At 41.5% G+C, this 69,162-nt stretch overlaps 3 protein-coding genes across 3 annotated transcripts; 1 reads left to right on the top strand and 2 right to left on the bottom strand.

Annotated features, from left to right (window-relative positions):
* The first annotated feature begins 6,105 nt into the window (after positions 1–6,105).
* CTSL (cathepsin L) lies at positions 6,106–11,446 on the top strand. Its single transcript, XM_080638156.1, has 8 exons — positions 6,106–6,202; positions 6,626–6,761; positions 7,090–7,212; positions 7,292–7,447; positions 7,797–8,021; positions 9,533–9,701; positions 10,096–10,213; positions 11,018–11,446. Exons 2-8 carry the CDS (start codon positions 6,636–6,638, stop codon positions 11,115–11,117), a joined length of 1,017 nt encoding a protein of 338 aa, XP_080494282.1. The 5' UTR covers positions 6,106–6,202; positions 6,626–6,635; the 3' UTR covers positions 11,118–11,446.
* Positions 11,447–23,044: 11,598 nt separating this feature from the next.
* Positions 23,045–41,608, bottom strand: LOC308231417 (fructose-1,6-bisphosphatase isozyme 2; the record flags this gene model as incomplete). Its single annotated transcript, XM_080636786.1, has 7 exons — positions 23,045–23,239; positions 25,595–25,714; positions 29,909–30,046; positions 31,229–31,369; positions 37,597–37,689; positions 38,571–38,733; positions 41,436–41,608. 7 exons carry the CDS (start codon positions 41,606–41,608, stop codon positions 23,045–23,047), a joined length of 1,023 nt encoding a protein of 340 aa, XP_080492912.1.
* Positions 41,609–49,454: 7,846 nt separating this feature from the next.
* Positions 49,455–58,882, bottom strand: LOC308231588 (fructose-1,6-bisphosphatase 1-like; the record flags this gene model as incomplete). The annotated part of the gene is made up of 7 exons (XM_080637199.1): positions 49,455–50,164; positions 51,157–51,276; positions 52,572–52,709; positions 53,919–54,062; positions 55,081–55,173; positions 56,827–56,989; positions 58,713–58,882. The coding sequence occupies 7 exons, from the start codon at positions 58,880–58,882 to the stop codon at positions 49,973–49,975; spliced, it is 1,020 nt and encodes a 339-aa protein (XP_080493325.1). The 3' UTR covers positions 49,455–49,972.
* Positions 58,883–69,162: the final 10,280 nt, after the last annotated feature.

Below are 69,162 nucleotides of genomic sequence, written 5' to 3' on the forward strand. Positions count from 1 at the left end.
CTCACAGTCTCTAACCTTATCATGGGAAATGCTTTCCAGCAAGTCAGCTTGCCCTTTAGACACCACTGCTCCAAGAACAGGACACAGACAGATCTTTCCTTTGTGTTCTGTCACTGTTTACAACACCTTGCAGAAGCACAAACATTGCACTCAAGTGAGACTTATACCTCTCTGAACTTAACTACTGATTGCATTTCAAAACAGAAATATTCGATCATTATTTGTTTAAATCAAAATATGATTTCAAACATTAAACAGTATAAGAAATACTCCCCAAAGCCTTCTTCGAATTCTGTTAAAATGTCTTCACTGTGATCGCTAGAGGAGAGATGGGCAGTAAAAAATCGATCTTGGTCAGACAAACTTTATAATACAGACAAGATTTGAAACTTCAAACTTGTTACAATAAAATTCTAAATTAAGAGAGTCAGAAAATAGTAACTACTTTTGTGTAAAAATTGAAAAAATGTATCCTTTTTAGTATGGGGGGAAAAAAACCCAGGGCACTTTAAATTTTAGAGAAAACATCAATATGGAAATAATTCTGCATTTATGAACTTCTACATCAGCAATTCAATATGATACTTTCTCACATGCCGCCACTATTGCCCCATGTTAGCTTTTAAAATCACAAGTCTCCCAAAACTCAGAAATGATTACCCACCAGAAATCAGAAGACACTGAGCAAAGAATGAGGAATTGATCAAACTGAGGTTTGACATTTTAAGTACATGAGCTACATCATGGTCAAAGCTTCAAAGCTGACTTCAAATATGACTTAATATTTAGCCTCTCTAAACAAGTTAAGGTTAAGGAAAAAGAAAGCAAACCAATTCATATTTCCATGCATACAAAAATAACTTAATCAGAAAACCTCACAGGAAAATTACATTGCTTTTGGGAAATTCTACCCCTAAAGCAGTGGTGATAGCAGGACCCCCACCCCTTCTTTCTTTCAAGGCGAGCAATTCCTTGCATCATTCCCCAACTCTTGTGACCAGGTAAGACATTGAGATGCAAACGAAGTCGTCTTTGCCTTGTGGGCCAGCAGAGAAGCTGGAATGCAGTTTCTTATCTGGCACTTGGGTGAGGAAATGATGATTCTGGGAGATCACAAGACTGCTGAAAACAAAGAGGTGTTTCAAAACGGTTGTGTCACTGCGTCCCAGCCATCTCCCAGGTCTTCAGAAAATTCACAGAACCCTATCTATGTTCCCTTGAAGCACACGCTGCTTTTTTCTAACCTAATAATGATGCAACTAACTTCATTATGGGTGCTACAGCTGAAGCTCAGTTTGAATCTGATTTTTTACAAGAGAGAATCCAAAACAAAGATTCTTAAGTGGGTACTTATGAATGCTGTTAATTCCAGAGGGATATCATAAACTCCAGACCCACCTGAGATCTTTGGTGAGGAATGCCCATGTTGGGCAGGAAGGCTGCTTACTTTGCATGGAGCTGTAAGGAAGAAGAGAAACTCTTCATGCTTTTTAGTAGCCTTTTTACCAGCCATATTCAAATCAAGTTACATAAAAAACTGGCACTAAAAATAACAATTAAAGTGAGTATTATTTCTTAAGATGGCACAAGGATATCTGTTCTATAATTATCTTCCCATATCCTCCTAGCTTTCTGAAATAGTCACTCTGGCATTGGAAACTTACTGTGCTTTTTTCTGTAAGAAGAATCTTTACCATAAAATAGAAGAAAAACATGATTATTTTTCTGAAACTTTCTATGACCTGATGTTTTGAAGTTTCTTTTTCCTAAACACAAGTATGACTCTGGTATTTCTTACACATAAATCAGACTCTGGCATGCAAATTCAGCACAGTGCTCTGCAATATGCCTGTACTTTTCTAAACTGGATCAATGTCGAGCTGAAAAGAAGTACCTATATGACCAGAATTTTTTTTTGTTGTTCTGTTTGGGGATTTTTTTTCCTTTTTTTTTTTTTTTTTTTTTTTTTTTTTTTGCATTTAAGGGTAAATAACACTTTAAGATACACCTTGATTAAGATCATACTGCTGTAGAAGTCCATTCCTAAATCACAGATTTAAGCCAGATGTGGTATAAATAAACATATTCACAGTTACATCTTTTTAAATAAGCCAGTTCAGGTTTTTTTATTCCAGTATTAAAGATCCTGAATCTAGTCTTCATAGTTCTGAAAAAAATTATGTTTGCCTAAATAAAATTTGCTTCCTTTGCTGTTCGGATAAATGGCATCCAAACAAACCACTTGTTTTTACTTCAGTAATGATCATGGTACATGAGTTACCTTGAGATTGCTGGTCTGTGGGAGCTGCCCCTGCACATATTCATGTCACGGTTGTGACGTTAGCTTACTCTGTTTACATTGCACAGATGTTTTTGATACACTGCCAGCCTATTGTAGCTTTGCAAGTCAACTACAACGACAAAGGAGCTTTGCTGTTCTGATTTCTGGGTCTTTTTCTGGCAGATAGAGGTTGACCTTGGCCCTTTCCTCTGCACTACTTTTACCAGGAGAACAAGAAAGAAAAAAATATTTAAAAGTACAAAACAAGTTCAGAAATCCTGGATTCAAATACGTAGAGTGGTTCCGGAGGAGGAGGATTGTGCTGCACACCTGAGATGTGCAGTGGCAGCTGAGTTTCACATTGATGAAATGCTTCCCTGGAGATCCATGCTCAGACCGCTCGCCAAGTGCAGAGACAACACACTGCTGTGCACATTCTTGGGAATATTGAGAAATGCATGGCCTCTGGCATCTGGTAACTTGTAGGACCAAACAGCTACAGGGAGGTTAGCAATCTTTAAGCTGTTGCAATGGAAACACGACCAGTTATTAAAACGTGTTATTCCTGTGTCTTAGAAGTGTGGAATTCCTTTGGCAAAAGAGTTGGTGTTCTGCACACATAAAGTTCCTCAAAAGCTGTTTTTTCAAAGCAATTTGGAAAGTTACCCTCCAAACACGAGAGATTTAAATTAATGGACAACGGCTTTCTTCCTTCCAAGTTTTGCTCTTCAGGTTATTGCAGAAAGGACTGTGACTACTGTGATTAGCATGGCTATCTAGACCTCCTCTGGACTGGATGTGCAGTTGAGCTTTCAAGAAGAAGAACTGAAGAAGCTCTTCATTTCACACCTTCAGTCTGCTAATGTGAAAGGAGTGCTTTGCCACCAGACCACATCATGGCTGCTAGCCCTCACAGAAATGTCTTCAACAGACTTCAGCAGACTACACCGCATTTGCAGTCTGGCATGTGAACACATCACAGTGCACAGACTGGAGCAGCAGGAACAGTGCTGGGACAGAGGGATGTCTAGTAGCTGTGCCGTATGACTTTTTTACCTTGTCTGCAGTCACGAACAGTCTCTGCAGTATGGTTGGCAGTCTTTACATTGATGACAATATAATCAGTCCCCAGAGGGGAAAAGTTTATACAGGAGTTAGAGGTACTCCTAGGCTAGCTTCCTATCAGAGGTTTCTAAATGGCAGTCTTGTGATGACAAGGTTCTGACTACAGCTGTTGCGGTACAGATTTCCCTTGCGTATGCCTATGTTTCTGCACCTGTGCTCCCAGGCTCCCTTCCAAAAATACCCGGAGAACTGGTATGTCCATACAACAGTTATGACTGAGTGCAAGCCGAAGTCAATGTGCTGAAGGTGAAAGTATTCCTGTTTCCTTCAAGAATTTCAACAAATTCTATCTACTATAATAAATAAACTTGTAGGGTGAAGTTATCTTCATAGTAAAAATGGTACCTGGCAGTTGTGTGTGTGTATGTGCACAAGAGTATTCACGAGGAGAGGTAACACAGTGGTATCACATGCTAGCTGACTACAGGGTAACCTCCCCAAAGAGACAGGACCTCACACCATCTAGAAAAGCATCGGTTTGGTGCATCTCAGGGCACATTACAGAGCAGCAGATATGTGATTTATGGTGCAAGACTCTATAATTTTTACCTTACCTCCTGTCATGCCAGCTAAACATCTTGCCCTTTGAGGAGATAAGTCCTTGTCCATAGCTCATTGAGAACTTAATTGTAGCCTTTCAATGTTCAGTTGATATCAGATACAATTGCAGAAACAAAGCTAACCCAAATAGGACTGATAAGTCCCACTGCATGGAAAATATCAGCAAAAAGCTGTTAAATAAAAACTTCTTAAATCCTACACAAATGAAAAAAAAAAACAAAACCCAAAACCAAAACAGAACAACAACAAAAAAACCCACAAAACCAAAAACCACAAAACCCAAACGAACCAACCAACAAAAAAAAACCCCACCAAAATCCTAACTATGAATTAGCCAAATTATATGAAGTTCATCTAACTCTCCTAAGGTATTTACATGAGGACTGGTTAAGTAGTGAAAAGTTTCATGCTGGGAAGACACAAATGATAGTCTTACTCAATGCATGCATTTTTATTTTCCCTCACAAGTAAGGAAATGGGCCATTTTCCTTAGAAAAGGCTGGTCTTGAAACTGTTGTTTGACAACTGGAAATACAAATGGTTAAATAGACATCATAAGGACATGTAGCTTATTTTTTAAAAACTATACTCTAATTCTTCTAATGTGTGCCAACGTGCAGTGTTGGTTGTTGCAGTGTATGTCACACTCTTCCTTGCTTCAGAAGATGTTTGCACAGTCTCTGTATGGTCAGTCTGCTACTAGCCATATAACAACTTTAGGCAAAACAAGAACTTTCAGAAATTTCCGCCACAAAGACCATTAGAAATTTGGTAACACAGCTTTGCAAAGCAAGTAAATATCAAAATGGGGTGCAAATAATTCCTAGCAATTGTAATGTACTCAGTGTACATTTGCTGCAGTCCTATTTTGACTAAGTCCCTTCTACATTTTACATCTCTGCTCAAAGTGGTATTGCTGCACATGTATAAATGATCCTGATAAACCAGTCCTGAGTGTTCAATATGCGAGCTTTCACCCAAGTAAGTGGTTCAGCTCTAAATTATCTTATTTTCTTGGAGGCTTTCCAATGCTTGCTTATGACTACTTGCTAACCAAGGAGATCCATTGCTGGCTGTATTTTTGTGGAATCAGTACACTAGTTCAGTGTCAGGAGACTTACACAAATACTTTGCAAAGACAAAACAACCCCTCCAACTTCTCTTCATATATTCGGCTTTGTGGGGCTTCCCTGAGCCAGAGACTGCTCCTGGGATAATCGGGGTAACGAAACATGTATTGCTCATTTTAACAACACTCTGTCTTAGGACATCAAAAAAGGGAGAAGTGCACATCATATGATTTCTTCCTTTTTGCTTTTGCGCAACAGTCTACAAACCCTGTTTTTCACTCTAAATGCATGCTTTCAAGTCTGCGAGCTAAATGCAGGCTTTACGAGAGTGTAAGGAGGAACCCTGAATAGCTCTTGCAGTTATTCCACTCTAAGAGGCAAGTTCCCTGATAAAAATCCAAGTTTATCTACTCCTGGCTTGATGTAGGGCAAGACACTGTAAATCTTTCTGTATCTCATCTGTGCTGCAACTCTCAGTGCTATAGTGCTTCCCAGTAGCTGGACACTACGTATATAAACACCAGCCACACTGGTGGTAAAATGCCCGACTCTTACCAGACTCAGTGCAAGCACATCCGCCTGCCTGGCCTCTGGCAGGACACTGGGACCCCCAGGGCCACAGACCATCACTGCTACACGGGAGCAGCCTGGCTGGCTGACCAGAGCAAGAGTCATCCTCAACTGGTCTGCAACCTGCGTTTTTGTCCGTTTCCTCCAGATTTTGTTTTTCTCTAGTCAAAGTTGCCACCCTGACGTCCTCCCCAGGTTATATTCCAGCCGTCCCAGCGTGCTGCCACTCTCTCCAGCCTGCCTGGATCCATCGTAAGTATTTAGACAAACACTGCACAATGTAACGGCTCCCTTGGCGGTGCGGGATGCCCCCACGGCAGCCCCACATCATCTCCAGCAGCTCCAGATACTGGCGCCCTGCGGCGGGGCAGACCCCCGAGGGTGATAGCGGGTAACCCTCCCAAGCCCTCGCCAGACCTCCGCCCGGCCACCGCCCAGGCTCCGGCGGGAGGCGCGGCCCAGCGGAACGAGGCCTGGCGCGACCGCCAATCGGAGCGGCGGGGCGGACACGGCCGCGGCGACTATAAGATGAGCCACAGGGAGCCAGCGTTGTTGAACTGGGGAGTCGAGTTGGCCGTTGTTCGTGTTTGGTGAGGTGAGCGGGCTTGAGCTGGGGCTTCGGGTCCGAGCGGGCGTTGGCCCCTGTGCTGCGGCGGAGCGGCTCCTGCCGGGACGGGGCCGCCATTCCAGCTTGCCAGCCCCGCCGCCCGAGCTTGTTTACGGCCGAGGGCCCAGCCCGCAGGGGGGAACGGGTAGAGGCCGGCTCAGATCGTGGGGCCTCCGAAGGGGGCCTCAGCGGGGCCCGGGGTGGCCAGCTTCTTAGCGGGCTGGGCCCCGGGAGCTTGGAGTACTGGCTTGCTCCTCTCTCCTGCGAATGAACTGCTTAATGCAGGGGTGGGGGAGTCGCGAACAGGCGCGTTTCGGGTCGGGCATCCCACTCGCTGCTCAGGGCTGTGAAGTCAAGGGCGGCTCTCCGGCGCGTTGCTCCGTTTGACCGCTGTTCCTCCGTTCGCTGCAGATCTGCCATCATGAATCTGTGTCTGACCACGCTCTACCTCTGCTTGGGGCTGGCCCTCGGCGCTCCGAGAATTGACTCCGAGCTCGACAGCCACTGGCAGCTGTGGAAGTCGTGGCACAACAAGGACTACCATGAGGTGAGCGCCGGGCATACGTGCTCTGCTCGGCAAGTGCTGAGCGCATTCAGAAGGGCCCTGCCAGCTGAGTCATATCTGCTTTGTTTCTACACTGACTATGGTCTGCACTTGGGAAGGATAATCCTGTTTTTCCTAGGTCCCTGGCCTAGGTTTGTGCATCGACTCAGCTGTACTGTACTCTTTGTTTTTATTACGAGGGGGGCAAAAAAGACCATCGCAAACAGCATTCAGACTTCTGATTCAAGTAACCTACAAAGCACGTAACTCTTGTGCAAGTGAACTTTGTTTGAACTGCCTCATTGAAGTATGTTGTTTTCTGGCCCCTTAGAGAGAGGAAAGCTGGAGAAGACTGGTGTGGGAGAAGAATCTGAAAATGATTGAACTCCATAATCTGGATCACACATTAGGAAAACACAGCTACAAGTTGGGAATGAATCAGTTTGGTGACATGGTATGTACAGAGGCATGAAACACAGTTCCAGACAGTGGTGTGTGATAGATGATGACTCCATGTCTTACATTTTCTTCAGACAACTGAGGAGTTCAGACAGCTTATGAATGGGTATATACACAAGAAGTCAGAAAGGAAATACAGAGGATCCCAGTTCCTTGAGCCCAGCTTCCTGGAAGTGCCACGATCAGTAGACTGGAGAGAGAAGGGATATGTAACTCCGGTTAAAGACCAGGTATTCTCCAATGGGGATTTTTTAACTAGATACAGATCTGGCTTCCTGAATGCTATGTCCACTTCCATAGAGGAAAAACTATGGACTTTCAATGAAGCCTAGGGAAAGCTTACTAAACGGAGTGCCATTTTGATAAAATTGCTGCACCCCTTTAGGATGTTTTATGGATTCTGTACTAAAAGTTTTGAGAACTGAAAAGGCCTGTAATATCTTCACTTGCACATGCTAGGAGTGTAAATCTGAAGTTAGCCTTGTGGCTTTTGTGTTGGGCTTTCTTGTGCTTAGGTCAGTGATAGGGGAACTGTAATTGCCTAATCTGTCCAGACTTGTAACTTCATTTGTGCCTCAGGGTCAGTGTGGCTCTTGCTGGGCTTTCAGCACAACAGGAGCTCTTGAAGGGCAGCACTTCAGGAAAACTGGCAAACTTGTTTCGCTGAGTGAGCAGAATCTGGTGGACTGTTCTCGCCCTGAGGGGAATCAAGGCTGCAATGGAGGTCTTATGGACCAGGCTTTCCAGTATGTGGAGGATAATGGGGGAATTGATTCAGAGGAATCCTACCCATACACTGCAAAGGTAAGTGTAATAGCTGGACTTGTATTGCAGGTGTAACATCTGTGGACAAACTGTGTTGGGGAAACTCATACCTAGAAAGGAAAATGTCTATGTAGTAATAGGTACATCTGTTCTTTCTGTTGCATCTTTCCTAAGAAAACTGGAGTGACTGCTAGCCCCAGTGGGAATCACATACTGCGCTGCTCTTTGAGGTCAAAATCTTACCAGACCATTTGGAAAAACTAAGGGAAATACTGTTATTGCTCTCCCTCATTGCTGCCCTCCTATCAGATGTCATTCCTTATCTTGGTTGACCCACTGGACCAGGACGCAATCCTTGTGAACAGTGCTACTTTGTTATAGGGGTGCAATTCAGCTTCCCATAACTGAGCTATTATGCAGTTGCTACCTGTAGACAAACTAATTCTTGCAGCTACTGTGATTTGTTTTTTAACAATGGTTGTTGGCAATGCCACTAGACTAAATGTGCATAAATGCACATAATGGGCAGACTTCTAAAATCTCTAATTATCTGTCAAATGTTAAACAGATGTGAGAAGACAAAAACACAGTGGTAGATTGCGGTATCACTTGAGAGCCTATGGTTTAACCTTTTGATTACTAAGAGCTTTGCTTAGTTTCCTTTCCGTTTAGTGTTGACTGAATGTGCAATAGCAATGCCATTTGTTGTGAGGAATAGAGAAAGAAGCCTGTGGATTTGGTTCGGCTTCATCTGCATCCCTGTAATCTCAGCTTTTTCCCTAATCTTGCCTCTTACTGAGATCCCAGTGGATAATAGAAAGTGCCTAACTTGCTGAGTATAAAAAGTAAGCAACTGAAGTGTATTCTGTGTCCATTTAGTTCAGGGATGCAGCTTTAGTACTTAAGTTGCCACACCAAGTGAGGGAGGGATGTGTTTGCTCCAGTCTATTTAAATTTCACATGGCCTAACTTCCAAACTAGGCCGCTCTCCTGAGATAAATGCCTGTGACACCAACAGTTCAGCTTCATTCTCTATTGGAAAAGAAGTAAAAAAAGTACTTGTATGTAAGGTCATATGATACAAATGACTAACTTCCAAATCATTCTGTACTGTTCTTCAAGGTATGACAGGCTAAAATTGTGGATTTTAAGTGCTTGCTCAATGAGCAGTTTCTGGATTGCTTAGTAATTAATGAATACTTGGCTCTCTTGCATTGCCTGTTAATGCATTCTGGGCTTCTTTCCTCCCTGAAAAGACATTTGTCCTGCTCACCAAAAAAGGCAGGATTCCAGGATGTGATGGTCCTTTGCATACTGGTAAAGTTTTCCTTTTGGGCTCCACTTCCCTGTGCTTTTTCTGTAACTTTGAGAAACTCAAAAGCCCCTTCTGTGTTCTCCCTCTGCTCTTTCAAAGCATTGCTGAAGCAATTGGATCCTCTTCAGTGCCTTGTTTTCAAGGCAGCAAAGTCCCAGGATGTCTGGAAATTCATGTGCTCACCTGTGTGTTAAGAGAACAACTGTGTAATAACTAGGGCTTTCTTTTTATTTAGGATGATGAAGACTGTCGCTACAAGGCAGAGTACAATGCTGCTAATGACACTGGCTTTGTTGACATTCCTCAAGGACATGAAAGAGCTCTCATGAAAGCAGTAGCAGCTGTGGGTCCAGTGTCTGTTGCTATTGATGCAGGCCATTCTTCATTCCAGTTTTATCAATCAGGTGGGGGTTTGTTAGCATGTTAGCAACTTGAATGCAGAGAGCTCTGGGTTTTTTGTGTGTGTGTGGTTTGGTTCTTTTTTTAATTATTTTTAATACTTGGAATTCATTTTCCTTCAGTTTAATAGGTGAAAAACCCCCACAATTATGATGCTGACATTATCAGGAGTCGTTTGAATTCTACGCCAGGTTCTCCATGCTTCACGCTTCACATTTCTCCTACATGTCTGTGTACTTGTCCTTCAGTTTCTGCTGTGATACGCTTCACTTATGAGTCCTCTCTCTATGACTTTCAAGAGGCTGTGCATCATTTAATTTGAAATACGCAGAACTTCTGGTGAGGGAGAAGAGCTTCCTGCAGATGAGCTTGTTCGCATGTGTGCTTATGTCTCTGCAGGTATCTACTATGAACCAGACTGCAGCAGTGAAGACCTGGACCATGGTGTTCTGGTTGTAGGTTATGGCTTTGAGGGAGAAGATGTAGATGGGAAGAAATACTGGATTGTCAAGAACAGGTAAGATTGCTGTCTATGCTTTGTACTCTCTGGGAATAGGAGAGAAGGGAAGGTAGCTTGTCACTTTTAGTGCACGGATGGAAAGACAACAGCAATTAAAAACTGCATGAAAAATATGGGAACGGTTTCCAGGTTGTGTTGTATGCAGAAGTTAAACCCAACTTATGCTGCTGGCAGCCTAATAAAGTAGAATCAAAGCAGCAAAGTCATTCTGCTTTTTCAGTTAATTCAAGGGAGCTCAGTAGTGCAACAGCCTGTAGAGCTAGTAGATGTTAAAGTGGTGGAGCAGAGGAGAGCAAGAGGAAGCAAGTTTGTAAGGGTATAATGGATTTTTTGGAAGCAGAGCACTGCTCACTATGTGAAATAGGGTAACACTTGGACTTTAAAGAGGGAGTTACCTACTAGGTTGGAGAGAAAACAATAAATTAAAGCTGAAGGGCATGTCACATGAGCTTGTCTCATGTTCTTGTCAATAATGGGGCACCACCATCAAATGCTGCTTGCAGACTTGGTCTTCCCTTAAAGTTGGCTGGGGGCAGTGTCTGAGGTTCAGGCACCTGTAATTGAGGATTGCATGTTAAGGTCTCCACCTTGTAAGAGGATGGCTCACCCTTCTGGGAGCTTGGGGTGCTTCTTCTGCAACATGCATTTAATTGCTGGAAAGCACTTTAGTTTGGCTGCAGCTATCTTGATTTTTCCTCCACAAATGGAAGGTAGTAGTTTTCAATTTAAATATGGGGGAGAGGGGAGGAAGGGTAAAGTCTTTTCTGAGTATGAAAACAAATCCTTTACTTCTGTTTTCAGCTGGGGTGAGAAGTGGGGTGACAAAGGATATATCTACATGGCCAAGGACAGGAAGAACCACTGTGGAATAGCAACAGCTGCTAGCTATCCACTTGTATAATTTGAAGACTGAACATTTCAGTGCAAGAGGGGATTTTAAACTGAATGACCAAACCCATGTTTGGTCTACATGTGGTGGTAGACTTACATCTTTCAAAAGTCAACTTGATTTTTTTTTTTTTTTAAACTTTTGAAGTATGTTTTACATGTTGGTGACATGCCACTTGTTTTAAATTAATGTAAATGTTGGTATGTAAACAGCTTGTAATATTGCTGGCTTGACTGGTTAATCTAATAGATTCTTCTTTGTATTTTTCCTTTTTTTTTCTTTTTTTTTTTTTTAAAAAAAGAATTAACAATATGTCCAGAGGTTTACTTTATAAATAAATTCTTAATTTCTAGTGTGTACAGATGACTTGGCTGTTTGATATGTGTTTTTTCCTCTTGAGACTGTTATCAAATGGGCATCCTAAATCATACAACTAGCTGAAGTTTATATTCATGCCTCTTCATCAGTTACTAAAACACAACCCTGTCTATCCGGGAATGGTTAATAGCTGATATAAACTATAGTATTTGTTACACAAAGACATTTTTCCACTTTTCATTTTATCAGCTAAAATGTAGAAGTGACTGAAAATATGATCCTTATTCTTCAAAATTACTTGATCCCTAGACTGCATCTGTAAATGAGTTTTGGTGTAGTCCCATGACCCAGATGTGATGGTATATCTTGTTCTTTGTACTTTTTTTAATACCATCAATGTTTCTTACATTACAGCAGTTGTCTACTTTGAGCTCTGTAGGATACAGCAGGAGCACCAAAGCACCTGGGCTATTCAGAGAGAAAGCTTGGCTCTTGAGATATTTATTGTCCTACATATTTTGCCCATACACCAGCTCTGTCTAATGAAAGAAGTGTGGGGGTAGCGGGAGGTGGCAGGAATTTTGTTCTTATGGAAAGTGAAGTTGGGCCACTCTCAATCCTTGGATATTCAGTGGCTGACCGAACTATGGTGATTTACACTGTGCTCTGTCTCCTCTCTGAAAGGACTTTTTTCCTCTGCGGATATCTGTGCTGCTGAAATGTGATTACTGTTACATACCCTTGTTTAGATGTGGTTTTGGTAACAGTAGTTTCTGCAGAGGAGGATAAATTGGTAACACCAAAAACGGCTGAGGGGAAGACTTGCATTGTTTTTGCCTCCTCTTGTATTTGGGCTGGAGGTTGAAGGAGCCTAGTCCTGCAGATTAACCAGCACCAGTTCAGACTTAATGGACGTATTGTTTCTTTTTAAGTACAGTATCTTTCCTGAGACTGATAACTGTGCATGCAAGGGAACACTTGGACTGCAAGTTACAGAAGCTAATATCTTTGTTGATAAAATAAGCTTTGAGCTTTCATTCCATAATTTCTTGTTGAAATAAAACCAAGATGAGTTATTTGGAATAATCAAAACTTCACTAGTGCTCAGTTGTGCTACGTGCTGTTTGTGGATGAATTCCTTCACCCGGAATTTGCTTATGAGATTTTTTTTTTTTTTTTTTTTTTGTAGGAAGAACCTCCCTCAGCCTAGTGGCTATTTAAGAAGCCACAGAGCTGAAATACTGGTTAGAATTTAGCTATTAAGTTGTCTTGCTAAGCCTGTTATGGAAAATGCCTGTACTGCCTGGCAGAACCTATGGAGGAAATTAATATGGAGCTCAACTGGTAGTCCTCTAAAGGCTTATGTTCAGAAGGAAATAGGAGTGGTATACACATTCAAAATGGGAGGCAAGATGAAAACACTGCCAGCTCTGGACTGTATCAGCTTATGTAGCTGTTTTTCATTCTTGCTGCCCCAGACCTGGGGGTTGGCAGAGGCCTGTGAACATTTTTTTAATCCTGGAAGCTGACATTACTGTGGGCTTAGTAATACTTAAAATGCTGCTGGTTTTCTATACTGATTAAAACAAGACAGTGAGAATATCCAATATAGGGTGAGACTAGTACAAAGCCTGCTAGGACTTGAACTGCTGTAAAATAATGGGCAGCGGGCACAGGTGTTTGGTTACAAAAGCCAAGGTTAATAAAAGTTGCTGTGAAAACAAGGTATTTATGAACAGATGGGAAAAGAAAAGGATGTAACTTCCCGAAGTATATGCACATAAAAAGGAATGTAGCTCACAAAAGACTCATCAACCTCTGAATTTTTTTGAAGTAAAATGTGATAGTGCCACTATTTGTCTGCATTAAAATTTGCTGATGGTTCTGGCTGAACATCCTCTCTTCTGAGTAGAATAATCAAGGAGGAGACAGGGTAACTCAGGCCATGCAGATAACTGAAAAAACAGCTTCACCCACTGTTGCCTTACATGACACTTAAAACACTAAAATTTTATGGAAGTTGCATTTAGGCAAAGTGCTAGAAACTTAAAATCTGTGACATTTCAAGAATGACATTAAATCTGTTTTCACAATTCCACTGCAGTGGCCCTATCTTCTGTAGAGCTGTTTCATTTACTTCAGAGGTACTATTACAAAACAGCAAATGATTCCATAATGGTATATCCTGTTGGGCAAAGTGTCATCGCTCTCGAAAGTTGTTCCTTTCTGAAAATACAGCAAATACACATTATGCATGCCCAGAGAAAGCTTCTGAGTTGTTCCCAGAAAAGCTGTGAGTAATTATAGCTCTCTGGCTGTGTGCCAGTATTTTTCTTTCCAGATTTTCTTTGGTTTTATATTCCTGCTGATAGCTGAAGTTGCATTTATTATCAAATGTTTCATTTATAAAGGTACTAATGCACAGGTATTACCAGTAAATGTGTTTGGGCCCTGCTTATTACAGCTATTGTTGCTAATGTTGTCTTACACATATCTAAATATGTGATTTGGACACTGTGCTACATGCAAGGTAGATGGCAATTCTCTATAGTGATAAAGCAGTGCATTCTTTGCTTGCTTTCCTGTTTTATTTAAATTTGGGAAGAAAAAAGACCTTGTGTTTTGTTTTGTGTGCTTCTTAGACTGTGCTTGACCTAAAGGTATCGTAAGTTTCCCTGATCTGCTTGATGAATGACTATTTATCAACAGCTGGTCATGAGTTTTTAAAGGCAAGTACTCTTGAAGCAAGGAGAACCATGAAAAGAAATTATTCAACTCACACATAAAGTGTTTATTCTTTGAACTGCAGTAAGAAATTAATTTAAGTGTCATTGGAAGCTTTATTTTCCCTTTAAAAGCGGTCTTCTTCTCATTCTACCTGTGACTGCTAAGTAGAATGGATTTTTTTGGTTGTTTTTGGTTTTTTGAGGGGGTTGTTTTTCATTTTGTTTGGGGGGGCTGTTTTTTTAATATGCATGGTTTTTCATCTTTGCTAATGTTAACATCAATTTCTTAACATTAACAGTGGAGCAAATAAGCTTATTATCCCCCTACACAATACATACATGAAAGTAATTTTCAAAATACTTTGAAGGACTACAGTGACAAAATATTTGTCATCTCACACTGTTGAAACCTTACAGGAAAGCCAAATGTGATGAGTTGTATCAGTGAAGTTCTGCTATAGTGAATGATTAACTGGTGATCTGCATAAGGATACTCGGCAAACCCATCATTCTGAGACAACCAGAGGTGTAGGAAAATAGGAATATCCACTAAAAACAAATAAAACTACAAAAATTCTAGCTTCTGAGCATCAGTTAAGCAGTATTTGGTCTTTAATTAATGTCATTGAAGAAATAAAAAATTCTGCCATGTATCTCTTATCCTTAATCAGTTTTTATGTATTTGAGATTAACTTCAGTTTCTGGCTATTAACCGAGAAATTGAGTATACTTGAGATAGCTGTGATAACGTAAGCTGATGCTTCTGCTTCCTAGCTCTTTTTTTCACTTTAAAGGTATATAATAAATTGAGAGCCTATTTTTAGTTGCAGTCTGTCCCAGTAACTTTCTCTCATTTTGTTGGGAAGTCATAGCAGGAAGTGCTGACTTAACTAATACACTGTTTTGTAGAAAGAATTGGTCAAGATGGAATCACTAATGGGGATGTTTTCTCTCATTCTGTAATCAGGGCTTTATCATAGAATCAGAGAATGGTTTGCGTTAGAAGAGACTTGAAATGTCGTCTAGTTCCAGCCCCCGTGCCACAGGCAGGGACACCTTTCACTAGACCAGGTTGCTCAAAGTCCTGTCCAGCCTGACCTTAAACACTTCCAGGGATGGGGCATCTACAGCTTCTCTGGGCAACCTGTTCCAGTGTCACACCAGTCTCATAGTAAAGAACTTCCCCTAATATCTAATCTAAATCTACCCTCTTCCAGCTTAAAGCCATTCCCACTTGCCCTTGTAAAAAGTCTCTCTCCAGATTTCTTATAGTTCTCCCTGGAGCTTTCTCTTCTGCAGGCCATTATCAAATCATTGGTGAAATTTAATTTAATGGCAGGGGCACCTAAAGCATTTGGAAGAAAGGATATAATCAGACACAAAATTTCATTCACAAAGATTAATTCCCAAAGCTGAACCTAGGTGATGTTCAACAAGGCGCATTTGAAAACAGCCAAGGAGCCCAACCTGAAACTTTTAACTTCGGGGAGGGAACTCCATATGCTGGAGACCTGATCAATGGATTGATTAGATATATTGGGGTCCTCAGTAGAAACCACCTTCACTTGTGTTTACAGAGAACTTGCTTGCTTGCTTGCTTGCGCTTTTTTCATGCTAAATTGCATGATTATACGCTTTCCAGTGGTCTTAAAATTTTATTTATGCGGCAGTTTTTGTTTCCATCATGCTAGCGTGTTGAAGAGCTACCACCAACTTTTGTGAGTAAAGGGGCATGGAAACCATGAAGGCAGGTGTTTATATAATACATACTGTGTTCTTTTTAAAATGCTTCTTCCTTGCTTTGTTCAATTAAGCTTCTCACCACCTCCAGGAGATGCAAAACCTACTTCTGAGCAAAATCTGATAGCCTTTCTCAACAAAGTGAGGCTGGGAAATACATGTTTTAGAAATAACGTGTGTTGGTAGGTTTGGTGCTGCAGCTCTGATACCTGCTACTTTACCTTCGGCAGCAATTCTGGTTTCAAAAGAAGGGGTCAAAGATGGAGCAAAGTCAGAGAGTGAGCTACTCCTCTCCCCGGCCACCTTCAGAAGACACTCCTGGGTAGAGCTGGCTTTGTGAGGGCCTCCAGGGCAAGACTGTGGTTGGGCTGAGATGTGAGAAAGGAAAGATACAATCTTCCAGCCTGGTAAAGGTCACCCATATGCTTTGTGACATCTGATCCACTTTGGACATTCGTCAGGGTTTAACTTCTAATTTCAAAGTAAGTTCTTCGTCTGTGTTAATGTGTGTTCCTCCAGGGCAACGGTGGTTTAAATGCGCTCTACTGAGGTGCCACCGAGGACCCGCTGAAGCTCTCTCCTCCCATGTAGACTTCATGTGTCTACATGGGAAAATCACAATCTTGGGAACCACTGTGGAAATACATGAAGTTTTGGTTTTAATGATTAAGTTGGTGGTTTTTTAATTACCAGAGAAAGCTTCCTGTACAGCATGTGTACAGTGACATAAAACTGTTTAAAATAAATGCTGGGCTGTTAGACACTCAAACTGGCTTAGGAGGTCTGGGATGCTGAAATGGGATGCTGAGAACTCCTTGAGGTGGTAGCACATGTCATGGGACACGATTGTGCTTAAAAACTGAAAGTCAAATGAAATAAAATCGGCCAAGTCTGAAAAACCACAGGTGGTTTTTCTCACCTAAAAAGGAGTCAGAATCTCTAGATGTATCTCTAGTGTATCAATTTGTGAGACTGGTAACAAGTCATAGAGAAAAACCTAGACAGAGCTGCCTACAGAGCTCTCGAAACAGTTCATTGCTGTTTCGGCAGGTGCTCAGTTATGCTAGATATGTGTATGGCCAAGCACATACCACAGTCTTTTACAATTATGCCACAGCAATGCAAGAATTGTGAGTGCAAGTTCTTCCCTATCGCCCTCTTAACATTCCTTCTGCTCAGCCATGTTTACTAGTGTTGCAGTTGGCTTTCCTCATACAAGCATGAAGCACTGGCTGACAGCAGGGTGGTTTTTTTTTTAATAGGATATACATACTGAAAGTATCAGCTGTGATGTGAAACTGCATTGACTTTTGGAGATTTATGATAATAATTGCCTGTAGTTGAAATAAACTTCTGTTTATAGAGAAATTATAATGCCTTGTGCAAAGATTAAGGATAAATACTGTTGCCATTTGGCTATTAGTGTCTCGCTAGTGGCAGGAAGAATTGGAGGGGAACTGTGTTTTATGATTCGGTGCTATTACGAGAGTTGATCATATTCCTCTCACAATATAGTAGAGCATTTCAGAAGCAAAACTGTTGTTACAGGAAGCCCATCAGGAATTGTTTTGAAGTGTTACTTCAGCTGCACTATTTCCAGACATTTAAACAAACTTCATAGTCCCATTTTATTAGGCGTTCCCTAAAACAAAAAAGCAAGAGAACCTCTCTTCCCAGCAAGTTTTTAATCTAAACTGACACATTGCTGAGGAGTGGGAGAGTTAAAAAGGCCAAAAGCAGTGAGGCTGCCTGGCAGAGGCCGTGCAGCTGATTAACAGCTGTGTATGTACATCTGGGGGAAGGCTACCTTTCTTTGGCTTTGTTTTCTCCCAGTGTAGGTTCAACATAGCTAAAAAGTAAGCATCCCCATTCTTGTTCTTTTCATGAGTTTAAATTCCAGATACACCTTTGCCTGAGTGCCTCTTTCCCTTCCATTTATCTTTTCTGCTTTCTTTTCATTTGACCAGTCTTCTTTTTATCTTCCTGTTTTGGAATAGCAAATCACACCGAGTTGTTAAAAGAGGGAGAAAATCGGTCATGTGGAACAAAACAGGAAACCGGGCAATCAAAAGGGCAAAACACAGATAGTGCGTCACCTGGTAGGTAGGCGCAGGGCACACTGATGTCTCAGAGCAGTGTTTTTCTCAGCATGTGATCCCGAGGCCGGTGCTGCCGCAGCTGGGCGTGGGGAGAAGTTGACTTCTTTTGTTCCTGGGCATGTGCCGACAGTGCAACTGAGCGCAATGCTGAATCGATGATTCATCGCAAACAGTTGTCCCCCCCGGGCTGGGATTAGGCTGGCCTTGCACATTCAGCACCAGCACAGCTGAGCGGGTAGTTGAGCGGGTGTATTATCTCCTCCGTGGAGGAGTCTCCTCAAAAGTGATAAAATATGCACTGGGTGATCTGCTCAGCAGCTGACAAGAATACTTAGGCCAAACTGTGTTTATCAACGCGTGAGTACATAGCTTTCCTGGCCAACACCCTCTGAAAGATGGCTTACCAAACTCCCTGCATTGGTCAGAGTGGCCAGAACGGCAAAATCCGCTGGCAGAAACCTGCTGGGCTCCTAATGAACAGGATCCTGCAAATCCACGATGTAAATCATTGCACTGGGTGAGAGCAATCCCCACCCCAGGCAGATCTCAGGGGGAAATGTGTCACCTATCTCCATGGAGTATTAAAATCAGTTCAGTGGAATCAGATCACATGCTTGGTTTGAGGTTTTTATTTTTGTTTACTGAAAACACATCTGTATTTGCAGAAAGCTAGGAACAAAACCTGAAAGTGTTTTCAGTACCAGTGCCTGGGGTTTGTGAATATTGTCCATGATGACATAAAGTCTGAATGGTAGGGTCTGTTCTGTCCCTTTGGGTAACTGCCTGCAGATCCTCTAGCTCAGTGTTCATTTTGTTAGCTGCTTTACACACATTTGGGCATTGGACATCTCTGGAAAACAGATACTTCTATCTTTGATGTCTTGAAGGAGTTAATGATCTTTCTCCTTGTTAATCCATCACTTCTGTTTCATAGGTACCAATGACCCTTTTCTCACAGTGAGCCCGACTGGGTAGTATAAGCTGTGTACTCAGAGCTCTGTCTTGTTCTTTCTCTGTAATTAGCCTGAAGTATACTGCTTTCATTTTAAAAAGAAAGAAAAGTCTTGCCTGATTTTTCCAGAAATATCAATTGTCTTTATTAAAAAAAAAAAAACCAACAACAACAAACACCCAAACAACAAAACTCCGTGTGTGTGTTTCATGGAAAACAGAATAAAAGTACTGACTTTTGATACAAATGCCCAAAGGCACGTTTGAGCCAACATTTCAAACAGCATCTCCATTTCAGCTGCCTTGGTTTGTCACAGGAGGGTGAGCTCCCACTGCAGAGGGTCCATGATCAGCTACTTGCAGTGCTGGGCTGACAGGCAGGCAGGCAGCAGCACAGGCAGGCTGGGCACAGCACGCTTGGTAGGAAGCCTGCCAGCCTCAACCTGTTCTCTGATCCCTCATCTTGTGATTGCGGTCACAAGGCCAACTCTGCGGCTGGCTGTTCAGACTGACTTAATTTACAAAGTAACTGGTGAACAACTGCTCCTATGTAATAGACTGCTAGGGTTTCTGCTTCTTCGTGTGCTATTGGATACCCCCAGGTTTAGGTAGTTAGCTTTAAATTCTACTTCTGAAATAATGCAAATGTGTTCTGCAATTGGAAATAAGAGTTAGGTTTCCAACAAGTCACAAACCAGTGCTTTAAGAATAGGCATATTTGTTACATGCCTGGTACAATACAACTAGTATACTTTCCTTTCCATGTCCTCCTCCAAAAGTAATAGGAAATCAAGCTGGCATTGGTTTATATATAAAATCATATTAAAAAACCTATATAAAGTATATAGTTTATGTATAATTTTATAAGAAACCATTAAATACGAACACAAAGGCACATGTGTGAACTAGTATTTAAATGTGTGTCTGTTCTTTCATGTACTTGGTGTTTCTATTTATTTATAATTTTATATCATGCTGATGAGTATCCAAGGAATAATACCTGGCATCACCTTCAGTAATCAGAGGCAGTGAGTTTTGGCCCATGCCAACTTCCTAGCTTCTCTAGGCGGCATTGATGGCAGCTAGTGGTACATCCCCTCTCTGACTGCTCCAACCACTAGATGCAGTCTCTGGACTCTTAATAAAGAACAAACAACAACAACAAGCTAAGTCTTGTTTTCTCAGCTGTCTGGATGCCCTCAAACACCCTGGCAGCTGACTGTAAGGGGAAGTTGTGGCTCAGTAGCACAAGGGCTTTGTAGATTGTGACCCCCCACAGCCACAGACACCCTGTGATTTGTGTTGGAGAGCTCTGGAGAAATGGTCTGAAATGGTATTGCACGGGGAAGGGAAACTAAAAACTCTGTCCTGATAATTTAAGAAGGGCTCCATAGAGTAGTCAGGTTGCAGGGTTGTACTAGATGTAGCAGATATCACAGAAGTACTTAGGAATACACTACAGGTGTGGTACGTTAAAGTGGAACTCTGGCAAAGAAAATCCACAGTTCACACCAAAGTCACTGCTTTCTTAATCTGCATTTGGGATTTGCATGGGTTGTTTATGCAGGGAAGATACAGATCTCTTTGTAGATACCAGCCACCCTGCAGCCCGCAAAATGTAAGCATTATCATTTAAGCATCAACAGCCACCCAAACAGTAGTTGTTTGTCACATGGGTGACATAGTGCTAGCTCCTTCAGTAACAGGTGTTTCTGGTGTAAATTAAGGGAAAAAAGAAAGTCATGGGAAGTCTAGCAGCTGGGATTATATGCAGGTTTTGCTGTGAAAACATACTTAAATGAAGGCAACTCAGGTGCTACTGATTTATCCATATCCTGGGCTGCATCAAAAGGAGCATGACCAGCAGGTCAAAGGAGGTGATCTTGCCCCTCTATACTCTGCTCTCATAAGACCTCACTTGGAGTATTGTGTGCAGTTCTGGTGTCCTCAACATAAAAAGGACACGGAACTGTTGGAACAAGTCCAGAGGAGGGCCACGAGGATGATCAGGGGACTGGAGCACCTCCTGTATGAAGACAGGCTGAGAAAGTTGGGGCTGTTCAGCCTGGAGAAGAGAAGAAGCCTGGAGAATAGAAGAGACCTCCTAGCAGCCTTCCAGTGTCTGAAGGGGGCCTACAAGAATGCTGGGGATGGACTATTCATCAGGGACTGTAGTGACAGGACAAGGGGTAACGGGTTCAAACTTAAACAGGGGAAGCTTAGATTGGATATAAGGAAGAAATTCTTTACTGAGAGGGTGGTGAGGCACTGGAATGGGTTGCCCAGGGAGGTTGTGAGTGCTCCATCCTTTGCAGTGTTCAAGGCCAGGTTGGATGAGGCCTTGGGTGGCATGGTTTAGTGTGAGGTGTCCTTGCCCATGGCAGGGGGGTTGAAACTAGATGATCTTAAGGTCCTTTCCAACCCTAACTATTCTATGATTCTATGATTTACTAGCTTTCATAGTCAGTGCACAATTGTGTCCTCCATAAAGTTTGCTATTACCTAAACTCTCACAGGTTTTTCTGCTTCCTCTTAATTCTCCAGGATTTAAGTGTTCCTTGCATTTTGCTGTTGATAGCAGAGATTCAGGAAGCACATGACGAGGAGCAGAATAAACAAGTACACACTGTACTTGATGATCCTGGGCAGTTGTCACAGTTACAGCTTTACAGAGTGCCAGATTAACACCTGTGAAAAGAGTGCTTTGATACCTGAAGCAGTACTGAAATCACATCCTCACCCCTGGGATAACTATGCCTAAGGATAAATATGTGTGCTGTATAATTTGCTGTTTGCCTTTGTTCAGCCTGCTTCTTCTTTTTGAATAGTAGAACATAGTTGTAAGTTTAAAAATAGCCATTGGAGTTTCCTGGCATGAAACTCTCTTCAGGCATGAAATCCTCCTATCTGTGTCCTACTGTAATTCACAGAATGTTCTTGATAAAGTCTTGTACCAGCGTACAAGACAACACTACTCCATGTACCCCATGACTGAGGGCGTGGAGTAGTAATGAAAATGAGCAGTAGGGGCAGGAATTGCTTACATCAAGATGGTTGCCAAAACAAACATCCATATCATGAGACAGGAGGCTTAAAAAGGTATCAGGGTGTCTAATACTGAAAGTGATCTAAAGCCCAGTTTTCACACCTTTGTCACTTAACATAATCACACATTCCTTAATTAATCATTTTTGCTCTTATTGGGTAATGAATGCCTGCTAGCATCAGAGCTGATTCCCAGTCTCCTAAGGCAGTGTCAAACCTTAGACAGCACCAGGTTACCGACAGGACGGCTGTACTGGAGGTGGGTAGGAATGGCAGTATAACGTGTAGAAAAGGGCAAGCTTCAATCTGAAATTAGAACCTTTCAAAGTAAAAGAAAATGGAGGTGTAACAGCTTTGTGTTGATATCTCCTGTTGCAAAGGACAATGGATAAACAGGGAATAGGCATGATTTGAGTGTCACATCCATAGCAACGGTTTATTGTAATTTGTGCCACTGACGATTACCTGTCTGTAAATAACACAAGGCATTTTCCTGTTCTTAAGAGAATTGAATTACCCTGGCAACATTGCAGCCTTTTCATCTTTATTAATTACCCAAGACATACGTAATTTGAAGCTTAAAAACACTATTTCTGACAACATGAGACTTTTGGTCTTCTCAGGGCTGTCAAGATAAAAAGCACCTTGCAATTAAACCTCTGACACAAAATCCAGATAATGGCATTGCAAATGTTGATGTGAAAACCATGCCAACCATGTAGTTTCAGATGTAAAGTTTCAGATCAAATTAGGGTACTGATACAATCCACTTCCTTTGTTAATACTATATAAAGTAATTTGCTCCTGTTTAACAATCAGGCCTCTGTCTCTAAATTTGCACTGCATAAATCAGAGACGGAGGATTTTTTTTTACGTTTGTCTGCAAGAAAAAATGAAATTTTTGTTTTTCTCATCAGCCATTTTCACTATTTTCCTTGTTCTCATAAAGTGGGATTTTCACTCGAAGATGGGTGCTGCTTGCTAGAATCCACCATCTTGAAAGGTACGGCTTTTCCTGTAGACTGAAGATGAATGAGCAAGGTCTGATGCCAGAAAGCCTTTAACTGCTCTTCTGATGTTTCTGTACACAAGTGAGGTATTCTTGCACATCATCCGGAGAACCAAGGATGAGAGGGACTCTCTGGTGAAGACTCTCAGGTTTCACATCCAACACCGCCTCAGTCCCTGTAGTTGCCATCCCACCTGCTTGCTCAATGATGAAAGCCATAGGATTGCACTCATAGAGAAGTCGAAGCTAGAAAGAAAGAAGCAGCACATGATTGCCTTTGGGGGAAATTACACCAAAGAACTTACCAGAACCTAACCTTCCTTTTGTCAATTGACCTAAGTAGAAATGTCTCTCAGTTAATCCCACCTTCTTCACTTTCTTCCTCTCGCCTCCCTTAACATCTGTCTTGAGGAACAGTGTACCGACCCTGTGTCCAAGCATCACCACCATTGTTTCCAAGTTGATGGACTGATGTGCAGCACCAGTGAAACTGTGTTTTGTCAAAAATGTCAAAAGTAGCTGTCAGGCTCAGAGACATCAGCAAAAGAGTTCAGTCAGCTAAGTTAACAGTACCCGGAAACCAAAATAACAATCTCTTCTCACATGGCGGCTTTATGCATTACCTCAAAGCTTGGGGTAATCACACTGTGTTTGGTCAGGATATTTTGGAGTTTGAAACTTGATGCTCCTGGTTTCAAATTTCAGGATTTCATTTCCACTCTTCAGAAATGTGAATAGATATTAGTGGCCTCAACTCATCCAGATAGCTACTCCGTTTTCAGAAGTAACTGCAGTAATTAGTAAAAGCAAATTTTCCCTTTTGGTATGCAGACACTTTTGGTTTGGACCCTGATATCTGTTCACATCTTTAAAAAAGTTGCTTCTGGAGTGCCTGTGTAGAATGCAAACTTACTTGGGACATATGCCGAAAGTTTCTGTGTTTAAAAAGAAATGGACAGTAGCGGGCTGGTTTTTAACAGACATTATTTAGATAGGTTTAGTTGAATCTTTGATGGTCTATGAAGTGCTTATGTGAGACAATATTAATACATATGACGTTTAAAGGGCTGTTAATATGTCCAAAAGAGAATATTTCCTGCGGGAAAGAAATCATGACAGAATGCAACTGTATATAGAGACAAAGAAATGGGTTGGACACAGGACATTACTACCCATCATTACTTTATCACAATGTAACGAAACCATGTGTCAAAAACTTTAATAACACATATTACCTTTATTCGTATCTTCTAAAATGCTACTTCTGGTACAAGGTCTCCCCCTGACAGGCAACACAGGACCAATAGCCTCCATTGTTCTCAGTGCATGGCCAACTATTGCAAGATCATGAGCCAGAATATAGCAGTGGAACCACATGTTGAGTTTCTTATTGCTTATACTGTGACTAGGTGGCTTAAATAAAGCAGTTTTCCTTCAGATAATAATGCAATTGCACTTATGGGTCTTCAGATGGGCTCTGTCTTCAGACTGGTTTAACGCTTTTCACCTAACAGATAATTATAAGCCTTTAATTGATAAAAAAAAAAATAATGATTTAATATATCTAATTTGAAAAGAGGATCTATTCGTTGGCTGATACCAGCAGTGGTTATTGAGCATTTTGTTTTCACTCTTTCTTTAACCTAATGAAGGAGTTCTATATGCTAGAGTCTACATGCATGTCATTTATGTTTGCTGTGACATTTGGTTCCTTTCAGCTCTCTAAGTGCATAGATTGTCTTTAAGGAAGATAACAATCAGGTACCTGCCACAAAGGCATGATCTCTCTATCAGGAAGAGGTTTATGTGGAAAATACTGTCTACATCTGCCCTCTGAGAAGAAAAAAAAGAAAACTTTGATTTGTAATGGTAGTAGTTTTGCTTCTTTCAATATTCTCTCCATTATTTCATTATGGCAGTGCAAACCAGATCAAACAGTCAATGTAGGCTAACTCATGCAGAAATCTTGATTTTTATAAAATTCTGTACTTTGTAAGTTTGTTCTTTTGTTCTGTTTCTCATATTTTCTCTACACCAATGGCTTAACACAGATTTCAAAACAAAAAGTTGAATTTGAAGAGGCCCATCATCAAATCCAATTTTCTCACACACAGCAAATTCCTTTTTTGTTTCTTGCTCTGATACACAAACAGATCCACACTGTTTAACGGGTTGAGGGTTTTTGCTGGTTTATTTTAGTTGGGTTTATTGGTTGGGGTCTTGTTTGTTTGTTCTCCTCCTCTTCTTCCCCCCTCAGCTATGCCAGCTGTCACAGGTATCTCAGCAGGTTTCTGTGGTACTGAAATGTTTCACCTCAGAAAGATGAATAAAGCCCTTGGTTGCAGTGAAGATCATTTGAGTATTTTGTAATAGAAAAGCACATGGGAAGATATCTGGCCTAAATTGGGAATTGCCTAAACAGGCAATTGTTGCAATTTCTTGCCTAAATTTGATAGCTGACCATTATATCAATGAATAATTTTCTCCAGGGGGTGCAAAATTATTATCTGTTTATATACGTAAACTATTCTTTTACTTCTGTGGGAAAACCAGAGGCATTAGGTTGACTAAGCTCACCAGACAGTAAGTCAAACAATTTACCTTTCCTTTAGGACTCTTCTGATTAGCAGGATACATGAAGATCCCACCATACATCAATGTACGGTGAACATCAGCTACCATGGAGCCCACATACCTGGCACCATATGGGGAGCTGCCATCCTGAAAAACATAGAGTAAAGCATTAAATCTACCAGGCTAGACAGCTAGTAGCACAGAAAAATGTAATTTTCTTATGAAACAGGAATCAAATCTGCTTACATCAATGACTGCTTGTGGACATTATAAATGCCTAAATCAGCCTGAAGCTTAGGTTTTTGTAAGATTGGCTATGGAGTTCTAAAATAAGCACTTTAAAGAGCTGCATTCACAGCATAAAAAACAAGCTGCTTGTAATTTGAGTGCACAACCTGTAATTTGGTATCAGTCCCCAGTGTGTGAAAAAGCAAGGGTTGCAAACTCGCTGCAAAGTAAAAACTTCCTGACATTATCAGAACAAGGTATCCTTCACTGTTTCCTAAGCCTGGGCATGAGGTAGAATGTCACTTTTCACAACAGGTATACACGGTTCTCAGTGAGCTTTCAGCCTCTTTGTCAAGTCAGAAAATTGGTCATAACATTCATTCTGCAACTTAGTTTGGGAGAAAGCAATTTATTCATGAATATGCTCTTCCTTGCTCTCAGCTGAGACATTAATGTCATTGAAGGAGAGTTCATTTTAGTAAGAGCAAACAGGGAAATATTCATATCAGTGTCAGGTTTGTTGGTTATAAAAATGGTAAGGAAAGGTAGGAAATATAGAAGACAACCAAGGTGTCTTGCACAAATAGAAGTTATGTACACCAAATATATAACCTGAGGAAAGCAATGCATCACGATACTTTTATAAGGAGGAGATACACAATACAAATGTAAACTGAAGGAAAGCTTTTTGAAAGCTACTATGCCAAGAGATCTGTCAATATATTTCACTCTGTCTTCAATGAAGCAAAGGAGGAATTTGTGCCTCCTCAGAAAATTATTCGACACTGGGACTTCTTGCACACTTAATACATGCAATTGTGTATTGCAATGCTACAGGTTTGAAAAGACTTCTGCACGTTTTTTCTGTCTGGATCAGTTACCTAATGAAAGATCCTGGCAGAGCTGAGCCACCTGAGTACAGATCACCAGATACAGCTGGGATACGCTGGATTTCCTATTCACATGCAGGTCATTTACACAATTTATGTGTACAGGGGCAGTGTTACATGAAGATGACAAGATCACACTTGCAATTTTAATTGCTTTTTACCCTGACAGAAATTCATCTGCTAGAAACACAGAGCTGAATCTGTGCTGAGAAAAGTATATATGAGAAAGTCCTCCATTCTGATACTGTTATCTCTGGAACTACAGACTGAAATAAAATTTTTGCTTCACTTAGAGTCCAGCTACCTGCATGGGAGGAATATATAGTCCTTTTAGTTATTAGAAATGTTACTTCTCATTTCTCATGTTTGGTCATTTATGCATTTTTCTTACAGATGAGAACTTTAATAGGTGTTGCATGTGTGTCAGCGTATTGCCAACGCTTTCTTCTCAAACAAAAAGCAGAGCATGAGTGATAGGGAGTTCCATACTGAATTCTGAGTAATGTCAAGCTGTGTGTTTGCCAGTGAGAACTTTGCACTGGTTCGGCTGATGCTAATGAAGGAGTTGAAAACCCATGATGTTCCCTTAGTCAGCATTCATGGTGTTTGAGTAAACTTGTGATTGCTCTCAGTTTCACCCATTTTTTTTCTTGTTTGCTTAACCCAAAGGAATAAAAAATGGCTCATAACAGATAGGTCCTGTGATTTTTTTACTTCACAATGTGATGGGAGTTACATTTTCCACTTCTTTCTTTATTCCACAGATATTCCAACAGCTATGTTCATCCACAGCAAAACAAGACCATGTTTTTCTTGCATAACTGTGACAACTTAGGAGAGTGGGGGGAGCAAACTACAGCAGCAAACCCCTGCATCCCTTGGTCCACCTACAGATATGGTAACAAAAGCATGGAGTTTTTATTAGGTTTTTTTATATCACTCAGTCACATCTTGGCTGACTGGCAGAAGAATGCTTTGTGCTAAAATGTGCTGTTGCTAAGTTTTTGATGGCATTGCTAAGGCAAATCCTTAACTGTCTGATCTGGAATGCTGGTTACATAGTTAGGGAAAATATCGCCTCTCCACATAAACAGTTAATTTGTAATATTTGATTGCTAATGACAGTGATACAGAATACAGGACAACATCCTACTTTGCCTGTTTTATTTCTAACTTTTTGATTCTTTTTGGCAATGTTAGTGTCATCTGAACAGCATATTGATCGAGAACCACAGGGAGGAAATACAGGTGCGAAATACAGGGGTAAGATAGTGACAAGTAGCTAAAACAAAGATCAAAGTGGTCTGCCTGAGTAAGAAGGGGTCCCCCATGCCCCATACCTCCTCAAGTCATAGGTGGGGGTTATCCAGCAGGTACCCCCACTGCCCTTCTGCATGCTGAAGAGAGGAAGACAAAGATACCAAAGCTGTGCAATGCACTGTCCGGGTGCTGTCAGGGAAGCACCAGTGTAGCTGGTAAGGTTTACAGGCGATGCCAGGAAGCAGTTTTCATGCTATGAAGTGTGGTGACACCTTCTCCCTCTTGTCCTTCCACAATGCAAATATTATTTTTAAATCAAGGAACTGAGTTATGCTGTTTCCAAAAGTCAGGTTCCTAACAAGCTTTCAGATGGGCAGGGAACCTTCTTGGGCTTTGTGGCAGTAACACTGGTGTCTTGGCCCTTCTCATGCAGACAGCCCTATGTCTCCAAGTAGCAAAGCAATGTGCTTGCTCAGCACCCTTGAGGAGGCTTCCGCTGCCCCAAATAACCTATGCACCACTGTTTTTTTGCTTTAAGGTAACAAAAACACCTTCTGCAAACTTCTATTGCATTAGTGCAACAACACTTTCAAAAGATTTTCCTCAAATGAAGCACAGATTTAAGATAAAATAGTGTTTGCAAATGAGGTTTTTCCTGTATGTCCTAAGGATTAGTGAATCACATGACAGAGCTGTCCTCACTCAGCCTGTGGTGAAATATCTCTGCCTGCTCATTCCACTGAATTTGAAATCTCTCCAGTCTTTTTGAGGTTGCCTGGAGTTGACTGAGAGTTTTACTTTAAGCAGCACTTGGGTGGCTTGCAAAAACCACAAATCAGTAAATCCAGTGTTAGTGCATTATACTGAATACGTAGCTCAGCATAACACGAGCAGAATGAGAAGCACAGATGTCCTTCTCTTTCTCAGCTGGATTAGTTTTCAGGAAGTATGAAATTTGTGTTGTGGGCTTCTGCTCCTCTCACAGCAGACTGAAAGCAGACTTTGAAGTTTCAAAATTACCTCAAATATTAAAAATGAATGTGTTTAAAGTGCTATGATGCGGCAACCTTTGTAGCTACAATTTGATAATACAGAAAACACATTTAGATGAGAGGTCAGCGTTGCAATATATGTGAGAAGGAGCTTCTCACAGGACTATGTTTCAAACTCTTACTTGTTAACTTTCCCAGGTACACCACCCTGAAGTTTTCTACTGGATACAACAATTTTCACATAGCCACACTTTCTAGAGATCTTCCAGATTTCCACATTGAGAGCTTGCATGGTATCCTGCTATGGTTGACTAGAGGCCGTACAGAGTTGTATGTCTCCACAAGGAAGATGCAGGATGTTCTCATCTTTATCCCTCTGAAGGTTACAGTATAATCCTCTTAACAGAATATACTGAAAGTACGCCTTACACCATTGGGTTTTTTTTCCCAACCTATGAGTCGGTTCATGCTCCATATAATTCAAGTAAATGATAGTGCAAGAGTGATACTGCATACCTCAGATGCAAGCATGTACAGGGAGGAGAAGGTGATGCCACCCAGATCCCTGCAAGCACCATCTGAGCAGTATGTGGAGCCTAGCCCCAAATGCCCTGCTGCACATATGACTGAGCTGCATATTCAGATAAGGCAGAAAAGAAGGATACCACCACTTTTTGCTGGCACAGTTTCAGAGCTTTGTTAAAAAAACTGGTTCTTCATGTACAACACATTTTCCTCCACACAATGAAGAACAAGCTAAGAATTTACTTACCAAAGTCTAAATTATGAAAGACGTTAGGGCGCCAGAAAAAAGCACGGATACATACCCAAAATGGATCCAATAGCACGAAAGGGTTACATGGGGCTGAACTCAGTGAGGCCTTCAAATCCTTTCCTGTCATCCAGGACTTTGGGGAATGCAGCGCTTGCCAGCCTGCAGTACATCAGACACAGTGCTAATATTTTCTTACCTCAGGGAATTTCTTCTTTTGTAAATATTCTGTCATTGCAGGATCAAAATACTTTGCATAACCTTCATTCAGACTGTATACCTTCCCTTTCTTCTTGATTTTAACATCTTTGTCAACCAAAATAAATTCACCAAGACCCTACAGAAGAAAATAGTAGACCAGCTATTAGCAAGCAGCAACAGGTTTTCTTGGCTTTCTGTAACAGTTGCTACACTAGTGATGGCAGAAACTCTAGTATAGCTCGGTCCTTTCAGCAACAGTCTGTGTATAGCTTGATAGCATTTCAAACAGAGCAGAAAGCACAGAATCTGTGTTAAGTTCATGAAAACTTGTCACATTATTACTATAAATAAAAAGCCATTCAACTCTAATGGTTAGCATATCAAAAGGACACCAGGCAGCCCTGAAAGCAGATGTATCATGAATTTTTGACCACAAATCTTAAGGTTACAAATTAAGAAATTACACTGCCTTCTGATTTTTTAATTTTTCTTGCCTCTCTTGCCTAAATATCTTAAAGCGAATACTACCCCCAGGTGTTGATGTCTGCAATCTGAGTGCAACTTCCTCCTTCTATTCCTTTGTCTCTAACCAGAGCATCTCAGCTCCCAGTTCCTCACACTTGGTATGAGCCTGTTTATAAGGTTAAAAGAAGTTTCATAATAATGCATTCTCTTATCAAAAAAACTCCTATGGTATTGCTTTCATCTAATCTTGTTTCTTTCAAACCAGAGGTCTCTCTTTTGCATTCCTCCAGTAACGCTTTTTGGGCTCCAGGGGTGAGCACCAAGGGGTGGCATATGTCCAATTGTATGGGTATGCTTGTGCTTCTGCATATTGTTGGACATGCAGGTTAGAAGGCTTAGCCATAAAACCAAATTGCACTCAGGCAATCAGACATCACTCTGCATGAACTGTATCGAAAAATGGTCCTTGCCCCCCGGCTAAACACTGAACGTGCTGAGGTTCTTCTACAGAGAGAAAAATCAAGAACAATCTAAAAGCAGGAGTTCTTTAAGTGGAGGCAAAGACACTGCTCAGAGTAAGTTTTCTTAAGTGTCTGTGCAAAACAGCAGTCTGGAATGCTCATAACTTACACTCTCCTTCACTGAGTAGAAAAACCAAATAGAGGTATTGCAACCAACATACTAATGTATTATTAAATACTTGTAAGGTGGAGGTGGGATGCTCCAGGACATGGGTGAAAACAAGAATCGTATAGATCGCCTAGATTAGAGACAAGGAGTAACAAAAATTATTAAATCCAAGCACAGAAGGCTCTAAAAGGTTGTGGCAATGTGATTTACACCATGACTGTACCGGATCGAGCATGAAGCAGTCCACTCCTTGCCCTGTGGAGAGGGCAACCAGTGTAGCACTCCCATACAAGGCATAGCCTGCAGCAACGATACGGCGTCCGGGCTGCAAAGCATCTTTTTCAGAGGGCTCATCATCTGTTTCCTGAGGAAGAATTACCATCGGACTGAAGGTTAAATTCTTACAAGAAACAACCAAAACAAATTTTCAATAATGTTGTGGGGCAGATTTCCTTTTTGTTTCTATGCAGGCCTTTGAAACAACTGAAGTAGAGATTGTTTCCACTACGTCAGGGCAAGTTTGGTACATGTGCACACTGGAACAGGATGTTGAGAGTTTGTTATTTGTTACATGTCATGCAATCAATACAATACCTGCAATAAAAGCTGATACCTTAGCTTTACAGCACAGTCCATTAATTCCAGATCACTAGAAATCTGAGACCTAGCAGAGGTACTAATTTTCTGGAAGTATAAATTTAAGCTATCATTCTGACACCCCTCAGAGGAAATAACTGTGAGGTGAGTGCAGTCATTAGTATTACAGACAAACTGCTTCAGTAATCAGAATAAAAGCATAGATGGTGCAACATGATGGAACCACGATTGTGAATTGGTCTCTGCTGGTGAAGAGATGGGTAACTGAAGTGATGTAAATGTTCAAATTAAATATAAAATAAAATTTTATAAAAAACTATATATATTATATATATAAAAAAATTATATATATAATTATACATAAAGTAACATGTTTAATGTATGCAGGTGTGTATATATAACTCTAAATAGAACATTCACACGAGATTTCATATCAGGCTTTTAATCACCTTCTGACACTAATATTTTGATTTGGCACTTTGGATATCACTGAACAACAACAGCTCAGTCAGACCTGGTGCAAATATTTCCAGACAGCAACAGAGGTGTGCCTTAGCCAGGGCTTACAAGAGATTGACTGGTGTGGTAAGGAAGAATAACAGCCATGGATGGGTACCTGGGACTGCAAAATGGGTAGGGAATGCTTGATAGTAACATTTCTTTTTAAAAGCTTGTCAGTTGTGAAGAGTCTTCTGTGGAGGTTTTGATGGTGGTTTGTGAGGAATCAAAATGAGATCCTTTCTTCTGGTCCCAGTTAGGCATTTTATTGTTCCAAACTCAGACAATTTCTCAGTGATTGGATGGGCTTAATTAGATTAAGTAGCAGCTAAATAGAAATAGCAGGTCTATCCCAAAATATGTGATTAAAAAAATAAAAATCAGTGACTATTTCGTGTAGGAAATAAAATATTTCATGAATATTGAGTAAATTCTTTGAATAATCAAGAATGCTTTCCGCAGATAATTTTCAAAGAAAAACACCTCTCTTCCAAGGAGAGGAGCACATCAGAGAGCAACTAACTGTCAGGGTGCCCATTAGGGTCCTACGAAGGTGGAAAGCTAAGAGTAACTTGGGGATCCCATTCATCATTTTATGCCAACACCTGGAGGAAAGCTGAGATGAGAGACACCAAAACTACATATTTCTTGGCATATGAAGACAAATTCCACATCAAAATGTTTTCATTTTTAACTGAAAGATTTTGCTACTTTTGTTAATTTGGGTTACAGTTTTTAGCTGTATATTTTGCTCAACATTTTTCATTAGTATTATTTTGCCAAGTTCTTCTGTGGAAAAAATTCCAATTGCCAACTAGTTTGTCACAGGAGCTGAAATAGAGTGTGTACAAATGCATCTTGTACACAGTCCCTTGGAAGTGCTCTACATCAAGCTGCTTATTCAGCAAAGTTATAATGCATGTAATGAAGGAAGACTGGTTAAAACCCCTGTTTGTGTATTCCAGAGCTTTGAATACTGACGACTAGTGGCTAATCCTTTGCTAAACAATCTTTTACAGAACCAAGGATTATACCTTACATAGCATCTTCCCTTTCAAAAATATGTCTCCACGGCACATCTCAACATCAAAAGCAATGGTTGTCTATAATAGACTAATGGTTTGCAACACTCAATGCAGAATTAAAAACATATTTACAGAACTAGTTGCAAACATATTATGATTATTCTTGGGTTTTGTATGCTTTCCTCATTGAATAAAAAATATTTTTGTATAAATACAGTAAACAAGTTTGCTTTGTAGAACATGGTGTTTATATAGCATACATAGCTGCTGGTTACATGTGTTGTTGACTTAAAATATCTTGTGAGATGAGCTTTAAGTCCTATCTCTTAAATGCATTTTCTATGTTTACATGGCTGAGAAACCACACATTTGCTGACTCTTACGAAAAAACAGAGGAACTCTTCCATCAGGAGATGTACAGTTGGCAGAATTAACTTGTTTTTTCCATACTAATTCACAACTGCATTTCCTAGAGGCAGCTTCCAAAAGGAAGGAAAAAACTCAAACAAAATTTGGCAGAGCTTGTCAGAATGTAAAAAAGGTAGAGATCAGCTGATATTTCACTTTTAGGACTGCAGAAGTCCTGTGAAGTACCATGCACTGTGAAATAAACCAGGGAATTAAGCTGGCCGGTAGACTCTGATAGCTGCTGAATATTTTCAATCCTTTCTAGTTCACAGATGGATTTCCTTTCCATTACATTTTGACTATGAAATGGTGGTAGTCAAATCTCTTTAGAGGTCTTTATGCAAAGCACTGAAGTAAGCAGAGGGACTGCAGAGGAGCTCTGACAAGCACTGATACAGTCACTTTGTCTCGTTGTTGGTGTGAAGCAGATGAAACAAGGTCTGCAGAGTCTTGCTATAGGGGTACCCTTGGGTGATATCTGAGTTTAAAAATATTTGCATGTATGGTTTGCCTAACATCACATGAAGGACTTGGTTTACAGGTCTCCATTTGTACCGTGTGTTTCATGAGTATCCATTGCATTTAACTGAATTCTTACACCTTCCCCGTGAGGGACCACATAGAGGAGAGGATGTTGTCCTCATGACAACGGATACATCTGAGGTACTGTGCAAAGATACAAATTGAAAAAAAGAATAAAACAAAGCAGCAGAGTTTCATAGCATGTATATGCAGTATGAACTGAGAGTTGTTGATTCAGCTCAGTGGCATGAAAAACTTTGGAGAGTCCAAGCAAAAAATACGTACTGTCACCACCCTCAGCGCTGCAGCAGCTGAGAGCCCCTTAGCGGCAGTGACTGTCAATGTCCTATTGCTTGCTCTGGCTTTCGCCGATTCCACAAGGGGCCTCCCTCAGCCCTGCTTTTTTGATGTTTCTGCTTCATCAATACCACCCATGCATCAGAAAGTAAAAGCCAGGTGGAAAATTAAATGAACCTCAGATGACGTTTATTTTTTGGTGGCTTTCTCTATGAAACTGACACGGTGCTTTTCCGGCAGGAGGCAATGGTACCTGCCACTATGGTGGTGGCTCTCGACTGGGAGCAGCCAGAGAATCATTTTCAGGTTTGCAATGTGCTGGCACTGAGTCTGACCTTTGTAGAAAACTGCTGTTTATCCTTTCTTTTTTCTTTTTTTTTTTTTTCTTTTTTTTTTTTTTTTTCCTAAAATAAGGTAAATATTTCAGTTCTGGAGGGTAAGCCTTTGGAAATGAAGTTGAAGTGCTGACATGGTGAGATAATCAGATAATCATCTGAGAACTGGAAGGTAATAAATATCAGACAGGAGCTAGGGATCATCCTTTGGAATTACGATTCTTACAGCTTTCCCAAATGAACCTTGAATAGATTGAAATTGTGTTTTCTTTCTTAAGTGATTCTCATCCATCAGGATAAACATCTCACTTTTATTCCTTTCAATGCTACTCTTCAGTAGCAATCAATAAAGCACTTATTATTATTTCATTATTTCAAACGGTTTGAAGTTCATAGTATTTAAAGTTAGCAGTGTTGCTATGAAATTTTCTTCTCTGAGAGAAGGGTGCATTAATTAATATGTACTTTGTAATTAGCATTTTAATGGAAAGAATTATGCAAGTGAAAGACTGTAAATTCCACATTGTTTCTAACTTCCCAGGGAAAATTGGTAAGTTGTTCATATAATTGACAAGCCACCCTTCATCCTAGCAGCAGGGTTTTCTTTTGTATATGAAGCATTTGTACAAAGCAATGTAATTTTCTTTTTTATGAGGTGCTGAAGGGTATCCACCCACATAAAAACCAGAAACTTAGAAACAGTATTTTACAACAAATATGTTAACTAGAATCGTAAACCAGTTTGGGTTGGAAGGAGCATTCCAAGGCCATCTAGTCCAACCCCTTTGCAATGAGCAGGGACATCTTCAACTAGACCAGGTTGCCCAGAACCACACCCAGCCTGGCCTTGAGTGTCTCCAGGGATGGCGCATCCACCACCTCTTTGGGAAAACTGTGCCAGTGTTTTACCACCCTCATTGTAAAGAATGTTTTCCTCACACCCAGCCTCAATCTCCTCTCTTTTAGTTTAAAACCATCACCCCTTGTCCTCTCGCAGCAGACCCTGATAAAAAGTCTTTTCCCATCTTCCTTACAGGTCCCCTTAAAAAACTGAAAGGCCACAATAAGGTGTCCCTGGAGCATTCTCTTCTCCAGGCTCAAGAAGCCAAACTGCCTCACAAGCCTTTTCTCGTAAGAGGGGTGCTCCATCCCTCTTATCATTTTTGTGTCCCTCCCCTGGTCCCTCTCCAACAGGTCCATGTCTTTCCTGCACTGAGGACTCTCCAGCTGGATGCAGTACTGCAGGTGAGGTCTCACCAGAGCAGAGGGGCAGAATCACTTCCCTCGGCCTACTGGTCAAGATTGGCCAAGATTGGCCTTCTGGGCTGCAAGCACACACTGTTGGCTCATGTCCATTATTATTCTAGAGCAACAACAGTGGACGGTTCAGAAAATAAATTGAAAACTTGAACATTTGGGAACAATATGAGTTCTTTGGGGAATGTTTCTGTTCTGAAGCAGAATCCTTCAGAAGACTAGGCAGTCTGTAGTCTTCATCTTCATTATCAGGTGAGCTAAAGATGGTAGGGAAATCTGATCTGTATTTCCACCTGCTAAGCTGTATTAATCACACTGAGCACTTGCTTTTAAAGCTAATGTTTAGTATTTATGTGATGCTGCTTACCACTTTTAAGAACAGTGAACAACACAGCTATTGCCCACTGTAAATCTTAGGAAGTGCTGTAGTCTTTTAGGTTATCTTTAGAGAGGTAAGTGAAAAGGATGGGTGCTCCTTTGCTTACCATAAGAACACATGGCATCAACTGCATCCGTACAGCTAAACTCTTTTCCCTGCAAAACCCAAGATGGTAGAAGATACTGCAGGCAGTCCTGGACTGCTCTTTCCACAAACCATACCCAGGCATCATCTCAATGTTTTCTGGACAGTGCCGCATCTATGATGGGGGTTTGCACTAACCATTAGCAGTGTGGACAGCCATTTTCTAGCACTTGCCTTATGCCATGAGTCTGTAGAGATTGTGCCCTGACTATTTGGTTTGCTAGTAGATGCATATTCTCAACAGTGATGATTAGTGTATTGCCTAACAGAATGTAAAAAAAGGAGGACTAACCAGTTGAAAATTATGAGGTAGAAGGTGAGACAGACTTTAAAAACTTATCTTCATATGTTTGAAATGTAGCAACTGAGCCTGTAAAGACTTCTTTGCAGTCACAAGTACTGTAAATGTTATTTTGCAATAGTAATGGCTGAGGGTCTCTCATAATCATACGACTGTGAGCTGAGGGTTTAGGAAAAACACCAGCTACTGAGAGATTAGCAATCAAATCACAAGGCTTGGCATGACTCTAGCTATTAACATTTGTTAATTGGCTGCACAGTTGCTGTTCTGTACAGCCCCGTGAGAGCAGATACACTGGCAGGGCCCTGACGGCTGTAGGTGACTGCTTCCTTCAGCCTCAGGTGGCTTTCACTGTTACCATGCTTATAAACTCCCGTCTGTAACAAGCACACAACTTGCAGTGGGAGGTCACCAAACTGCTAGCCATAATACAGTCCAGGCAGTGACCATCAGCCCTCCCTAGTCAGTATCCACGAGGACAAATACTGTGATTCACAGGAACTGTAACACCCTGCAGCTCACCTGCAGCAAGTAAAGAATCACTGAAGAGCTACCCAGCTGCCTAATGGTGAAGGGGTTTTGTTTAAGTGTCTGTGTGTCTGAAGGAGGGAAGTGCCGCCACACAGCAATTTCATGGGGCTGAATGTCTCCTTCCTGGGAATTCAGGCAGCATTTTAGCACATGTGAATCTCAAGTTGTCATCTCTTTTACTTTCTCAGGCTCTGTTGATCACTTACAGAACCTAGGAAAGAAACTAAGCAAGTTGACATACCCAACAAATTTTGCTTTCACCAAGTATATCACGCCATGTGTGCTTTGTTGTCTTACCTTCTTGTAGATAGCAAATATCGTTCCTATTGGTGCCAAGCAGTCTATATTGGACGAACCATCAAGGGGGTCGAAGCACACCACGTATTTACCCTAAAACAGAATTGGCAAGGGAAGCATTAAATGATACATATTCTTACACTATTCTCTCCTTTTACATGACAAACCCCATATTTTTATCACTGTGTTTAGTCCTGAAATCATGCCTGACATGGCTTGCCAGAGAGAGCTGTGCTGTTGACCCAGCTGGCCCTGCAGCATAACACCCACTCACTGCAGGGCCTGCCAGAGAAAGAGGAGAGAGCACGTTTCTGCTCAGATAGCACAAAACCTGATGATAGAAAGGAGCAGTCCTCTGCTGCCAAGTAATGCAAGAAATCACTTGAAAGCAAAAGGAGTGACTCATTCTGGAAGCAAGCATCTTCCTCAAGTAAATAAGGGTTTTGTGGGTTTTTTTGTTACATTCTGTTCCAGACTGAAGGATTTGCCTGTGATGGGAGGTTTGAGGGTAAGAAAACATCTTGGGGAAAGGCTCGGTTACATCAGTGTAAGCAGTATCTTGCTGCAATAGGATCCCCTCCTGGGGGAAGCCTGGTGAAGCAGTCAGGTGTTTCCTCTGGACACATAACGTAAACCCCAGTTCTGCCAGCCTCTCCTGTCATTTTATGTTGCCGACTTATTAATGTAATCCAAAGCTGTTACACTGGCGCTCAGGGAATACATTAGTACACATACACCTGGGATCTGCGGTGTGTTAGCAAGATCAAAAATGATTAGTATCCCCCCTTCACAGAACTTTAATGATAATTTTACTCCGCACAGCTCGTTTAGCTGTGGACGCCGTGCCCCGAACCACGGTTATTAATCAAAACAGCGCAGCAACAGTGCAAATGCTCCGCATTCCCTCGGGAAGGGTTGGCTTCCACACGTGAAGCACGACTGCCCCCTGCTGGCCCCCGAGCCGGTGTACAGACCCGCTTGTCCTTGGGGGTGACGATGGCCTCTTTGTTCTCTTCCGAGACCAGGACGCAGGTGCTGTAGGAGGACTGCAGCATATTAATCACCAGGGAGTTGGATAGTACGTCCAGCTTCTTCACTTCATCTCCGGTCACGTTCACAGTGCCAGCTATACCAAACCTACAGGGAAGGGAAAACATCAAGAAACCGGAGGTAGGCCAATGTTACAGGATTTTAGGGAGAAAAAACCCAACCCAAGTCAGGATGGCTCCTTCCTGTCATCTTCCCACACCTCTAATCTTTGGATTAAACTAAGGTGAATTACGAGATGGTTGCTGCTGCTAAAAAACAAAAGCGTGCATAAGAAAGCATCATTTTGGGGGTTTATCTGGGTCCTTTTGCTCCTGACTGGATGTTCTCCAGGACAGACCAGACCCCTCAGCCCACCCAGTGGGTGCCAGGCTTCCCTTGAAGCCTCACAAACAGCTGGCAGCATCTTTGAGGAAGGAGAAGAGGCAGGTAGCATCCGCATTATTTTCTACCATTGGCTGCTCAGAGCCCCATGATGACCTTTAACCCTCCCCTACTCAGTCCCCGACCACCCCAAAACCAGAAGCATTGAAGACACCTCCAGATAATTCCTCATGTTGAACAGTGTCCCAGGATCAAGGTCTGTTTCATTCAGTGGCCCTTGGCTGAGTTAAGAGGATGCTTCCATTCCCTATTCCGATTTTAGCAATATGTTAATGAGGTAGTATACGGTAGTATACGTATTCCTGAGATTTATAGCTGAGGAAACACTGTTTAGACCTGACGTGCATGGTCTGGTCATCTTAGAAGTATAAGGAATCATGCAGGAAATAGATACAACACTTTTATTCATTATGGAGAAAGAAAAATAAATGAAAGGGACAACTAATTAGTCCCCAGGGTGTTTGTCAGCAGCAGGCATTAGCTGGAAAGTCTTTTATTTTACTCACAGCTCAAAGCTGCCTGAGCTTTTCAGAAGTAGAGAGTGTTTGGGGCACTCAATTTTCAAGTGCCAAGTTTGAGATACCGGAAAAGACCACGATTTTCAGGGAGTGCTTAGCAGGCATTCTTCAGTTAGCGTGTTTTCAAGCACATTCCCAGCTCAAGTCTACGTCTCGGGAAAAGTGTTCTTTTACTTCTGAATGGCAAATGTGCTAAAAATTCATGCTGAGGTCATGAAGGAGACACTTCACAGTGTCCTATTTGGAGGCACTAGGAAAATCAGAGCTCTCTAGTTTCACAAATGCAGATGGATGCAAGCTGTGGTTGATGGACTGTGGTTGAAAGCTTGCAATGAGAATTTCTGAATTTTCATGGTTACTTGGTGTAATTCGAATGGTGCAAGTTACTCATTTGTGTGTTTGGATACATCAGACATTTCTGGTTCGTTACCTGAAGCTTTTGTTTATTGAAAAGGACATCTGCTCTCTAACATAACAGGTGTTTTGTTTCTGAGGGGAAGATTCATCTAGCACGGTAGCTATGTGTCCTGTAGACTAGGTGGCTATTTTACCTCTAGTCTATCAAATAGAGGTTCTCCCTACTTATTAAACATTTCAGAGGCTGCATATTGAAAGATTAAAATGAGATAAAAGCAACTGTTCCTGTAAGTGAGGGAGGCAAAACAGCTCAGCTTCACCTAGTAAGTACAGAAACAAATTATAGTTTAACAGCTAAAGGCATAGGAGCTTGGTGCTGTGGTTAAATTTGAGTATGTCTCATGTCATTTCTACATATTATGTTCCGTACTTCTAAAGTGAGGATGATAGTACTGAGGCATTGAATTCATCATTTGCAAAGATCATTAAGTACTTAGACCAAATGGTCAAATGGTCAATGAAGCACAACCCCCCTCCCCCCAGAGTGTAACACATTTCGGTGTTTCCACAGGAACTAAAAAAAACAAACCCACAACAACAAAAAAAACCCAACAAATTACAAACGTTGTGTTTCTTAACGAATATATTACCTGTCTTTCTTATGCATGTATGCATGTGTACATACGCAGGAACGTACAAAAACATGTATATCAATACATAACAAAACCTATATATTTTAAATACGTAATTTTATTAGGACATGCCAGCTCTCTGAACTGCTTCAGATAGATCACCATTAAAACAATGACACTGATGTCTATTTCATCTGGCTGTGTGAGGAACAGCTTGGTTCATTCCAGGCTTTGCGAAGGCAATTCTTTATTCCTTCTTTATTTATTTACCAAACCACTACATGCCAAATAGTGCTTTTTGTTTTCCATATAGGGCTTTTTAAGACTTCCCATCTGTAACCCTGATACTGCTTGAGGAAGAAAGGGGAAATGCACTTATGCGTGGCAGCATATGGCATTTCTTGCAGGTCTGTTGCTTCAGACTATTACTTATACTGCAGTGAGGCAGAACATCAGTTCCCAAAGATAAGCCAAGTTGTGATTTGCATAGCTCAGAACCAGGTTTGGATGTCAGCAGAAAATATCGTGGTGTGATATTCGGCATTGAAAATACCACAGTGTGATATTCTGCAAATTCACAGTAGATTTAAAAATAGATCAATATCAACATTTACAAGGGATGAGAGGTGAGCAATGCATTGATGTTCTGGCTTACATTTTTAGAGTAACAGCAGTTAGTTTAAATATCTACTTTTCTCCTGATATTAAAATAATCCAGAAAAAGAGATTTCCCACTTCCCACTCTTGACAATCCAGGCTCTGACCTCATACATACAGTCACTTGGCTTAAAAAAGACACTTCCAACGTATTTGTGAATCCCTGCCCACTCCCCAGCCTTCCTGTGTAAGCAGCTGTCTCTCTAACCTCCTCTTCCTCCCCTTATAGCTAGGTAGGACTCACATGTGGGCAAGGCCTGCCTTTCTGACTGCAGAAGAAATGGCCTTTATGGCAGTCAGCATGGAGTTGAGCAGCTGTGTCAGCTCCCCCGTTGCTCCTTTAACACGGCGTCCCTTCTCCATAACGAATCGTGTGAGAGTTAGCATATCCGTTTCAAAGGGGGTTTTGTCAGACATTTTTGCTGGGTGCCAGAGTTCCTCGCTCCTCAGCTGGACAGGACACTTTATTGCAGCGCTGAGACCCTGGGTGGCTGTTTTATCCTGAGGCAAAGCTGTTGTCTGCGTTGCTGGTCAGATTTTATTAAGATGTTTCTGAGACCATGTGATTGAGTGCTCAGAATAACTGCACCCAGGCCGGCTCCACAGCTCCTCTGGATGCAGAAAAGGAGCCAGAGACAGGACTACAGATGAGCAACCAGTGCTCAGCTGGTTTTCCCCAACACTGGAATTCGTGATGTGCAGATCTATTAACATACTCAAATGCTGCATTAGACTGCTTGTAATGCAAAAATCTCACTGTCCACTTAGCTGGAAACTGCTTTCCTGTACCTGCCACTCAGCAACAAGCTCAGCACAGCCAAGGCAAAGCACACAATTTGCAAGGCACAAGAAATGAAGGCATAGGGCATCAGCAAGCACATGTGCCACAGTGCCCCACAGCAGAGCACCCACAATGCTGTGGCTCTGGACAATGAAGTTCCTTTCCCATGTTGCCTTAATCCCTGCTTGTTCACTCTTTTTTAGCCTCTCCATAGAGGAGAGTTTTGTAGGAGTATGGCATAACCCGTGGGAATCAAGAGGAAGTGCAGGGTGCATCTAGACGTGCATTTATTAAAATGGTTTATGATGGTAGTTGGTCTGCTGTAATCTCCTTTTAATGACTTCATTCCCACTCTGCGCTACTTGTAATATTATAGGGTGAGCATGAATGAGAGGTACTGGTGAGGTGTGGCTTTATAGGTTACAAAATAATTACACCTTCAATAATTTACAAATAAAGCTTATCTGATTTAAGCATGTCTGTGTCACAGCTCACAAAATGAAATGTTATGTCAGCTTTGGTATCGTAGTATGCCGTGTAAATATAGGTATGTCCAAATTTGCAATTGTACTGCCTGTAACTCCTTACAAGCAATATATCTGGATCACATGGTGCTAATGTGAAGGTAGACAGAATTGTCAGTGAACCAGCTACATGCTATCTGGAACAATGGAATTGTGGACTTTAATTACAGCACTGTCTTCCCACTCAGATAAGGCAGTAAGAACAATTATGTGTTACAGCCTTCTTTTTACTTATTTTTTTTAAGCAAAAGATCTGGAAAGCCCACAAGCAAAACAAGAAAATTGAGAGTTACACAAGAAAGGTTTCATTGAGTTTCATTGTTATCGTTCATTTAACCCGAATTACTGCACTAAAATCATGCCAGGAAGACTGAAATGAAGTTCAGCAACAAAACATACCTAGCTTTGGCTTTGTTAATAGGAACTGCAGCTGTAGGCACAGAGTTTTGATTTCCCTTTGCATTCCTCTTCTAATCTTTAGCATTTCTTTGGATTTTCCTAAAAGTGCCTCCTCACCTATGAACAATGCGTCATGTGGAGTTTTAAAGGGATTTGATTGCTAAGGTTTTCTACATTGAAACTAGCCTCAAGCAAAGGTTTTGCTTGAGACTGACAGTAAGGGGCAGAAAAACATTAACTGAGTCTCTACAAAGTCCTATAAAAGTGTTTTAGAGCAGTTTAGTCTTCCCTACAGGGTTCAAATTTTACCACCTCTTGCTTTTTGACACATATTTCCTAAGGTGTGGTGGTGGAGCTCAGAGGGAAAGTCAGGAGGTGACAGTTTACAATCCCCTCACCCATTTCAATGGACATAACTTCTTGAGGAGCACTGCTGAGCTCACCGTCCTCATTCCTCCTGGAGCCAAGGGCAGTGGCCATAAGAAATGGGATGCAGATACATTGAAAGGGAGCACCCACTGGTGCGCTACCAGGCATGGAAGAATTCTTGCCCTCAACTTCAATCAGGCTGGGGCCATTTGGCCACTCTCAGGAGCCCCTGAGGTGGCTCCAGGTTGAGGGAGAATAGGGCTTGGGCATCTCCGAGGAGGCATGACCAGCCTGTGGACCAGGAGCAGGTCTTGCTCACATGCTCAGGGATAGCCAGTCACCAATGCTGGGGTCAGGAAGAATTTTCCCACGGGGCAGATTGGCACTGGTCCCCGGGGGTTTTCCGCCTTCCTCTGCAGCACTGAGCATGACGACTTGTCAGGGCTCCTGTGGTCCGTTCAAGGCTAGGTTACTGCCTGCTGCTCATGCACCACGAAGGTGGCCCCTCGTGCCCTGCAGCTGGGAGGAGGAAGGCTTCCTTTCCCCCACAGTGGGCTAGTAAATGTCCCTGGGGTTTTTTTGCCTTCCTCTGCAGCACTGAGCATCACACCTTGCCAGGGCTCCATTGGGCCATTTTCACTAGGTTCATGTTCCATGCAGGTGGCCCTTGTGCCCTGCATCCAGGGGAAGGAAGCTTTCTAGACTCCAGGGTTGCCCCTGAGGGGTTGCTGCTTGTCCTCTGCAGCACTGAGAACAGCTCCAAGTCAGGGATCCCCTGGGCCCTTGGGCTTGGTTCTTGCTTGCTGCTCTTGCACTCCAAGGCACCTCATGCCCTGGCTTTCCCTGTCTCTCATGCCCAGTGCAGACTCATATCAGGATTGAGCTCTGCTCTTCCCTTAGCTGCATTTCCCCGGGGATTCTTGCTCGCGCACAGCAGCCTGTGCTTGGAAGGGGTCCAGCCTTGCTGCCTCATCAGCAGCTGCCATTTTCCAGCTCTCTCTCCATGCAATGGATGAGTGCTGGGCAGGCACACAAACACTTTTCATGCACCACTGTCCAAAAAGCACAGTAGCAGAGCAAGTTTTGGAAGACAAAAGTGTGCTTGTCGTCGATACATGTCATACTTTGGGAAATAGCCCACAGTACCGCACACCTCTTCTACTCTGGTGACCCCAACACAAGTAGGACATGGACATGCTGGAGTGAGTCCAGAGGAGGCCACGAAGATGCTCAGAGGGCTGGAGTACCTCTTGTATGAAGATGTGCTGAGAGTTTGGCTTTTTCAGCTTGGAGAAGAGAAGGCTTCAGGGAGAGCTTAAAGCAGCCTTCTAGTACATAAAGAGGGCCTACAAGGAAGCTGGAGAGGGACTTTTTACAAGGGCAGATAGTAATGGTTTTAAACTGAAAGAGGGGAAATTTAGAGTAGATATCAGCAAAAAAATTGTTTACTGTGAGGGTGCTGAGGTGCTGGCACAGGCTGCCCAGGGAAGCTGTGTCTGCCCCGTCCTTGGCAGTTTTCAAGGCCACTTTGGACAGGGCTTGGAGCAACCTGGTCTAGTGGAAGGCAGGGGTTTGGAACTGGATGATCTTTAAGGTCGCTTCTAACTCAAACCGTTCTATGATTCTATGATTCTGTGACAGCACTGAACACTAGTAACAAGTTCAGTGCTGCTTGCATCCCATGTGCTTAGTTTGTGGGGGTGTTATTCAAGTCTCATTTTGAGAAGGAGGAAGAATAGATGAGCAGAGCTCCTCAGGTAAAGCAGCAGGCAGATCTTGCCTCTAAGGCAATGGTGGAAGAAAGTGACCTTGAAGATTAGTTTTTCTCTTTCCTACAACTGTGCTGTAGTTAAAAGTATGCAATCCCACTCACATCACAATATTTGAGTAATTTTTACCAGGTTAAGAGACTTTCTTTCTTCAAACAGTCTTCGTGCAAAACAAGAAAATAACACACTGAGTGAGCTCTGGCATAGCATATGGTGCTATTAATAAAAGAAAGGGACAGGTTTCACATTATAATGCAAACAGATCTGCTTTTGGTACAGCCATTACATTCTGCACATTATTTTGCCATCATGGCGGCTGTCAGCCTGACCAGTACTAAAATGCTGCTAATGCAAAATCCCTCTGCTGTGTAGCTAGAACATCATTGGTATATTAAGTCAAATTAGCAAATAAGAAATGGGGTGGTGTTTGGCCTGTTGCTTCTAACGTTTGTCAAAACATCACATGCAGCTCTTCTGTTGATTCCATTGGTCAAGAAGGCAAAGTTCAGATAATCTTCTAACAGAAAGTTTGTTTTGGACTTAGCGGTTCAAAGGGCGCTATCAGAGCAAGTCTATTATTTGCCTCTTTTTCTTTTTTTCCTACTATTTTCTTTTTTTTTTTTTTTCCTTAACTGAAAAATCCCCGAATGCTTTTTAAAGGTCCTGAATACTTTTTAGTATGTATAAATCACTGTGCTTTGAGCTGCTGCTCAAAGAGAATCAGTCATAGAATCAGTCATAGAATACCAGGTTGGATGGTACCTCAGGGATTATCCGGTCCAACCTTTCTAGGCCAAGCATGACCTACACTAGATGTCTCAGTGATTACATGTATAAAGGGAGTATCCATCTTCTTTGTAGCCACCCTTTGAATACTGATAAGGTATTCTCTGAGCCTTTTTTCCTCACATGGCAGGCTTCCCAGTCCTTGGATCATCTTTGTGGCATTTCTCCAGACCTTCTCCAGCCTTTAAGCACTAATCCAAAACTCATTTCAGCTTTCATTTCAGTAATAGATAGGGTATAGATATACTGATGCAAACTGTTTTAAGAACAAGTGCAAAATGTGTGGATCCTGTGAAAAATTTTATGAGAAAAAGAGAGTTACTTTATACATGCAGCTTGTGTCTGTGTGGCATTGCTCAAAAGATTAAAGGCAAAATAATGAAATAAAAAGTAAAAACAATACGCTGAATATATATTTATTTATTCCACTTAGATCTGTAGATCTTTTAAGTGATAGGTAGGCTTTTGCACTGTAAAAAGGTCTGACAGACAAATGGCAAAAGGGGACACACAGGCACTAATAATAGGAGATGAAGAGACCGGTATAACACTTCTTCAATATGAATTTACCTTATTTAGACTAATATGTAAAGAACACAGACTCTACATCCAAGCTTTCTAGAAACATTGTAGCCAGCAGCAAAGCAATAAGAGAAATAAAAGAATAAAACTTGGATAAAGGCACAAGATTGTGCTGCATGCAAACCTTACCCTGTTTAGATAAATACTGTGATCCCACAAGATGATAAAAACCTTGATGATTAAACTGATGATTAAGCTATACACATAATTGGCACTTAAGGGTGATAGGGGGAGAAATCAGATTGTTTAAAAAATGACTGATGATTCTTTTTAGGCCTGAGGACCACTTAGTAGGATGGCTGGGAACAGTATAGAAAGGTAAAAATATAAACACCTCCATTTGACAGATTGATGGGAGATTCGTGCTCTAAGATTACACAAGAGCTCTCAGAGGTGATCCACACTTCCACTGGCATATTAAACTAGTCCTGTGCCTTGAAGGTGACACCTTTTCTAGCTGATTTTAAATGTTAGTATCTTGGATGGTGCCAAATGAAACTGGAGCCAGCGACCTTTCACCAAATGCCACGGTTCAGCCTCTGAACAGGGCAGTGGGTACTACTGCAGTGGGGGCTGACAGCAGATGCTGTGACAAACCAGCACTCCCAACCCACATTAGAGTGCAGGGCAAGCACTGGAAGGGGGGCTGTGGAAGGTGATCCCTGAATAGTCCTCCCTGTTGGTGCCTATGTGGGAATGCCATTCAAATGTGGGCTTACATATTACAGATAGAAAGGAAAATCCAGGTCACAATGTGAAAAACGATAACTATAAAATGTCAGCCTACAGACACAACCAAAACACTGGGAACTGACCTAGCAAACACAGGCAGTATTGGCTTTCCTTCTATAACCTTTGCCTGCTGCCAGTACGGTGTCTTAAAAATAGATAACTGCAGCCTAGGGACCCAGGAAGAGCTTGAGTGCAGAATACAGCTGACGAATTACTACAACTAGACAAAAATGGCTCATGTGGATACTGTCTGTCAAGTTGTGCCAATAGATTAGTGAGGCACTGTAGTCCAAACTGATATATGGAAAGCCAGAAAAAAGCTGTAAGGGCTTCCAACTATCCTCTGCTTAGTATATTAAATAAAAAATTGTGCCATGGTTACGGGTACAGGTTGAATTAAAAACATAAGATCTAAAAAGTTGTGCATGACAACAATATTCATGCACTTTCCTTGAGGAGCAGCATCCAGAACCTGAGAGGTCTAATCCTTCTCAGCATGCTGCTGGCTGTGGCTGATTTAGTGAGCATGGAGCCCTTTAAAGTGCTATAAAGCATGTGCCAAAGCCAGCAAGTAAGAACATGCTAGGGACAGGAACATGCAATTCCTTTGGAAGTGTTTCACTGTGTGAGGTAGGAATCTCCAGCCACTCCTAGTACCTTCATACTCTGTCAAAACTCAGACTTGCTGTTTCTTCTGAAATCACAATGAAAAGGCAAAACAGATGCAAGGAGCGCATTTCTTTTCTTTCTTTCACAGAAGTGAGAGCATGGCCATATCCCAGCGGTTTGCTGCTCACATGAAGAGGCAGAGGAAGCAGCAATGGTCCTAGCACAAGAAAGAGCATCTTATGAAGAAAAGCCCAGGCCCCAGGATTCCGCCAGTACACAGCTGTCCCACTTGCTGTCCTGTTGCATGAAGTGCTCTCCCACATCATGGCACAGCACTCACAGCTTGGGGGAGTAACCCCCTCCTTGCAGGCTGGCCCCTGGACTGGCGACAAGGGCACCTCACTGGGAGGTGGAGGTTTGAGCCTTCTCCCAGGGGGAATTAGTCAGAAATCAGACAGCATGCCACATGGTTTCTCTTTTTGGAGGGCCTGACTTTGCGGGTGCGTATCAGGCAAAATACATAAGCCATGGTCAGCTCATTTCCCAGAGCAGAGCTTGGCCTACAGAGGAGCAAGACCCTGTGCAAGGCCAGACTTAGGCCCTCACAATATGAAAGACGAGTGCACAGGCAGAAGAAGAGCTCTGTTGGAGATTTCTGGCACTGTCCAGATCCTTTAAGGGCTCAAGTCCCTGAAAGCCCTGTCTTCACAGAGCAAGCCTTATTGGAAACAGCATTTTCAGTGGAAACTAGGCCGTTCAGTCCCTGCCAGACCCTGCCAGAAAATGCTAACTATAAAAGGTCAGCCTACAGACAAAACCAAAACACCCATCTAAGGTGTGCCAGTATGCCTCCAAATGCCCCTAACATAACCTGTGACAGAACAAGGGCCCCCAGGTTTTTTTCCATGTGTTTTTCCATGTCTCACAGACTATGCTTTTGCACCATGGCCTCTAGGCTCCCTTCTCTCTTTTCTTCCTGTTTTACAAGAACCAAGCTCAGACAGGCCAACTGCACTGATGCACACAAAATCCTCAGACAAGCAGGTTTACGGCTTATTGTACCCTTAGACAGGGGCTCCTGGATCATGGCTTGAGTGAAAGCTCAGTAGCAGTCTACCCAGCAGCAACATCCCTTAGTCTGAGTTCGGCAAAGGTAAGAGGGCAGTTAGAAATGTCAAAGATTTGTCGATTTGGATCAATTCAAAAAGCTTGTGGGTCATCAACATAAACCATGCCCAGACAGGTGGTCAGCCTATCTAGCTCTCAAGCACTAATGTCGTGTTCCCAGCAGCATGCTCTGAATCAGCATATTAAATGTCAGTATGCTTTGTGGGGATCTTTGCAACTTAATTCTGCTTGAGCAGCAGAATCCCTTTCCATGGTAATGCACACTCCAAAAATAACACGAAGAACATCTGGTGGGGGTTGCTAGCAACACAGACGTTCATTTTTTCATCAAGCAAGCAGGTTAATTTCTGGCGAAGACAGCCAGTTTGTCCAAGCAGAGTGGTACCAAAGGTGTCTACACATGCTCCTTACCCAATTCAAAATCCACCTTCAAAATGCCATTTTCCATCCTTGTGTAACTGGATCTGACAGAATGCCAACTGGCAATATTAACAGTATGTGCCAGAATTGGCATACACTAATGTACCTTTTCACAAATGTTAAATCTCAGTCAGATTAAGCCCAGATCAAAGTCCTGTGAGTAACTTCTGGGGCCTAGAAACAACATGTGAAGGTGCCCACATTAACGCTGATACTTACTGCCAAACAACTAGAGACTGGTCTAGGAAATGTCACGCACTGTAAGAGGCTGCTGAGTCTTTCTCACTGCTTTTTCAGAAGAGGACATAGTCAGATATTCTCGGGATACGTTGTAGCTTGTCTGAGAAAGTTGCATCTTCCACTAGTTAGTTAATGCAATGCAGTATTGCCCTGTAGCCCAGTGGCTTTTGTGCAATGACAAATGATAAATGAACAAGTAAACATTTTTCCTTTGCTTTTGCTTTTAATGTTTCCTTTAATACAATCTTTAAATGCCTTTTGTTGCACAATGCAACTGCACAAGATTTCACTTAAAAAAGAAAAAAAATCTTAAGAAAATATGGCTCATCTGCTGTCTTGCTACAGCGGTCAGATAGTTCAACCTTGCAGTACTGCAATGTGTTTCTCGGTTCAGCTGTCCGACATTTCTCCCCATCTGCACAGTGACTCCAGCAAGCTTCCTCTATTTAGCTGAATGCTTCCTGACTATCTCAAGGTACTCCTTCACATCATCAGGAGATCCCAAGACAACAGGCACTCTTTGGTGGATATCCTCAGGCACTATATCTAGTATTGCTTGATGCCCAGTTGTTGCTATTCCCCCAGCCTTCTCAATAACAAAAGCCATTGGATTGCATTCATACAGCAGCCTCAGCTAAAAGAGAAAAATAAAAATGGCAACAGTCAGCACAAGTAATGCTGAGAACAGTGAAATGTAAATACATTTGGCATTTGATTTAAAACCAGTCAACACTCCAAATACTCCAGATTTCATATAAACTTTAGCTCAGGAATGAAATTGTGTGGATTCTTCCTTTAAACAAAACATGGTGAATGCAGTGAATTTGCCCAATTTGAGTGCTTTCTCCATATCTCATGTTTGCATTGTGCTCTTTACACAGAGATAAAGCTCATATGTAAGATGCAGCCTTTAACAAGGCAACAGACCATGTAGGCCTGTGTGAAAAGAAAAACAGTGGCCCTGAGTGTGCCATTACATTTCTCTAATGAATAACTGCATCTTATCTACAACCTGAAGCAATAATTTACAGACAATTGCAAAACACGTGAAAGGTCTTTGCTGAATAAACAGTCCCCTTGTCAGCCTGCAAGTGTGTGATTCTTCGTGATGGACTGTTGTCCTGGCAGAGGCAGCCAGGCATAGTTCCTCCAGATAAGGCAGTGCTACCAAGTATAAAACACAAGATGGTTTTCTTTTGGGCAGAGCTACTCATAAGGCGCGCGCGCGCTACCCTTAGGCTTCTTACATACTAGCTTGTAATAGGAATCTCAGGGTAATGTGGGTTGTTTGTAATGTTTCACTTGTTGTGGCCAGCCCAGTTTGGTTGTAGATGGTACAGAGAAGCCTGTTTGAGCAGCATATCCCCTGTTACGTTCTGTAATCTGAAAATGTTTGAGAATAAAGAGAAGTCAGTGCAGTCGAAACAGGCTAGCAGTAGCCCTGAAGTAGGTCTCTGACAACAGGTTGCTGTTACTTGTGACAGTGTGCAAAGGGTAGCCATACTCACACACGAGAGGTGCAGACTACCACGCTGTAAAAACACATGTTCTGCAGTCAAAATACTGTTCCGTGATACTGAGATATCTAATGTAACATTTTCTATAATTGGGCTTATTCAGGTTTACCTTTCCTTTGGGACTTTTGGAGTTAGCAGGATACAGAAAGATTCCTCCATACACCAGTGTGCGATGCACATCAGCCACCATAGATCCTATGTACCTCCCACCATACGGTGAACTGCCATCCTACAGAAAGAGATTTAAATAAGTGTAACTTTCAAGCACATCAGGTTAATCTCATCTCCCCGCCCATCTACCCACCCCCTTTACTCATTTTAACATCCAACTCCTCCGTATTGTTCTTCACTGATAATATTCAAAGTAGCTTTGGAGAAAAATTAAGCTTCCTCCTCATTTTCTAACTGAGAAAATCCAAAAAAAAGGACTGACAGAATATTTCAGGGCAGATGAGTGGTAGTGCCAACAACAGAAAATGCATCCCAGCTCTCCATCAGTGCACTAATCCTTTAAAAACACGGCATTTCTAGTAGGTAAAAGATCAAGTGCTAGGAATTGATGCTGGGATTTTTTCTTTGTAGGAGAAAAAAAATACCAAGGAGCAAAAGAAGTGATCTTTCCTGTTTCTTCTACACATTTTTGCCATGTTCTACTTTTTTTTTTTTTTTTGTTTTGGAAAGAAAAAGTCAGTGGTTGGCTACTGATACAATTTCCTTACTATACTCCAGACAGTATATTATTTTATTATCTAAATAAATTATACCTTAAGTGTGGCAAGATGCCAAATGAAAACACCAGTGTTTGTTCTAAGCAAGATCAGGAAGTCAAGCAGGTACACAAACAGTTAACAGTAAATGTTTACACTTCAATGTCCACATAATAATTCCAGTGACGACAGGCATGAGGCATGAAAACAGACATGACTTTTATGGGCACTCCTTAGACCTTCAGGCCTCCTGGCACCAGGAAGTTGCCAAACCACGAAGCGGACCCTGAAACTACACTAGATTTTGAAGTAAGAGGCCCCTGCAGGACCCAGCTTTTGTTACCACTGGGCAGTGACTCACTGCTGTCCTCATGCAGCTCTCCATCCACACACTCAGATGCTGCAGTGAGAAAGCAGCAATCTAACACACGTCGACCAATTTTTTTCATCACCAGATAATACTTCCTCTCTACTTGCCTACCAGAAGCCCAGTGTTGTCTCTAGCACCATTACTCAGGCCCCCAGCCAAAAGGAAAGATTAAAAAGAAAAAAAAAAAAAAAGAGAAAAAAGGAAAGAAGAAAGAAGGAAAAAAGAAATACATACAAAAGAGGTGAAGGGTAATGAGCAGCACAGAAGGATGGTGAAATATCTGGTCACATCAACTGCTGCTCTAATTATCTAATTATCAGTCCTATGTGATACATTTTAAACAGGTAGGAAAAAAAAAAATGAGCTCTGAACCGTGATTGGACATAAAGTTGGAAATTACGAGTGTTGTTTGTCGTCAGAAACTTTCTCTGGAATAGGATCCTTTACCTCAGGGTATTTCTTCTTTTTGAGATATTCTGTGACTGCAGGATCAAAATATTTAGCATAGCCTTCATTAAGACTGTAGATATTTCCCTTCTTTTTGATTTTCACATCCCTATCCACCAAAATGAATTCTCCAATTGCCTAGCAATAAGAAAGAAAACCAATTTGTTCATATTAATTGCTCATTATTTACAAACAAAAGCAAAAAAAAGTGCGCACACAATTTAGGAAACATTTACTACTGCTGCCGTTATCATTAGTAACTCAGTACCTACAAAGAAGTGTTCTAGATCAGAAGTGGTTTTTTATACATGAAACACTGAGCACAGATTCTTGGGGTCAAGCCAGCTTCTTCATACTACCACTCCCAGCTCTCTATCACTTTTCTGTGCCAAAAAATATCGTTGCTTGTATATTTATTGAGCTCTCCACCATCTTGCTAGTACAGCTCCGGAGAGTTTAGAAACTGAGCATTGGCTGAAGCATTGTATAAACATCTTCAAGTAGCTGTAGATATTAATAAATTCTAGTTCATTTTAGGTTGGGCTAACTGGATCTCTGGAGTCAAGAGAGCCAATCTCTGCAACCAACGGCTGGTCTGGTTAGTTTTCATTAGATTCCCAAGTAAAATAAAAATAAACACAATAACATGCATGCATGCTCAAAGTTAAATCTGTTATCTAAATATACACAAAAATACATGCAGCTACTTAAGCTGTTACTTAACAAGGGGCACCAAGTAGTATTTCCTGCAGCTTGACCACTGCACGTTCTAAACATTTAACACTGGCAGGTGGTGCAGCATGACTAACTGGTTACAAAAAAAAATCAGCTCACTACAAGCAAACTACTTTCTGTTATGACAAACACAACTTTTATTTTAACTTATGAGGTCAACGTGCGCTAGAACATCAAACACACCCACACACTTCACTTACTCTTTTACACATCATGGTGGGATCTGAAAACACAGAAGAAGGTTAAATATTTCTCTTTTTCTGCTTTACTAAGGCCCTAACACTAAGGAAAAGATGAATAAAGTCTTAAAGGGCATTCTGCCTTGCAGAAAACAGCTCATTTTAAACGTCACATGGTTTGACACGTGCTGTATATTTGCTTCACTGACTTGGCTGTCTTCACACTGTTGAATCACATATAGCACCACTGCAGCGGACAGGCAGAACACAGAAATCTCATGTCATTACTGCTGATGTGCTATTAAGCATACTTCTCCACATTAGCTTGAAAATTGCTGCTTTGTTTGATTCGGGGGGAGGCGGGCAAACAGTTCTTACAAACAGCACCTTTTTATACCTAACAAAGAAACAAGGAAACAGAAGACATTCTCACCGGATCCAGCATGAAACAGTTGACACCTCCAGCTGAAGTGGCCAGTACCAGCATTGTGGCACTCCCATAGAGAGCATAACCAGCTGCCACAAGATTACGCCCAGGTTGTAAAGCATCTTTCCCAGAAGGTGCTTCAGGGGACACCTAGAATAAGAAGGAGCACAGGCAAATTTACTTCATTTCTGTATTTCATACATAACTGGACTCTCTGGGACAGAGACAGTCTTTTGCTCCATAACAATTCATGAGGTGGCACAAATGACCGTGACCAACAGCTAAGATTCCTACTGGATGCGCTATTACAAATTATAAGGAGGCAAACACAGTGATCTAGAAACGCTCTTGTATAAGCCTAGTTGGAATGCAGGAAGGCGGAAAGAATTAAGGTGATAATATAGAGCTGTGTACCTCCTTGTAGGTGATGATGAACACAGCTCAAAGGAAAATGCCAAGGCACAGTTAAAGAACAAGCAATGAAAATGACTCATGGAGTTCACAGCTGATCAAAAGTACTTGAGATTTTTTTTGGTTTCTTTTGCTTCATGCAAAAATGAGGTCGAAAATACTTATTTTGGAATACATGACAACATACAAAAGATGATTAAAATGGACAGCCAGGTGTGGTTTATCTTACTTTTTCCCCCATCTTCTGGCATGTAGGTCCGGTATTTCAAGCTCCTTCAGACAAGGCTTCTGCCTTTCAAAGTGAATTAGACACTTCTAATGTACATGCCATGTTTCAGCTCTGGTTTGTGTTTGAAGCCTGTCCTCAGGCTAGCAGGACTATTAGCACAGAGAACAAGAAAACCTGAAAGCACATTCCCCAGGTCGATGACAAACTCATGGTATTTTGTCTCAACACAAACATTCATGAAATGTAAGACCTGATTTGTTGTAAGGGATAATTTCTTTAGCTGGAAAATTAAATATCAGCCAGGCTTCCATTACATATAGGTAACTCATCTTTCAAGACACTAATGCAAATCCCTCACAAATGTTTTATGCAAGTGTCTGTGAAATAGCAGATTTAACTTAAAGCTGGTCCAGAAAGTCTCTTTCACAAACAGGTTTAGTTAGATTTTATTAAGTCTTCACAAGAAATTATGTTTCATCAAAAGATGCACAGTAGTAGTTTTTCCTGTCCTACATGAAATCATTTTACCTTTTTATAGATGGCAAAGATAGTCCCAATGGAAACAAGACAGTCGATATTCGATGAGCCGTCTAGAGGGTCGATGCAGACTATGTATTTACCCTAGAAAACACAAAAGAGGGAACAAATAGATTGCCAACATTATTTACCCACTTCCCCTAAATAAAAATACTGTGGAAGGTAAATTGTATCAGAGACTTTCAAAACAATACAAACTAAAAGGATTTATAGATTATGAAGGAATTGAATTCAAATGTTAGAAATTCTTTGGCCCAGATTCCATCCTTGGATTACAATGGCGAGATTTGTGCCACTGCAGAAGATGGGAAATCTTTGAAGTAAGTAATAGGTGACAACATGGGAAAGATTTTCCTACAGAATTATATCTATTATATATTATTATATATACATTATATTTATATATATAAGAATATTTTTACTTATTAGCTTAGCTTGATGTACTTAATTAATGTTGGTGCATTTTGATAAGTATTCTGTGATATCTGTCTAATATCTATTTAGGCTACACTTTATTGTCTCTAGCAAAATGGCTTCCTGAATCATAAGGAAAAAAGACAAGAAGATCAGCCTTTTTCATATAGAGCTAAAAATAAGAGACATTAAAAACGGCTTTAACAGCTTACATGCATAAACCACACATTTCATTTTATCTTAAACATGAAACTTTATCTGTGCTCTGCGTGCACAGATGGTCAGAAATTACCTTAGCCAATTTTTGGTAAGAAACACAGCTTTTGGAGTTCCCCACCAAAAAAGGAATCATTTCTGCCTATTGCTGTATTAAGGATTCGTATAGTTACGGGAAATTACCAATTCAGAGAAAACAGCTTAATCAACTGTAGCTTTTAAATAGCTTGTTTTCCCTTTATTTTGTCCACATTCATTTTGATAATCATGTGTAACAACAGTTATTTATATATTTGCTTTTTTATATATATATATATATATAACAGTTATATATATATATATTTGCTTTTCATTTGATTTCACCCTGCATGCCAGGATGCCAGGAACTTACTTAAGTCCAGCAACTCTCTACTCAGAAGTTACTCACATGTAATTTAGAAAAGCATTAACAGTGAGGATCTGAAATGATGTTTGTTCAGATCTAAAGCAATCTCTGTTCATCCAATGCCTATAAAATAATTTTTCAAGACTCCTCAGCAGGGAGAAAAAGAGAGAACTGCTTCAGCAGAGCAAACATTATTCGACTTTATAAAACATGTTTTAGTCAGGCTTGTTTTGCTACTTTTTGACTCAGATTTTTACTTTTTTACACCAAAATATTAGCTAGGAAAAAAGGAGCTATAACTCAACAAGTACATGTGAATATAAATAAAATAAAAATATTTTTGCTTTATTGTTGCTGGGTTGTTCATGGGCTTCAAGGAGAATTTTCATGAATTAAAAAACTTGAGATTTGGCCTGCGTAGAACAGGTACCCAGCGTCCTAGTGGCAAAACTACTTTAGAAAAGGGCCTGATTGACTCAGAATATATCCCTTGCTTATCCCAGAGATCAGATGGGATAAGAATCAGTCTCCAGGGAGAATTAACAGAAAGAACAAATGCTGGATGACACTTTCTCTGCCCAGTCCACCCCTTTCATTTGCCAGTATAAAAAAGTACAGGTTTTCTGAATTTTTTAGGTCAGTTTCAGTTTCTCAGACCTGAAGCAATACACCTGTAAAGGCTGATTTGAAGCCAAGCAGTGAGAACTTTTAAAGCTACTAACCTGTTTCTCAGTTTCCACTATCACAGCATCCTTGTTTTCTTCTGACACGATTACACATGTACTGAAGGATGACTTGAGCATGTTAATCACCAGGTCATTAGAGAGGATGTCCAACTTCTTCACTTGATCTCCTGTCACATTGGTAGACCCAGCAATCCCATAGCTGGAGCAACGACAATAGAGAGCATTTCATGCGAACAGGGCACTACATCTTCCAAAGCACCCTTCCAAAGCACAATCTTATGGTTGTAAAACATCTTGTAAAACAAACAACACTCTTGGATGATCTCTCAGTCCTCTAAGCCTGTTTTTTATTTACTGTCCCATGGATTCTTGCCAAGACCTGGTAACATTAGCTGTGTGTGGCGGCAAATCTAGAAGACACTGAACATGAGGAACACAAAACAAGGAATCACCTTTCATACTCCATAAACTAGAGGCAAACATAGCCACAGCAGGCTGTGAAGGCTGACTTATCATAATTGTGTTATTTAATGAGGAATTACCTTTAAGACAGAATTACCTTTAAGACCTAAATACTGCCTCTGAATCCTAAGTTCCAATATTATAGCTGCATACCCTAAAAGCTAAGACTTCTTTAGAAAACTTACACTTGAAAAGTAACAATGAATCTGACAACATATTATGGTATAACTTCTATATGTAATTTGCTCCTACTTAGCAATCTGATGAAACCCAGATGTTCACAGATAAATCAACATTTTTATGGTTCGATGTTTTCAATTTTTACTTCAAGTAGTAGAAATTTCCTTGGGAATAAAACTGAGAAATGCAAATACAGAACACAAATAAAACCCTGTAAACTAATCTGCATCAAACCATTTGGCATCAGGAAGTACCAGAACACCCTGCAATAGGAGATTTTGAAAGCACGCAAAACAGAGAAGGGAAGGAAGTTTAACTCTTAGAACAGAAAAACAATAGCCAGCTCTGCTCACATTCAGATGACTCTTACATACTTCTGCTACAATTCATTGATTAGCCTGAACACCGGTATTGTAGGTCTTTTTGTAATAACCCTGAACACTCTACTTCAGGAATGTACTGCATTCCTTCAGTTTAATGCACGAGAAAAAGAAAAAGACCTGGCATAATTCTGGGGTTTTTTTCACTTTTTCCTACAGTAGCTTGAACATTTTTCTGCAAGCATGAAAGTGCCGTTAGGGAACAATGTACTTTGAACACCACGATTGCAAGTGGAGGCACAAGTTCTAATCTCAGAGCAAAACCTACACATGGTCAGCAGCTACAGCTCTCACGCTTCATCTGTTGGGAGACTCATGGGAAGGTATGGCAGGGTACCCTGCAGAGAGCCTGTAACTGGGAGGGGGCTGTGCCAACCCCCCTTTGACTGGATGACTACTCTTCCTGACCACTGCTCTTTCTAAAGGCCTTAGACATCCAAAGCTCCATACAGAAACTCAAGTTACTATGATGCAATATGCAAAAAAGCACACTGAATTTGATTAAATGCCTCACAGCATAAAAAAGTGCTTTCATATTAAGCTACTGACTACAGTGAGCAATAAGTCAGACATATTTTGACATCCAAAAGCACCCAGTCTGCTGAAAGTTTGCACGAAGGTCTACCGGCAGCAGACACGTGTCAAAGAATGCATGCCTCATCTTATTAAAAAGTCATAGGATCCATTTCACTTCAGAAAATCAAGATTCCAAGATACTAAAGGAGTTGCTTACAGCTCTGTGTAAGGGGTGAGTGGTCGTCACCCCACTGACACGCCTTTCGGGTGACACCCCCCATCCCCACCACCCCGGAGGCATCAGGATCCCTTGGATCCGCGGGGGTGCAGGAAAGTGCAGGACGATGCTGCCGGCGCTCCAGCCCGCCGCATCCCGGGACTCACAGGTTGGCGATGCCCGCTTTGCGAACGGCGGTGGAGATGGCTTTGATAGCCGTGCAGAGGGAGTTGAGGAGCTGCGTGAACTCCCCGGTGCCTTTTGCCCGCCTGCCTTCCTCCATCACGAAGCGGGTCATGGTGATGACATTGGTGTCGAAGGCGGAGCGGTCCGTCATGGTGGCGGCGCGGGGGCAGTGGGGCCGCAGCAGCCGCCTCCACTGCCACTAGCCCCGGCGGGGCGGGGCGGAGCCGGGCCCGGGGCGGAGCCGGGCCCAGGGCGGGGCTGAGGCGGGGCCGGGCGGAGACAGCTCGGGACAGGGGCACCTCTCCGGGCTGGAGGTAGCCGGGGGTAGTGATGGGGATGAGGATGAGGCTGGGCATGAGGATGGGGGTGAGGATGAGAGGGGCCCTACTCCACCTGTCCCCTAGAATAACCTCTTAAGTATCGGTTTGGTTTGGTTTGGTTCAGTTCGGTTTGGTTCAGTTTGGTTTGATTTGGTTTGGTTTGATTTATTTTTTTACCAAAGCATGTCTAATTCCCATGCACTGTGGGTGAACAGGTGCTGGAGGCACAAGTATGTGAATGGCACAGAAAGCAAATAGAGACATAGGTCCTGGCAGCTAGGAGTGTTTGCATTGCTTGCGCTTAAATGCTCATGTTCCTGAAAGCGTGCCCAAAACGTTAGGGGTCCTCTTCATTTCACTACTTGATTGCAAAACTCTGAGTGTGACATTTGGGTTATGGTGAACTCCACACAACCTACAGAACAAGGTTAACATCTTCTGCCTCACAGAAATGCTCTTACCCTGACCCAGCGGCACAGAAAAACCACACATTTAGTAATCGATTACATCAAGTATTAAATTCTTCTGTTTAAAGAGATCATGCTAACCCCAAACGCACCAATATATCCAACATCACAAAAAAGCTGCAAAGAAACAGCTACTGGCAGTTGAAGCCAATGAGTTTTGTGACAAATTGTCTAAACTTGTTGAATAAAAAGATACAGGTCAGCTTGCACTCCAAAAGCTAGAAATTAATGCATCTCATACACATACTGCTGCAAAACACACCAAGGTACATAGACCTTCATGGATCTCACTGCTTTGGACTTCAGCCTTCTGATGATTGTGCAGCAAAACCAAGCAATATGTTTTGTGGTTAATGTTTGATCATTAAATCTAGGCCCTAGTAAGTGAAGCAAATTCACACAACACCTGACCCTAGATACACTTTTTCACATAATAATTTGACAAACACAAATCTGGATAAGAGTGATCTACTCTGTACATTTGTTATACTACCCAGCATTTTATGTTTGCATTATCCAAGGAGATAAATCCAAGGAATTTTGATTACTTTTCAGCAGAATACATCCATGAGTTGAATAAGCAGGCTCAAATTGAAAATTCAAACCGCATACCGAAATCATTCCAGGTGATGTCAAATGCAGGACAAAAATCGTTTAAAATATGCATCTCTTTGCATATATATGTTCTTTTCTTTATGCAAAACACATTGATTATCTGTACCTTAAGGGTAAACAATGCTTTACAAACACCTATAGCAGCTACTTCAGTTTTAATAGTTGAGAACAATTAATAAGAAAGACCCGAGAAAATTTCGGATCAGTGCATTCAAACTTGGTAGAAGCAAGGAGACTAGAACAGCCTGGGAATATATGAGTTATGGTAACAAATTCCAGAGCTGCCTATCTGGGACAATTTACCTTAATTGTGAAAACCCCAATAAATCCATCAGTAATCTCCAGAAGAGCTGTATTTCAGTGTAAAATAACCACAAGTAGTCACAGCCTAAGGTTTTGGCATCCATGCCTGAGAACAGCTTACCTCCTGCACCTTACTCACAGGGCTGTGCCTATCCTCCTCAAGTTCTAAGCTGAAATCCTTGCCTTGTGGGAGTTGGTGAGGTAAGTGGAAAAAGACTTTTGCTTTGTTCTTACCACAGAAGCCGGGTAGAAACAAGCAAACTGTGAACTGAAATAGCAATCATTTGAAGGGATGATAGTTCCGCATTGGTATATCCAGATGTGCATTTTCCACTGTTGGGGAAGTAATGTAATTATTTTTAGCATATATATCATGTTCATAATCTTCTGCAGTCAAGAAAACTCAACATACTAGCTTAACCCATTTCCACACCCCTGGCAATATGTGCAAACTTTGGTCATTTCTAGGATTCTACTATGGTATAGAAAGCTGAGATTTAATAATTAATGGTTTAGGGTAGACATAAAGCTTAACACCATATGTTGCCTGATACTTACTCAGCTTTTCAGGCAGACTTTGCAATCTGGAGTGAGTTCCCTTCTGTCACAACTGGTTATCTAGCTAAGCTCTCTAAGTAAGTTTGTCTGTACTAACCACAGACTGCAGTATAGGTCTCATGAGATTGTTCTGATCAATTCTCAAACATGCATTTGTTAAGAGAAAAGGTCTTAACAAATGTATATAGCTCATAGTATAACAGCAGCTTAGCCGGTGTTGTACTATCAGCTTCATTTTTTCCCTCTTTTTCAGTACTTTCATGTCTTTGGACAGGACAGAAAAATGTCAGGAGCAAAGTGAGGAGGGAGATAACACAAGTGTAAAAAGACATTTGGAATACAGACGAAAAATTTTAACCTGCTAAAATGCATATGCAGCCCTGCAGGAACCATGCTATGTGGTAACTATAAAATCAGTGTAAGATTAAAAGTAGGTTCTTCGTGTCATGAACCTATCCCTTTAGAAATCAGTAGTTAAACATTTATTGAAAACAAATTTGTGGCACTTGAGAAGAAAGGTCAATGTTGGTTGATTAAACATTGCTGAAACAGCTCACTTCTATATAGAAGAAAACAGTCTTGTTTGCGAACAGATGATGTTCAACTAGACATGGCTCACAGCTGGTTTAGAACCATAAGCATCCAAAGCCACTTAACTTCTTTGAAACAAACTTTTCTCCCAGCACGAAAAATCCCAAATCTAATTATTTCTGAAAATAAGACACATGCTGATGAGAAATCCCCAGGTATTTTATCATGAAGTTTGCCTCTTGAAGGTTCAAATCACTGTCAAAAAGACAACGGGAGTGAAACTCCTTCACAAAGGTCTTTTTTTTTGCAAAGTAAGAGTGTCCATGTGCAGATGCTTTCTACCTTGCAATGCTGGAGCAGAATGAAGAGGATGACTGAGGCTGGTTCTGGATGCTGCAGGAGATGGATCAGGAGGAACTGCAGTAGCATATGCAGAGCTCCAGGAAGGGAATGATACCACATGGGAAATTACCAAGTGGATTTCTAGCCAGACAATCAATCTTTTGTCTTCCTTGCTTCGGAAAGCGCTTTGTTTCACCAACATTAATTTCCTATGCTGGGACAGCATCCCAGAATATTTATTTATGACTGTGATTGATAGCAAAGCACTTCACATTTCAGGACACAGGTGAAAGATACCAAAAGTCATAAATTTATATTTAAACATATGTAACTATGAGTACAAATTGGCTAAAAAATAATTTCTTAGTACAGTAGCTGTAAAATAAGAGTCATTAGATATTATGCATTAAATTACTCTCACCATTTGTACTATTTCCTATGATTAATAAGCAGAATTGAACTGTGAGGTTGATATTAATTAAAAACCAGTACAAAGGGATTTTCCTGTACCGTTCTTGCTTACTGCCCTCTTGTGGGAGTATGAACATTGTCAGCATTTTATTGTGAGATGGGCTTTGTCAGAGTACCTTCACAGTTTTCTGCAGGGTGACAAAACACTTAATGTGCAGACAGTAGATCCTGGAAAGGAAGTCTATGTGCCTCTGAAATACGAATATAGAACCGTAATGTTTAAATCTCTGTATTTGTTACTTATCCACAAGATCCTACCAAGAAAGCAGAGCAAAGAATTTGCTACCTGAATATTACATTCGTTGTTACTTCTCATCTTGTAAAATGTATAAACTAAAAGACTTTCAAGTAATCATGCCAAGCCTACGTCAACAAAGCCAAAACAAAACTGCTAAAACCATGTAAAGGTTTCAATGCACTCAACATCAAGCTTAGAAGGCGTTAAAAGTGTAGTTATAATCTATAACAGTTAACTTTGCAGAAATAATTTTTGTCAGCACTGAGTGACATAATGTCATTCTTATATGATGCAATTTATCAATTTAACAACCAAATGGAAAAAAAGATTGCTTTTATACATTTAAACTGGGATCCTGGAAAACTGAAGACTGACAGAGGAAGAACACATGTTATGAAAGGTCGAACTCTGTTCTTAGCCCCTGATCTGTGGTTAGATTGCTGGGACAGATCTCCCATTAACAAGTAAATTGCTGGCTCAATATCTAGTTATATTGCTGTATTTCAAAGTACAATCTGTTCAGGTTTTTCAAATCCTGTTGTTCAGGATTAATTACATGGACAGTGTTAATAGAGGTTCAGCTGTGAAGGTCTAACTTAGGCATTTTTTCAGCTCTGGTAATTTTAACTTTACGTGATTCAATTCAGAATATCTAGATAATCTCAAACGTTTATCAGCACAACTAAAAGTATTTTCTTCCATAAAGGCACAGAAGAAAGAGTGGTTGGCTTTTCCAGTTTTATTGGCAGTGTTAGGAAGGTCTGATCTGAAATTCAGGTAGTGAGATGTACTATAGAGCACTATGCAGAAATGCAGAACAATACCCACATAAGAATCCTTTTGTGTAACATCCAAAAAATATGGCCAACAAATGAGGCTGAGTGACTGTTTATATGGTTTTCCCCTGTTCTTTACCATAAATATTCTGTTCCATGCCAAAAGTACTGGCAAAAAAAGCCCAACAAAACAAACATTTAAAATTACTGATAACTGTCAGTGGCCTTCTATGAGAGGGTTACAGAATTACTGGATAAGGGAAGAGCAACTGATGTCATTTACCTGGACTTGTGCAAAGCATTTGACACTGTCCCACACAACATCCTTGTCTGTAAACTGGAGAGACATGTATTTGACAGATGGACCACTTGGTGGATAAGGAATTGGCTGGATGGCTGCATGCAAAGAGATACAGTCAACAGCAAAATGTCCAGGTGGAGACTGGTGACAAGTGGTGCTCCTCAGGGGTTGGTATGAGGACAAGCACTGTTCAGTATCTTTGCTGGTGATATGGACAATGGAATCGAGTACACCCTCAGCAAGTTTGCAAATGACACCAAGCTGTGTGGTGCGGTCAACATGCTGGAGGGAAGGGATGCCATTCAGAAGGACCCTGACACACTAGAGAGGCTGCCCTCTGCAAATCTTATGAGGCTCAACAAGGCCAAGTGCAAAGTCCTGCACCTGGGTCAGGGCAATCCCAGGCACAACTACAGGTTGGGCAGGGAATGGGTTGAGAGCAGCCCTGGAGAGAAGGACTTGGGGCTGTTGGTTGACAAGAAGCTCAACATGAGCTGGCTTCAGTGTCTGCTCACAGCCCAGAAAGCCAACTGTGTCCTGGGCTGCACCAAAAGGAATGCGTCAGCAGGTCAAAGGAGACGATTCTCCCCCTCTACTCTGCTCTTGTGAGACCTCATCTACAGTATTATGTTCAGCTCTGGGGCCCCCAACACAAGGGGATCACGGACCTGCTTCAGTGAGTCCAGAAGCAACTTGACTCCCCCAGTTCTTGTTGCCCTAGAAACAACTTACAAAACCTAGCCACCTGTCGAAGCTAGCATCTGAAGTAATGATGGGGTGAGGCTTGTGGAGTTCACAACACTGAATAGAAATTTTGTGGTGGAAGAGGTATTAAAGAACGCTCATGGGGGATTCAGCATTGACTGGAGAGAGCGAAAAGAGGTGCCAGCCCATTACCTCAAAACGTAGACATATCGTCATTTTTCCAGTGCACGCTGACTCCACAGGGGATATTTGGCTGTCATATCACTCACCTCAGAAAACTATATCACTTCGGTTGACATGTTTTCAAGGGCTTCTCCAACCCTTTTTTAAAAAGAACAAACATACATTATTAGACTAGGAAAGATCAGAAGTGCTGTGGCACTGAAGTATGTCTTCCGCTAGGGCCACTTGCTGCCACTGTGTGAGTGGGGCCAGGGCAGTGCTACTGCAGAGCTGACACTGGAGCATGGGGGAAGCATGCACATACACATACATACACAGAGACACAGACAAACACTTCCAGAGGGGCTTCTGCAACTGGCAGCCAAGTCATTTTTCTGGGTTGATGAGAACCAGACTTCTATGATGCCTGCCTGGCCACAGGGCATCTGGAAGCTCATGAAAAGAGTGTTTTATTGCGAGAAAGGTGAAGGAAGCCTGATCTCTGATCTCAGATGAGAGACAGAAGGTTGATGGAGCAGAATGTGGCTCAGATGGCCAAAGTCTGAGAAGGTGCTGCCAGATGAGGGCAGCTGTCAGCTGGGTCAGTGGGAAATCTGGAAAGGAGTGTAAATGAAAACAGCTAGCATGGTGAAGTACCCTCATGAACACTGAAAGAGAAAAAGAAGTCCCCTCAGACACCACGACTCAGTAACATACAGATAACAGTAACATACAGACATCAATATGAACAGCAGATGACTGCTGCCTTCATGCACCTGCCAAGAAGATGTCTTGAAGATGTCCCTGCTCATCGCAGGAGGGTTGGAGCAGATGAATTTTGAAAGTGCTTTCCTACCCAAACTATTCTATGACTCTACTATTATGATAGGAATATCCTTTTAATATGTGGGAAGAATTAAGACTACACTGATTAAGACTGTTAAGTTCTGACAGTTCTGTTAAGACAGAACACTGTTCATTATGAGGACAATCAGGATAAGGGTATCGTACAGCACCATACCAGCAGATACAAACAGCACAGATATTTGGAACTGCTTTCACCATGGCAAGATGACTTTAGGAATAACCTTTCATGTTAATCCCATCTGCTGTTCTCTACCATGCAGACCATATTGCTGCTTAAGCCACCCTTGCAGACCGGAAGTTAACTCTTTCCCTGAAGAAAGTGGTATCTCATGTCTTTATTTCGTCCTCTTCAGCAACTGCTCACACGTACGAAAAGCCTGCAGCTAGGGCTGGCCTAAGGCCTAGGGCACATCAACATGTCCCAGTTCATAAACCATTGTCTATTCCTTTTTAGAACAGAAGTAGCTGAGAAAACTCACTGCAAACTGCAGCTAGGTGACCATTTCCTGGGCATGTTACAGATTACACTGTTTTCTATTTTCACACAGGCTGAACCCAAGGTAAAAAATCAGAGCAAGGAGAGAAAATTTCACACTCACAGCTTCCAACAAATGGGATGATGCTAGTATAGATGATGACACCAGTTCAAGCAGCTAATTCATACACATCTGTATTACTCAAGACTATGCTTCACTCACATACATTTTACTAGTGACAGAAAGAGTAACAACAGTTAAATCATTCAGTATGGTGGAAAAGATGTATTCTCTATTTTTTCGCTTTCTTCTGTAATATTATTCTATTATGAACTATGAGGCGTAGTTTCCTTGCCTGAAACCTCTCTTGAATGGGTACAAAGTAATAAATGAAAATTCACTGTATTCTCAACAAGGAGTCTTTTTGACAGTGTTGTTAGGAGAGCATAATTACAGACCAGTAGGGCTAAAAATCTGAAGTTCAAGTTTCTCGTGCTTGCAGACAAAGAAGCATGTGGAAGTTCAAATCAATAAATGGCTCTGAAATGTAGTTTATTTTATTGGCAGAGTTCTTTGTAATTAATTAAGGCTAAGAATTTATTCATGAAATTGCTTATAAAGTCATCTGATTGATTCTCTGTTTTGCAACCATCTTCACTGATATGCTGTGCATGACTCGTGCTAAGAAGAAAGTCCAGCTTGCAGCATGCTGCAGCAGGCACGTCACTGAGTAATGGTGGAGGAAATCTTCAGCATTTTAAGTAGAGGCCATAATGAAGATGCACTTTTTTTGTACACAAGGCTGGACTGGATGTATTGAAATGCAGCAGTCAAAGCTCTGTCTTGCCAAGAAGTGCTAGATCTGTTTTCTCAGAAGCACCACAGAAAACCTGGGGGAGAAGTCACACATTTCACTCATGAAATGAGATAAATAGTGGGTAACAACTTACAAAACCAAGCAAGAGAACAACCAGGGTCTAGTAAAGCTGTCACTTTAGAAAATGTACTCAGGTTTGACACTTATGAGCAGGCTGGAGAAAACTGAGGCTAAAGGTCTGTCGAACAGATTTGGATTGTATCTCCACTTAAGTCGCATGTTTGTGTATGTGAATGAGAACAGCAGTTCTACACCTCTCTTCTCACCCTGTGGAAAGCCATTAGTACAGAATACCATAGAGCGCACTGAGTGAAACATGAGCAGATATCCAGCACTGATCCTCTCTAAACGTTGTATCTTTTTACAAAGATGAGATGGTACTTTCCAGGTGACAAATTAAAACTGTGAGAGCTCTTACAACAGTAAGCCCGTGCATGACAAAGGATAGCAAACCCAAGGGTCAAGTGGCTGAGGTATGTTCCACTTTTCAAAGGACTGTGGGTTTTGCATATGTGTGTTTGTATAACCATGCAGAAATATATATGTATTGGTTTTAGACTTGCCAGGTTTAGTCTTGTTAGCAGCATGGAGCTCTGCATGAGCTAATTAACAGTGATTTCCAGGCTACTGGAGAAATAATCTCAATACCTCATTTCTTTCCAGGAGGAAATTGGTAAGATACAAAGTTGTGAGCATCATCTTCCAAATCAAGGAAGAGAAAAACTATGTGATAAGACAGTTGAATTCTTCGCCTGGCCTTTCAGGGAAAAGCAGTATGTCAGAGTTGCCTCATTCACAGGATAGGCTGTGAAGATAACCAGTTAGTAAAACACTTTGATATCCTAGCACAGACTACGATGCAGAATTTCAAGATACTTACTTTTCTCCTCCTAAAATAAAACAGTAGTAATCAATCTCCTAAAATAAATCAGTAGTAATCAATCTTTTCCTTTTTCCAGGCCCCACAGCCAATGCTATTTAGATCTGGCCCGGTTTAGCAGTAGCACCGAGATCATCAGTATGTCTCTTCTGATGACAATTAATTTGGAACAGACTTCTAAATGGAAGAGCAGGCTTCCTGTAACAAGCAGTAAGCATGGCGGCACTGGAAAAAATCGACTTTACAGTGGCGAGGCTGAGACTAGTTATACAAATCACTGTCAAAAGTACAATAGCAGAGAATGAAAACACCACTCTTGACAGCTCAAATAGACAACTAAGGTCTTTATAAGGGATGTCTGTCCAAGTGCAAGACACACTGCCACCTAGAACAATAGAATGGCACTTGGGAAAAACCAACCATCCAAAATCACAGTACGTGTACTCAGAGAGGTTTCACTGCCTAAAACCCTATGCTTCTGTGAACAGCTGTGAGCAACACCACAGGAAGCCCAGAGAGGGAAAAAGCAAATGCTGAACAAAAGTTTCCAGCATCCTGTCTCTAAGGAAAAGCTAGAAATACAGTGTTCAGAGATAAAAAGAGGTTTTAATGTTGCAAACGTTAAGGCGATCTCTTTCCTGCTGTTTAAACTCTGTTTAGTTCAGGAAAACAGGATTTTCATCATGAGAAAATCATCATTAAGTGATGTCGGAAAAAATCTGGTATTTATTCATAGACACTTCGTTTGAGAAAAAGCCACTTGCTTTAATGTCAACTTTTCACTGCAGTACCAAGTTTTCGCCATCAGATGGCAATGCCTATTTATGCCAAAGTACTGCAAAACTAGAGTCTGCCAGCTCTCCGGAGGCAGAGGCAGGTCTGGGGAACCTCTTGTGTCTCAACCTTCAGAAGAGGTTATGAAGCTCTTAGCATTGATGGCGAACAAGTGGACGGAGGAGCTGTCTATTCTATATCGGTAGAGAAGAGATTGACGCTGTATTTCAAACCTACTCCTAATACAGAATTATAATTTAAATACTACTGAAAACTGTATTCACTACCATGAGGTCTCTGCTCCTGCTCATTGAATTTTCCTCATGCTCCCACAGCTGTGTCAGTCCTCACGGTCTGGCTCCTTCCAGTCAATTTCCAGTGGTGAATAAATCTGTATTAGCAGTTCAGGATTAGACCTTCCATATTTGACATCCCTAAGTACTGTTGTTGTGATGGCTGTGATTATTTCTTTGTAGTATAGTTGTTGTTTGTTATGAAGGGCATAATTTTGTAGCAATGGAAGTGATAATTAGCATTGTACAGACTGAGTATAAAAGCACAGCCCTTGCCTTACACAGTCCACAGTTTGAGAGTAAGAGGAAACAGACAAAAACAGGCATGAGGATGTGTCTGATTTTGCAGAGAAGATGCTGCAATGCTTGTATGAACAAAAGACCCACTGCCAGTCAAAACTTTACTGTCAATTATTCACCTTTTCCTCTTTGCATTCTGCAAACTACATGTCATTCTGCGAATGGCATTTTGCTA

This window comes from Psittacula echo (genome assembly GCF_963264785.1).
Source record: "Psittacula echo genome assembly, chromosome: Z".
Taxonomy (NCBI): domain Eukaryota; kingdom Metazoa; phylum Chordata; class Aves; order Psittaciformes; family Psittacidae; genus Psittacula; species Psittacula echo.

Excerpts from the sequence above, each read along its gene's own strand:
- CTSL (XM_080638156.1), top strand. The coding sequence starts at position 6,636 with ATGAATCTGTGTCTGACCACGCTCTACCTCTGCTTGGGGCTGGCCCTC. Across the intron at positions 6,762-7,089 it reads ACAACAAGGACTACCATGAG|AGAGAGGAAAGCTGGAGAAG; the intron begins GTGAGCGCCGGG and ends CTGGCCCCTTAG. Across the intron at positions 10,214-11,017 it reads TACTGGATTGTCAAGAACAG|CTGGGGTGAGAAGTGGGGTG; the intron begins GTAAGATTGCTG and ends TTCTGTTTTCAG.